Below are 72,089 nucleotides of genomic sequence, written 5' to 3'. Positions count from 1 at the left end.
AGGTTTCCACTTCAGTACATTCATGATAGAAGGCTTGTCATTATATAAATTTATGGGTCAACTGGGCATGAAAAACCCATGTACATTGTCTTAGATGTTTCAAGATTTGAAAGTTTCCATTCTCACTAACAAGCCCAATTTAAATGAATCAGATCTTATTAGCAATTTTGTGCTGTGGTGATATCCCCTCGTGAATGAGGTCATAACTCCAGAAGTACAGGGAAGTTCACTGCCAGATCCTGCATTAAGAAATGGAATTTTCCTGCATCAGCTACCAAAGACACTCCAAAGCTTCCTGATTTGATTGAAACCTGGTGTTGTTTTGAAGACTTGACCCAAAAGACATCTCTTAGCAAATTCCAAGACAAAGTTACCATAACAAGCCTGATGTTAAAAGCATTTTGTTTGCTGATACCTACCAAACACACCACATTAATTTTAGCTGAAAATATTCCTCAGCCTCTTCAGGAAGCTGTTGTTGCCATCTTATTTTTCAGTCCAATGATTTACTCACATAAGAAAAATCTCTATGTTTATGTTATGAACTTATGTAAGCAGGAAGAGAAAAAAAAGCATTTTATCTAGTTAATCCATTGAATGATTTTTTTAATCTGAGTCTCAGAATCACCCTCCTTGATACCTAGGCAGCAAATTGCTACGGCTTTACTCCCAGTAGGTCCTGGTTAAGAATCAAAACTCCTCCTACAACATCCTGCAAGTACATGCTTATGGTTCAACAGCTTACTAGTTCCACCCATGGCAAAGCCTTGTCCACCTAAAGTCAATGTGCTTTGTTAGACTGGATTTCTGGTGCACATACTGTGATCAGGAACAAATTATGAAGAAAGAGTTTAGACAGAACTGATGAGCAATGTCAAGTGGTTTTCTAGACACCTGTCTCATCTACATCTTTTCTTAGGCTGTTTCTGCATCACCTCCCCACAAGCTGAAAAAGTACATAAGAGATTGACAAAGATAAAGTTTAAGATAAGCTACCGTAAAAAGCATTTAAAAAACTGTCCAGTGTTTTGTATCAAACATATCAAAATCCCACTTCATGCCCACAGAAATACACAATCTTCAAAGCCCTGTACACTTACCCATGCTTTATGACCCTGCACCTCAGAGATCAAGGGCATAAGAGGATACAAAGCTATATATTTATGAATCCATCATGTGTCAGCTTTTTTTTTTCCTCCTTTTTCTTCTCTCTTTTTGTGAGAGATTGGGCAGGTTTTCTAGAGAGACAGATATTTGTAACAATGCCTTGAGGGTTAAATAATGATGTTGAGGGGGAAAAGTTGGGTCAACCTGCATAGTTTCATATGGCCTTAGTGACCAGAGTGGAGCTGATCACCACAGCTAATGATTACACGGAGAAAAAAATTCCCTCAGTGCTCCATAAGTAAATAGAAAATGCTAACCTTAGCATATTCAAAGGAGCATTTTAGCATGCAGTCATTAAGTTATCTCTTGGTTATTTATTTCTTCTGCTTGTTATTAGCTGTGTGAAGAATATTATTCTAATTATGTCAGCCCAATCAGCAGTATTGCATGTCCAGGCTCATTTCCATTAGTTTGAGCTTTGTCTTTCACACTGTGATACTAATTCAATGAGACATCAAACATTTAAATCGACCCAGGATGCCGAGGTCAGGCAGTTTTGCCCTTCCACTCTATTAGCACTCGAGTGTAATTGTGTTTGTCACTCCCCGCATGACTAATAGTATCAGGGTGACTATCAGAGCACAAATGAGCAATGCACTAATATATTATTTTGTTCTATAATATCAATATGTGTTTATTCAGTGGTTGTGTTAGCCAAGTTGAAATGTTCGCTTTAATACAGTAACCATAAACTGTTCACTTAAACAGGGGCTCTCGCTCATACAATTACTTTACAGCAGTAGAATTTTTACTTTGCAGCAATAGAATTTTGCTTAAGTGGGAAAAATGAAAAAACGTTTCACTTTAAAAAAAGCTTTCAGAGATGCAGCAAATCTCAATTTGGCCTAAAAGCATCAGGAAAACTATGCATAGCTCATACAAGAGCATATAAAACCATTTGCACTGTATAAATATAAATGTATTATGAGCTATATGTAATCAGAGAGTGCATATACCACTGAAGCAATTTAAAAGCAGTTTGCATCTTTAAGAACGATTGCTGAAAACTTTAAAGCACCAGGCCTTGAACTAGAATATTTAGATACCCAAAGAAAAAGAAACCAAGGGATTTCCTTTACATCACTGCAATGACGCAATCCACTATGGAATTTCAGCATGTGGCAGACTTGAAAGAGTCAGGTAATCACCAGCTGATGCTGTTCATGTACTTAAAGCTATAAATTTGCCTTAATAAATTCCTGAAAGGGAGACACGATTAATTCCCTCAAAACTTACATAAATATGGGAAAAAGAAGGGGAAAAAACCTAATTATGAATTCAGCACATCTGATAATTATCAAATCTGATCATTTCAGGCAAAAAGAAATTCTCTCTTCTCAGTGCAATAAAGCCTCTGAGTATTTTAAATGCTGCATCATTAACAGATGGTTTCAGAATAACTATCAATGTCCTTATGCATTTTCTTTTCTAGTTCATGTTTCAAAACAAGGTAAAATTTATTCTTTATACTTTCTAGGGCACAACTTGCTCCAGCTCCAGGGAAAGTTAGTTTTTGCCTATAGCAGTTGTGCTTTTGCAATTTGCTTCTCTGGTGCAGAGGAAAGAACACACAACACCTTTTGTGTCAGCTTTAAAAATGCCAACAGTAAAAAGTATTACTTCACAGCAGCATGACATAATCAGCTCATTCAAGGTTAGAGATGGAAAGGGGAGCTTTATATCTTCCTTGAACAAATACAATTTCCTTCTCAATAATATACAGTAGTTTTCAACATTTGTAATGCACAAATAAATTTTGTAAAGATAATCCAAACTTTTCTCATTTTTAATCATATCCACTACAATAAAAACAGAAGCACAAAACACACACAACCAGTCAACTCTGAGAGCCATCTGCCAAAGTTCTGGGATGCTTTCCTGCCTGCCACCGTGTATGTGCAAACCTTCCTCTAGGCAAGGTTTCAACATTTGCTGAACTTAAAAATATGTTATTTGGATTCATTAGAGGTAACATGCTAAATTCTCCCACATGTGAACACAGACTGAATATTGAGATAGATGGTATCAACATCATTGTCTGCCTCCCCCAGGAGTGTTTGCTCACAGCTGCCTGCTTCACTCATGCAGCTTAAAGTACACATAAGGCTCTTCCATGAAAAGGTATTCCAGCTCATGTCACAAATAGTTTTACAAGGAAATCCCTGCCCTGTGACATTAACCAGACCTAAGTAACTTCTGAAATTTCAGACTGAACAAAACCCACTCAGTAAAATTCACTTCAGCATGACAAGTTAGAACCAACAAAGCAATCCCATGCAGTGTACCTGGCCCAATCCTTTTTCTTACCACATGATTTTATCCCTGACTTTTCTTCAGCAGCATATACAAGACCCCCAGCAAACCCCACCAAAATTTCTTCTGACTTCGGGCCAGAGTACAGGGATTAGGAATGGCTTCAAGCTCCAGAAATGGTACCTGAGCTGAACTTTTAAACATTTATACATCACTGAGCTTTAGTGATCTGCACCCTCTTTACATTGTCAGCTTGTGATGAATTTGCAGCAGACCAAACTTGGCATCATGCCCAGTCTAACTTATATATCTTCTCCAAATCATAAACTTCCTAAACTAATGCTTCCCTGTGCAAAGATACTGAGAAGAATATTTTAACAGCATAGTAAGCTGTTAAAATTCATTGAATTTGCATTGGTTAACTGAAAAAAAATGGTTTTTATAAATATAATTTTTTTTAAAGAGTACATTCTCACAGTTTTTTATTGACCTTTCTCTATATGAACAATCTCTCAAGAGAGCAAACACAGCTAACTTCACCCCACATCACATGTTTAATTAACTTCCCTAATTTGAGCAACATTCCGTCTCATTTATACCTCAGACAAAAATTACATTTTTGTTCAATCTTCACAAGTTTCTCCAATTAAAAAAAACAAACAACAAACCAAATCATGCCCCACCCTGCTACTTCTATGGAACATATAACAGATGGGACAGCTGTTTTCTGGCCTTCCTAAGAGTAGAAACCTCAAGGTATTAACCCCGTGGACAATGATTTACAACACAGCCTTGAACAAATTACTGAAAGGTATCTTTGTACATCCCTGCTCCCTGTGTGCCAAAGATATGCTATAAGCCACCAAGTGAAACTCAAGAGTTGTGTTTGTCTACAGTATGCTTATCCTCTACCATGCAGCAAATGTTTCTGTTCCCTTCTGTGCCCTTCCCAATTAGAGTTTTATGTATTTCTAATGAGTAAAATTAGCTTCCTTTGCTTTGAGTTTAACTTCAAAGTTTTCTTTTTTATTTATCTTTATCGGTGACAAATAATTACTATATATGGTAGAGCTGGTGCATGTTTTTCTATCAAAATATTTATTTTGATAAAAAAACAAGGAAAGTGTGGGTGGCAGGAAAAAAATGCATTTTCTGCCCAACTCTAATTATATATGTATATACACACATATGTGAAGAGTAAATGTACTGTTTTGCATACTTTGTTTTTGCCTACCCATCCATGGTAATTAAGCCCATGTGTATTATATTTATTCCCCTGAGTTCAACCCTCCCTTTTGACAAATCAAATGATTAAACATATATTTTACGTTTAACAAGACTCTGTGCTACGCTAAACTGCTGCCACTTAGTTGCAAGAGCTTTGCTTTTTATTATAAGCAACTAAATGTCTGTATTCCCCACCCCCTTTCACTCCTGCTTTGATAACCAGCAGCCCTAAACTCTGACAATATTTTGCTCCCTCTGGGGAGGGCATTACCCTTCATTCTGCAATGCAACTTCTGTGTGTCAGCCCATAGACTACTGGCTGCTTCTAAGGCAGTCACCCCAGCATTTTCAGGGTGATGCAGACACCCCTAACTACATCCAGAGAAGACCAGGAAATAGGGATCCCTCATGCAGTAAAATCAGAGCACAAAAGAAACTGTTGCTAGTGGAAAGGCCTTACCTTAGCAGAGGAAGCAGCCCTGCAGACTCCCCGCTGCAGACAGCCTTGGGGGTTCCTGCCAAAGCACAGTGGAAGGTTAATAACAGAACTTCTTGCTCAGGCCTCAGTATTTTTTGTTGATTTCAGTTTCCATAACATTGGTTACTAATTCCTTCACTTTTTGGAAAGGAAGATGCTTAGGTCAAGCAGCCATTTGACTGCTCGATCAGCTAGAGTACTTGCACTCCAAATCCGTGGTGCTTCTCTAAGTTCTGCAAATGGATTATGCAAGAATGTCATGTTTGGAAACAGGCTTTTTAAGAAAATTCACCATGATTTTAGAGAAAAGCAAAGTATTCTCAATAGCAAATGAAATGCCACTTTAGAGTAAAACCCGGCCCATGGGATCAAGATTATGGGCTGGTACTTGAGCTAACATTGAGGACTCTGTGAGCAACCAGTACAAGTGCCATCAGGAGTATGATGGTGCAACTCTTGACCACAAAAAAAACCAAGGAAATATTTACTCCCATCACAGATAACCAAAGTGAATGCTAAAAAAAAAAAAAAAAGCCTTAAGTTTCTTTGAAAATTCCTCATAAAGACAACAGTGGTTATAACAAAGTATCCAAAAATCTGTATACTCTTCCTGTTAATTAGTAAGACAGGCTGTGTGAGGAGGGAGCTCACATACTTTAAGCATTGCAAGCTGGCAGACTATTCTGCTAGCCAGAGAATGAAAACTTAGCTTCAGGCAGACATCCTGTTGGACCTTTCCTTCCAAGAACAGAATAAATGAGGGGGGTGAGGGGAGCTGGACAGAACAGATAACTTAAACATTCAAATTCCCTGTGCTCTCTATTTTGTTGGGAAGGGAAGTGGCTCTCCTCCTTTCTTTATTTTCTCTCATTTTCACATAGGGTCAAGGCCTGCAGATTCTTTATAACTTACTCATGACATGTAAAATATTGGCAGTCCAGTTGACCAAGAAATTCATAAGAGTAAAGCAGCAGTGCTACACCAAAGCCCAAGAAGAACTCAAGTTCTGTTGCTTCTGCAATCCATCAGTATCCCATAGTGGGTTTGTGAGAGGTTTACATGTGACCCATTCCCAAATTCCACACCTTTTAGAAGACAACCTCTTTTAGATTTGGAGATGATTACAGCTCATTTGAAGGATAAACATAGGTACATGTTGGAGGAAAGCCAATGTGATGTAGAAAAAAAAAAAAAAGCAGGTGCTTTTGAAGTAGTAACAGAGGAATTTAAAAATCAGAGGTCTCACATAATTTCCTTATTACAGTCTGCTGAAAATATCCATGTTTTAAATCCTGTACTAATAATTTTCTGGTTAGTTTCTAATACAGATTAGAATGTATTACCATAAAATGCCACTAACTGCAGCTTTGAAACTCAATATCCATAAATTTATATATATACATCTGCAAGAAAGGGTAGGTTTACCTCCGTAAAGTGAAACACACAGGTGTGACACTTCAAAAGGATTTGCCTTTATTTACCAGACAAAAATTACAGACACATCACATTTGCAGTAGTGGCCCTGATTCCACTTTATGTGAAATATGTTGTCCCTTTGTTTGCTGCTGACAAGCGTAAAGAGCCACTTTCACTGCAGATAATAATGGTTAATTTATCACACAGAGCAGTGGCTGACCTCTGTGCGTCCCTGGCCCTCCATCACCTTCACACCTGCTCAAGCTAATTGTTAGAGCCAAGTGTAAATGAAAATCAACTGGGCTAATAATGAATGGAGGCCATTACTCGCAACAGCACATTGCTTTACAAAGGTTTATCAAGTTCCGATATAAGCAGTCCCTCAGTCACAGTTCCCTGTTTTATAAATGACAGTAAGGCAAATTCTTCAGGCCAGCAAAGAAAAGCAGGCAGCAAGGAAAAACACCTGTGTTTGCCACTGGCTTTATAGACTCTTAGCACAGCAAGTAATATCCTGACACTGGAAAGGGCAAGCCAGAAGTCCTGGTTCATAGAGCAATAGAAGTATTTTTAAAATTCTGGAACTGGGTAAAGTGTTTATTCATTTAACATGGTACTAGTCTCTTAAGATTCAAACTAATGAACAGGCAAAAATCTGTTGGTGAATAGGAAGGAGTTAGGTGAAAATCCAACCCATAAGTCACATTAGAAACTTTCCCTGTAAAGAGCACATGACAATCCACCACTTCAAAAACTAAAGTCTCAAGGAACATTACCTTGCTCAAAACAAAACATAGAACTTATTTTTTTAGCAAAACTGACATTTTCATCCTTTTATCTTCAGACAATAACGACAGAAATAATAAAAATATCACAAATACTCATTCTCACACAATTAAAAAAATGTAGCATTTAGGGGATGAAAGGTTGTCTATAACATCAAAACTGAGAATATAGAAGATATAAAGATGTAAGAGATACTAAATTCTCTTTAAGATCCCACATCTGTAATTGTTTTCTCAAACAAAAAGAATTGCAAGGCCATCAGTGCATTTTATGTATCTCCCCCCTCCCCCACAACCAAGAGAAAAAAAGACAGTAGTTACAGTCAGAATCATACCACACATAAATAAACAGCTTGATAAAGATTAAAACAAAACCCAAAACCAAATAGAATTCGACTTCCAGCTTCTTATCCACGTTCAGATTGTTTTTCAAGCAAAAACTCAGGACCTACAGACAGTGAACACTGTGTAAACAAGCTTTAAACACATCTGAACTGGGTCCTGCTGTCTTCAGTGATTTACTAGTAGAAAAGCAAATACCTGTTTTTCTGTAAGACTCTCATTACTCCTCTGTACACATCACCACAATTTTGACTTCTGCTCATTTGAAAGGAACACAGTATGTATTAAAATTGTTCATAATCTGATAAAATAATTCTATTTACCCAGTGAAATCATTTTTATTAAAAGCAAATCCATGCTCAGCCTTCCCACAGAGTATCATAAAAGCAGAACTTCTGATCAATTCAAAAGCATTTTTTCATAAAAAGTTAATAAAAATAACGAAAGCATGCATAATATCTTCCGCCGTGTATACTGCATTAACAATCACCTAGATGCCTTCAAATTAGTAAAATTAAGTGCTTTCTTGCATGAATCTACAGGACAGAATCCAACATCTATACAAATAAATAAAGGAGCTGCAAACAATTATTGAACATCACATTGCTAGTGGCAGGGCAAAGCCTAAAAAAATGGAAATGAAAACTCGAAGGTGTGACACAAACTTGGGACAACAAGGCCAGTAATACTGTTGAAAGTTCAATGCACACAGTCTGGAAGAAAACTGTATATGTACATATTTCACAGGTTCACAGTGCTATCCTGATTCTCTAAAATTATTTAGTAAATTTGCTTGACTTTTTGTCCCTATCGTATTTTCTCTTGTTTTCCCATCCTCATAAATACAGAGCTAGAATTGTGCACTATGAGTGTGGCTCTCTATTCCATTACAAGGCATGGATAAGAGGGAGAAAATTCCTCTGGTGTAACCTCGACACAGCCAGAGCACATCCAGTCTGAACAGAGTTCCTGGGATCTCATTACACTCAACAACCACTCAAGGACATGCAAAACAAAAGCCCAGACTGATGTTCCATTTTCCTTAAGGGGAAAATATTTTTCATATGTGCCAGTCTTATGAAAAAACTCTAATTCATTTTGACCTTCTCGTGGTCAGACTTGTTTTATGGCACAGCATTGTACACTACACAGCTAGTGCTGTTTTTCCACTGTATAGTGTCCAAAATCTTATTTGACAGGAAGAGCCATACATTCACAGAGCTGTACCATTTACCCCAGAATATGTGTGTCCATTTCTGAATAAGTACTGAGCTATCTTCAGTGTTTTCCAAGAGTACTGATACACTAAAGAAATGTAAGCATGTGGAACCGTTGCTGTTTGTCACAGAAGTTTCTTTGCCATTTTATATTAGTTACATATGGGAGGGACTTTCAGAGCCACTATATCTGTTCCCCATGTTATGACCAGAAAGAGGCAATTATATTTTACAAAAAGTGACAACAGATTGCTAGCCAAGCTACTCTAAGTCTTCTCCATCAAATATCCTTAGATATCCCATTCCTTTCCCTCACTTTGTCACAGTTGTGCATGCTCTGACTGTAATATCTAATAAATTTTCTATAATTGAGTTCAAACTTGGTATTCTTTGTTCAATTTTAGCTGACAATTGAAAGAAACTGCTATAAAAATGTTGAAGTTAAAAAAAAAAAATCTGCAGGAAGTTGTAAAAAAACTTTATGCCAAGCAAGCAGTGCATAGTGCCCCATCATCCCTGTGAACAGACCTAAGGATTTTCCCCATATGTAAAAAATGCTCAACCAGAATGCAAAGCAGTCACTTGTCTACAATCAAAAAACACATTTCTTTCCAATATGTAGATCTCAAAACATTTTTTCAGAGTAAGAGCAGGTCTTTGTAAAGAGCATTTAAGCAGCTGTGTCATGATGGACTTGATTCTCCTGGTTGAGCCTATTGAGAGGTAAGATCACAGAATCCAACCAGTCCATAAACCACATACTGCAAAATATGAACTTCAGTTCAGCACTACTTTCCCTGTAATTGTCATACTGACTGACAGATGAAATATTTGCCTCAGAAGTCGTGTACTCCCTTCCCATCCCTCAAGGTGCAGACATTGTTATCTGAAAGGGTATTCTGGAGTAAAAAGTTCTCAAGGTCATCTGAGCACCTCTGTCTCCCCTTGCCTCCTCCCCAGCTCAATTCAAAAAGAGAGTCTCTCTTCAGCATTCTGCACCTCCTCTGCTCATGCGATGGCAGCGGTGCTGAGCATGGAGGAAGATTTCAAGTTCATCCATGGAAGTAATTTTTCAGACATTTTTCCAGGAAGACATCCAGGCTCGATGAGGGTCTGTGAGTAGAGCAGAAAAATTCTTCTGCACAAGTGCCCAGGGCACTTCAAATATTACAGCAAGGATTCCATCTGTCCATGACTTAGGAAAAGAAAATATATGTGCCAGAGTAAAGGAGTCTGATGAAGCAAGTACTATGCTCATACTAGCAAACATTTTGTATTATACTCCAAGAGCAAGATCATTCTGAATATATAACCAGATTGTATTTTTAACTTTTATACCCATTAAAACTTCAAAGTATTTTATGAATAGAAAATTTATGCTACATATCCCATGAAGCTGTGCTAACCCTTTGGAGAACTAATCATCCCACTAAACAGAATTTTCCCTCTCAGTAATATTTAATACAGTAGAGAGGCTGATTGTGATAGCAAAAATATGTTTTCGTTTCCTAAAAGGAAAAACCCTCAAAAAGTCTAGGCTTGAGCTACTGTTTCCTTACACAATCCAGTTTAAAAGACAGAGAATAAAGCTTAGAGCAAGGTTCTATTTAAATTTTGTTGCATACTCTCACATTAATGAAAAAATGTGTACTTGGAAGAGGGGAAAAAAACTCAATCATCTAGATTATATAGTTCATGGTGAGCATGTGATTCATTAATGGTAGGGGTATTCAGTAAATCCAGTTAAGGGAGGCAGCCAAAACCAGTTGATGCAATAAAAATGCTGTCCCCATCTATTAGGCATACAACATTTAAGAAAATTTACAAGCAGCAACATTAACTACTGTTCCCAGCCTTTACAATTTGTACAATGAACTCAGTCTTCAACAGACAGAATAATTATGCTAATAGAAGAAAAACTTTCCAAAAAAAAGCAGCCAAATCTAAGGGACCTGTCAATGCCAGTGTCATCAGTGGAGTGATAACTAGTAAAGAGCAGATATCAAAGGCTGTCTTTTTCTTCCCCTCCATGCTCTGTTCTGTTTGAGCCCATGGTGGTCACAGCTCCTTTAACAATATTTATAATGAAGGAACAACGTTGGAGATGTCAACCCTGATTATTCATAAAGGCTCCTCCTGCCCAGCTCTCCCCTTAGGCTAACTGTAAAAGTACCTGATTCCCAATTCTCAAACACAAAAGCGCACAGAGCTTGAAAGCTGAGCTGACTAATAAAGTTTGCATATCCCTAAGAACAAGAGCACACAATGAAGAAGAAAAGGAATGGCAAGATTAAACAAAAACAGTAAGCTTGGATGGGAAATAATAAAAATTTAAAGAGGCAAGAACTTAGATACCCCTCTACCCCCCCATACTCCTGTTCATTTACATTTCAGCATGTCCTAAGAAGCTTCTGTTTTATCTCCTGACTGCTGCATCAAGGTATAACACACACCACAAAACTTAAATCACAGTTTGGAGTTGGAATGATGAGAGGTTGTGAGCAATGCAACTTCTAGGTCATGGAACTTCAACTTAGGAGGAATCTAGAACAAGGGATAAGACTGACCCAGCAAACAACTCTGGGTTAGTGTTTCACTTTGGACCTTTGTTGTATGTAAAACACACATAAATATGGGAAATGCCTTCAAACAAGCAGGAAACAGCATCCTTACCATAGTACCAATGAGCTGGACTTCTCTGCTGTAGAACTTCAATGCATTTCTGAGCACTTGTCAAACAACAGTAGCTTGGGGCTAGACTGTCAGAGATTTTTTTCTTATTCACACATGGGACTAAAAGAATACAAGGCCATCTTTGTCCCTCTACTCTGCCTTGCTTACATTATGACTGACTGCTGGAAAGGGCAGGGGCATCCTGACCAGTACAGGCAAGTGGGCAAGAAGCAAAATCAGGGCAAGGAGAAAATGCTACCCCAATCAGCCAGCAAGATGCAGAAAGAGATGCTCCTCACTGCTCCTTTCTGGAGGCTGACTGACACCACAGCATAGCCTCACATTCTGAGAGGTCTGCCTGGACAAAAGAGCTATGGGAACTGCAGAGGCTGCCACCTCCTCCTGAGTAGTGTGAAGCTGTTGGACTCTACTATAAGTTTCTTAAGGCAGAAAGCAATAACAAAAACATCTTATCTCAAGAAAGCTGCAGGGTCATTTTGAGGTGGGAATAACATAAGTACGGAATCATCAAATAGAGAGTTTGAAGAGGATGCTGGGAAGAACAATCTAAGCTGGAGGAATGGCCAGAAGATCATCTCTGCCGAGCTCCCTTCCTGCTGGTTGCTTCCACGGCAGAGTGGCTCAGGGCTGAGCAGGCACAGGCTGCCCACATGCCCACAGAACTGCTGACAGTGCCACGTGGAACAATATCTGAGACAATATCTGAGTCCCTCCTGAGTGAGTGCAGCAGACCACACACCTCCTATCTATCTGCAACTGCTAATGAAAAGAGTATTTGTAAATAACAAATGGGAATAAAATTTATTTTATTTAATCTTTCACAAAAGTTTCTCACTTTCACAGACTGGAACAGTAATGGAAGAGCAAATTATATTAGTAGGATAACGCTTTCAAACGACCTTGCAAACTCTATATAAAAGTGTGAACAAAAAGGAAACAATGAAGCAGAAGGAAAGATACATTCAGCAGTAATATTTTAAAACAACTGTTACTGCACAAGCCCACTACCAGTAATTTTTTTTAATCACACACGCACTACACAACCCTTTATAAAGCAGTGATATAGGACTGCCATAGGACTAGTTAATCATACAGGATACCCGAAATATCCCACAGAAGGCAGCAGGGAAACAGCTGATCCATGTAATTTTTTCAGAGCATGTGAAAGCAGCAACTCCCCTCAGTAGTCAGGCTGTACTTCCAGACCATCCATGGCAATTGACCTATGTACTGATGTGCCATCCCAGTGGGAGTGGCAGAATGTGTTACCACCAGCCAGGTTACACCTTGCTGACAAGCAAGACGTAAAGCATCCGAGCTTTGCAAATACAAGAGACAGCAGTGACAAATTAAGCTGAGTTAAAACTTGTAGCAACTAAAAAAAAACACATTTTCATTAAGAAATTCACATTATCCATAACAACTTTTGTAGACTGTAATAGTCTCTCTAGAACAATTGGAATAGTTCTTAACAGCAGCAACAAAGGATCCGCTCTCTTAGTGCCGCTGCAGACATTTTCCTTTTTGTAAAAGAATCTTCCATGCTATGACAGGAAATGGGCCAGGCCTATCTCAGTTGATTTTGCCAACACACACACGTGTCCTTGTGCCCCTTTTCTTGGAAGAATTGAAAATGGGTAAAATTTCAGACTACCACAGCCTAGACTAGGTTTTCTCTTACCCTTACAGCTCAAGTTATGCCACCTTAGATGACACAGAAGTCATAGTGCTGTCTCTGGGATTTAGCAGTTTTGCCTTGACACCATCATTGTCCTGCTTTGGTTTACTGTAAATCAAACAAGGAGAAGGATAATACTGTGGGTGGTTTTTACCCACAGATGACATATTCTCTATTGAGATGTGCAAGGCTGCATTGCAAAAGGTCAAACAGAACCTTCCTCAGAAATGTGGTTCACTTTAATCATAGTTTGTTAACAGGTCAAGAAAAACTGTCTTTCATTCTAATAGCTTGGGAAGTTTTGTGCCTTTGAAATGTAATAGCTACACAATCTCAGACTGCCAAATTCTGTCTGTTGACTCCCCTACATATAATGGAAATGAAAAAGAAAACATTTCATTTTCTATGAGGTACTTCTTCTATCACAACCATGCTAACCTGCCTGATCTAAATGAGAGATGCCTCCAAGAACAACTTAAGCATTGAAAAGTCCATAAAGTTTAGAAACAGGTGAAGAATCTCAATAATACATGATCCAAATGAAACTATTTCTGCTCAAGGATAAAAAACGTCCATTTAAAAAATCCCAGATATATCACTCCAGAAGTTTTTCTTGAATTACAGGTCTTCCATATTTAGCTGCTGCAGGAGTTACAGACCTTTGTCTAGCTAGACAAACAGCTGTGTCATTACTCAATGACTTGCAGGCGTTTACAATGTCACTGTCCTCCTCTGCTGATTTTTTTTCATGTACCTTTGTCATCTGGAAACAGAACAGAACACATTGACCTCAGCCACCACCCTGAAGACCTCAGTGTGATTCTAAGAGGAATGTGCTCAGCCCAGTATTCGTGATGCACATCTCACATCTCTAGCAAGAGGGCAGTGCATCGAGTGATGAGGGACAGTACCTGACTCAGCTCAGCAGCCATAAGGCCATGGCCTTTTTGTTAATTAGCATGATTTCTAAAATAATTGGCCCTCTTGACTATGCCACAGTGCATCAAATGAAGTTGAGCACTAAGAAAGTGGCACAGTAAACTCATTACTGTGTACTCATTCACTGCCAAATTGTTAAAAGAGGTCATTTAAAAGGTCAAGAGTGATACTACACTACATGAGCTTTAATCTGAACATATAAAAATTGGCAGCACCTAATTACAAAATCAGAATTAATAGGGAGATGGTTCAGAACAAGAAGATAAGCACAATACAGTCAGAGAGGAGTCATTAACCAAAACAGTCATATATCTTGGAACAAGCCAGCCCTACCTTTCTAGTCATTGTAGAGTCCTGCTCATCAATTTTATAGTGTACCTCACCAGCCATTCACTGAACTCCTGTCTGGAGCTATTCACTATTCTAAGCCTCTGCAACCTAAGTAGAGATAAGGATGCTAAATCTCCCTCTTTTGACATTGTGAGGCACCCTACCTTAGGGCAGTATGAACTCACAGGGCAGCTCTCCTGACTTGAATCTTTAGGCTCCCTCCATACCTCACAACAGTCCTTGACAAAATCTCTGTCAGCAGCTTTTGGTCTGCAAATAAGCTTTTTAGGAGAATTGTGGTACAAGTAAACACCTCATGCTTGCTCCAGTTTTTAAACATAAGAAATAAACTTTCCATTTATAAAACAAACTTAGAAATCTCTTGCCTTTCCACCGCTCTTTACCAGGAGTGTCCTTAAAGGCACTATCTAGAGAAAGAAGGAGCTGCCTTTGGTGAATTGTGGCCAGCTGCTTTTCCAGGTGGTTTGTGTTGGAATAGATTGCCATTCCTATTGAAAGCTTTTTCAGTGTTTGATTCATACCCATCCCAGCTGCCCGGTCTCCACTCTGACTTGAAGACAGAAAGGAGAATGCCTCTATGCTGAAACAGAGTTTTTAGCTCACTAAAAGCACACACATATAGTAGAAAACAAATGTGAAGTAACACTCTCACAAACAAGACAAATCTTGCTCAATCCCTCTTCTTAGTACATGGCCTTCTCTGTAAAAACACCATGCCTTAGGAAAACAGGGAGTGGGGAGGGAAGGAAGACTCACATAAGCAAACTCTCACACCACCACCTGCAAAAAACCCTTCACTTTACCCTCCCTGCCCAGCTTTGCCCTAAATGTCCCAGCAAAGCAGTGGCATCTTTGCAAGGCTGCCCATTAACCATGTGATTAACCATCCCATTGGAATTTTCCATTCCACCAGCCAAGCTGCACTTTGCATCTGAGTACCTAGAACATTTAATCAAACTCCCACTAGGAGCTAAGTACAGGTCCAGAAACTCATGGCAAACTTCAGCAGGGAAATGAAGTAAATTTTTAGAAGCATTAATTTCCCAGCCAGTCACTGTTGGTAAAACCAGCTTTATAGCATCTGCAGCCAAACATGCAGACATATGTGACTAAAGAAGCCAGCTCTCCATTTCCTAAACCACACATTCAATTTAGATTTAATAAGACAGTAATTGCACATTAAGTACTCATTGATTACCTAAAATACATTTATTAAGAAATAACAGCTATGTAACGCATCTCTTAGATATTCACATATCTATTACAGAGCTGTTAAACAGCTATAAATGTTTATCTAAAAAATTAGCATTCGGCTAACATAAAATACACATCTATTAAATCCAAGAGAAATACACATTGAAGACAATTAAAGCCCCTGTCTAGTTGCCTCAGTTCTTCTGAGAAATGCTGTTCTCCCAGTGTCTTAAGCTGCAGCACTAAACCTTTGAATAGCAAACCTCTTCTCGAAAAGATTCAAGAAATTTTCAAGAAGAAATCTCCAGCCTATCAAGAAGTCCTTCTTAGAGCTTCATTTACTTGGTGAGAGAACATCTCCCTCCACAGCTCTGACTCAGGGACACAGGGGAGGGCTCTTTCTACCACACTCCATCCTTCAGTGCAGACAGGTTCCCAGGAAACTCGTTTCCATGGGGTCTCAGAATGGTAGCTTCAGATGGAAAAGGCATTTGTGCATTGCATCCTTATTTCTGTATCAGTAAGGAAGGTGCACATCTCTGCTGAACAGGTACACACAGTGAGGTAAGCAAGGGAGGTGACATTCAATGAAGTAAAGAACATGGCAGTCCCATAGGATACATTGCACAGAGCTAAAAATAGCATGCAGTTATATCTGACCCGAATCAAAGACTTCTGAGAAGGAGCTGGCAGAGTCTGGTGAAAGATGCCAAAACAAGCACCAAAAGGAAGAGGCTGTGAAAATGGAGAGTGTGGGCCTTAGGGACAAGGGCTCTACACAAACACGAGGCACTGAACAAACACATACAAAATGGGAGCTACATTCTGAACAGTTCCTTTAAACACAGAGAATTGCCTTTTAGAGAGAAAAAAGCTACTGGAACAAAATGAGGTACATTCTGTCCGGTGGGCACTCCCTGGAATCAGATCTGAAGCACCTATGTAGGGCAGCATAATGAAACTTTATTTCTGCTGCTCACAATTCATCAATTTTCTGGGTAAGTCCAAAACTCCTACAGACTCACTGGCCTCCTGCTGCAGCAATTAACTCACTTTTCCAACTAACTTATTAATTAATTTTAAAAAGCCCTTGCTATTGAGCAATGCATATACATCATTAACATCAGAGAACTCTTTTATTGCATTCTTGTTTATTAAAACACAAACTCAGAAAAAGGAAATTGGAAAGAATGGTTATAAAGCAAAAACACCCAGAGATGGGTCTGGAACATAGGCATACTCAGTCATGGAAATTCTGTTTGAAGCTTCACTGTCTGTTTTATTATGGATTCCATAGGCAGCTTCTAATTTAGTGCAGCTGTTAACACTCCTGCTACATCAAAAATTCCCTCTGCTGAACTTTTGTAGAGGTTTTTTTTGTTAGACAAGAACCAGTCCTTTCCATTTTCAGTTTCCTAATTATGGCATTGCAGTTCTCATTTGTACTGTAAACCTGATCAGATTAAAAAAAAATACTAATTTACAAGTATTGGTAGCACTGTTTTTCCCAGCTGCTGCATTTACCCAGTGATACATAAAAGTGAGCAATAGCTGGTCAGTAACCAGCTTAGCAAATCATGTCTAAGAATATTGCTGTGAAATATGTATGACAGCACCTTCAGTGACAAGCCACCTGTAAAAGCTTTGATCTTCAATTGCTATTCAAAGCCTCAATACTAATTTCTTTTAACTGCATACTTTAAGAAAATGAATATAAACAAACACCTCAATTAACAACAAATGAAGGACAAAAACCTACAAGAAGGATTAACCCACTAATTGAACATTTAAAGCTTTAAATAGCAAATGAACTCTAAATTACTAATAAAAAGGCTGTCACTGTTAAAATATGTCTGATAAACAAGACATTTATTTTTCTTCTTCTATGTTTACAATAGCCATCTTTCTTTCCAATCACATCCACAGAGGTATTTCTGTTTTCTTTAGCATATTGAGTTTATTGTAGACAACACAATTCATACCTTTCCCCAGCAATCATGGTTCAGGGCTCCTCTGAAGCATTTGTTCTGCAAAGTGACATATTGTGACAAATACAATGATAATGGGGAAATGTGGAAGTCTGACAGAAATATTTTACTCCCCATTTCCACTAATGAGAATAAAAACAGTGAGAGACACCTATCAAAAAATTGCGGTAAGCAATTTATTTGGTTGAAGCACAAGCAGTGCTTTTTCTTTCCTTACATCCCTTTCTCTTACTTTGCTTAGAGCAGGCTTTTCATTTTTTTCTTCATTTTGCTTTATATTGTCAACCAAGAACAGAGTTCCTGAGGAGACAAACAGGGGGTAAAGAAGACAAATCTGTCTCCTTCGTGTGAGAGCTGTAGGCCAGAGTTATCAACTCCTCTGCTATTCAAGATAGATTTGCATATCCAAGGCCACCCGAGGCAGAGAAGGCATTTGGAGTCTGATTTTTTTTTCCCACAAGAACACATCAGGGAGCTAAGAAAAATAAGGAAACTCCAAAAAAATACAAGTAACCACTGAAAAAAAACCCCATCCAAACCACCACAAAACTTTGTGGAGGAAAATAAACCTTTTGTTCAAGCATTCATTTCTTTAAAAAAAGACATTTTATACAAAATTTGGAAATACTATTTTTAAAGAACCTTCACTGACAGAACTTGACACAAGAACTGCAGATTGACATCCTTGCTGCTTCTGTCTGTATCTTAATACAACACAACTTTTCTGGATTCAGGGATCAAGGAGGATGGAGCAGCCAGTCTGCAAACAGGTCAGTCACTTTCCCATCAGTCTCACCCCAAACACGCAGACATAAAGCCTCTGTGGTGGGTACAGGGTGCAACAACTCTATCATTAACACCTACTCCTTGGCAGCATTGCAGGAATGTCACTGGCAAGGGTGAGGCTCCAGTACAATCCATCCCGAATTGCATTGCTTGTCTTCTTACAGGTCCAACACTGCAGTAACAGATCTCATGATAGCAATGCAGTGCCTGCAGAAATGACTTTTACAAGTGTTCTCAGGAAAATCACAATGAGTACAAACAGATTTAAGTTAAAGTTAACTTGATGTATATCACATACATGCCAGGAATGTGCATGTAACCTAAGGATGCTCTGGAGTCTGTACAATTTCAGTAGTTCCATTAACCACAGCTGCCAGCTAATTGGCTGCTGAGCTCTGCTGCTGCCCTGTTACCCATTGTCACACTCCCTTGCTTTAGCCCAAGCCCGAGATTCTTGTGCACTTCATTTTCCTGCACTTCCTCCCCAAATCCATTTTCAGTTCCAAAAGGCTGCCATCTATAATGGCATAGGAGTACTCTGGCAGATCAAGGTGCTACAAACCTGAGTAAAGACAGCTAAATTCCATTCCTTAATAGACAGCCCAAAGACCCTAAAATCCCTATTCATCTCTACTGCCCACACTGAACTGCTGTTGAAAAAATCATCTGGACTTCCACAGAAGATGATGTGTAATTTGTTCTTGATATCATGAATATCATAAACAACTGTCTTAGCTAGATCTGAAATACTACCCCACTGCCTAAACCCAAACAGTGTGTATATACATATACACACACATATATATATATAGCTAGACCATACTACAGAACAGTTCTTAGCAAAAAGTAGTACACAAAGACAACATTTGTTTCAGCAATTTAAAATCAATGTTCTGAGTCTAAAGCTTTTAACCTGTGATTTGTTTGGTTAAAAAATAACGGTTGTGGATGTAACGTTTTCATTAACATTCATCAGTAGCATGAGAAATTAAACACTTCCTAGAAACTATTAGATCTATTCATGTCCATATTGCCCATTAGAGAATTCTTATTACATTAATTATTTATTAATTTATTTAGGCATATTTTCTAAAGAAAGTGAGGAACATAAGTTTGCTGAAGTAGAATCTGAATTCAATTTGTATTAATTTATCAAATACAAAAATAGAGATTATTTTAATGCAAAACAATATGTGGTTGAGGGACAAAGCAAAACAGACAAAAGTCAGAACAGTAGAGTCACATGAGTCAATCTCCAAACCAGCTGATTTTTTGTTTTGGAGCTTTTTTGTGTGTGGCTGTATTAAACTAAATATTTTCATTTCTCATTATGTGTATTTCGAATTATGAGGTTTTATGCAGTAGTAGGACACACTTTTCATGTGTTTCTCTGTAACAGGATTTCTGAAGGAGTGTGTTAAAACTATTTCCCCCACAAAGCTTCTGAAAATCACTGATCCACATGGTACTGAAATTGAAGCAAGCCACCACCAAACACTCAGAGATCCATTAAAATACAGGTCACAGCTATTCATAGCCTGGCATGTGATTCCCATGCTTTCTTATATACCGAAAAATATTAGTGAAATGTCAACACCAACATAAGAGGAGAGTTTTGCAGTGTGAGACACTGTCTGAGAGCAAGAAAAACATCAGAACTCACTGTCTGACCTTTCCAGTTACCTGTTGCCACAAAGAGTTAAAGGCTGGTAGATGCAAAAGGATGAGAAACTACAGCAGAACAGAGTAGAAACTTAGATCAGCTCAAGCTTTTCCTCGCCTATTTATACATCCCCACATTTCTTCTCATAACGGCCTTTCTCACATGGCACATGAACTATTAATGTAGTACCAAAATGAACCTGTTCTCTCTTAGAATCTTCCCAGAACTGGTGTGACTGAAGTGAGATTCTTCTCTTGGTGCCCAGACTGGATTTTTCTAATCAATTTCCTGTCTTCAGGATAGCAGCTGCTAGAAGTGAAAAATATTGCCTGTAGCTCCTATAACTAATTGGAGGACAAGGCAGAAATAAAAATCTGATGGCACTACTTCACAATCCTACAATCCATCAAGAGAAGCAAAACTAAAATTCATATAATGATCATAACTGGTTTTAAACCTATGAAATTACTTCAAAGTGAGGAAAGGTCTAAGTTCTATTCTTACTCCATCTGTTTCATAAGCATTATGACTTTCCAGGTATTAAAAGACTCATTTTCAATGGCAGAAAAAAAATTATTCAGGGAATCTTGAACAACTATAATGCAAGTGACACATCAGGCTATTCTGCAGGAAGCAGATAAGCAAAGAGCACATATATATAAAACACTCCATGAATACTTGGTGTTCTTTCAGGATAAAGAATACATCATAGTGCCGAATGATAAAATTGTGCAGGTGGCACAAGCCACCCTTGGAAGTATAATGTCCCAAACCAGACAATATTTAAGGCCAATTTGGATCAGTTTCAAGTAACTCCACACTTCCATAAAACAAACCAGTTCATAGGTGTCACAGCACATGTCACAGTTGAGACAGACACAACACAGAGAACACCATACAATTTCAGCAGGCTTTAAGCACTCACCCATACACAGTAACCCCATTCCACATCAAGTACCTGCCCATACACAGTAATCATCACCATGTCACTGCAGAAGGCTGCAAGTCTCTGCTTTTTCTTGTTTCTTCAGCACAAAAACCTCATCATCCATGCACTGCACCTGTGTGCCTCTGCTCCCTTTGGTGGTTGGTCAGTGCCCCTGGGCACACCATGGTTCACTGCTGTCAGTGCTGCTCACAGCTGTAGCTCATTGTGGATAAGGGCTCAGCCCCACTCCCAATTACCACAAACTGTGTACCTACACCTCGGTATAATAATGAGATCTCACTGCTTTTTCTTCCAATTACAAGGGTCAGCTTTCAGAACAGTTGATTATTTAGCCCATATCTTATCAATTTACTGCTTTCTTTCCAGAAAATCTGAGCTAGAGGAGAAGCTGCAGGACAATGTAGGTCCTGACAGACTCTGTATGGCAACACCTGCCTTGGTTTGCTAGGGTGCCACTGTTGGGGCTTTCCCAGCCAGTGCTTTTCAAGGGATAGCTTATTTCACCCTTCCTGGACAGAGGCAACCTGCAATGATTAAGGCAATAAATTGTTTAGCACCTACATGAAAATACACAACTCCATCAACTATAAAGTTTAACTCCTCTCTGAAATGGGGCTGGTGAGCCCATTGCAGTCAGTTGTAAATTATAAGGTAGACATTCAGAAATACTAATTCAGAGCCTTTATGAAACTAGAACTGTAGTTTCTTAATCATTTAAGGTCCTGTTGAAAAAGTTGCTAGAAAGGTCCACTAAAAAGATCATCGATAATAGACAAGGTTAAGTCTCATGATAGCTCCCTTCAAGGCTGATCTCAGTAATCAGTTCTTTACCCTATGTTTTCAAGACTCCAGAGGTGTCTTTTGTCAGGTTTGGCCAAGATATATCTTTATACCTTTTAAATTTCAGTTCCTAAACTGAATACACTAAATGCCACCCTTCTCAATGGAAGCAAGCCAAGTAATTGGCTGTTGCACAGTAATAGACAATTTTTCAGCTAATGTAAATCAATATGCTCAGTATACAGATGCTCACACAGATTTACATCTGTCCTGCATTTGGTATAATAATTCATTTGCCATAATATTACCTTTTTTGGCAGATGTTCTTAAAAATATTATGTCACATAGGTCCGTGAGCTGGAAAACTGACAAACAGTTGGAGGTTCTAAAATTGAGTCCAATATACTTTGTTTGAGAATCGGTGAAGTGATAGCATTTTCATTTCCATATGACCCTTTAGCTTATAGAAATGCAGGAACTTCATTTATTTTTAATTCATTTTGAAAATATACTGAAAAGTATTATTTTTGAGCCAATACAAATACAAAGTCTCCCTATTTATTCCCATCTCAAATAATTTTTATAAGCATTTGCTCAACAGCGGCTAAAAGTAAAACTGGGAGAGCTTGAGGAGAATTTGAAGATATATGTAAAAATTAAAATCCTTCAGTTGTAATGTTACTTCAAATATTCAAATGTTCAAAGACAGTAACATAGCACCAGAAAATTAACTATCTTAAAATTCATGTCTTTTCTAAGCTCAAATGGATTAGCAGCAGATTTGAGGTAATTAATTATAATTACAAGTTTCCTAGGGAAACATGGTATAATAGACTCATTAAGTGAAATGTTACATTTGTTCTGTATTTGATTCTCAGATTATTTTAACACAGTGCAACATTAGTTAAAGTTTTTTGGGCCAGACACCTTCACTTACGCTGAACAGTTGCTCCCTCAATGAATAGCCCCAACTGACTTCAAAGAAAACCCACTTGGGCCCTTAATTAGACATTTTCCGCCTACGAAGGTAAAATTCATTCCTTCTCGGTCAAATTCTGTGGTGTCTATTGAATGTGAGTCAGTGGGAGCTTTTCTCTGGGAAGGACCATTGAATCTGCCTCACAGTTACTTCCTGATACTCTCTTCACTCCTAACAAAAGATTTACCACCTAACCAAATATCTGACTAAATAGCACCTGCACAGTTTTGAAGTAGTCTTAAAAAAGGGATCAATTACATTTTTAATTTTTCAGCTATCTTGTCTGAGGCTATTGCTAAGCAGAGGAATATTTTACATCTGCCTTTGGTTATGAAGACATAAATGCCACTGAACTCCTTATGAACTGAACACACAGAAAACTCACTGCAGTCATTACTACATCCAATACATAGAGAACTCCACACAGCTATTAATAAAACTCCTCATACAAGCCACAGCTCTCAGTCTAGACAACACCAGGAACACGAAAGATGCCTCTTGATGCATGCAAAAGATCCCCTCTTTGATGCCCTTGTACCATTGTCCTCAGTTTGAAAGTCAAGGGAAACTGATGATGCCCTTGCCAAAGAAAGTAGCTGCAAAAATGAAGAAGTGGCTAATTAAAGCAGAAAGGACTATTTATTTTATGGTCTTCTGTGCTCTCAGGAAGTTCTGACGCACAGAAGACAAATTAAACAACGATTCATTTTGTGTCTGTGCTTTGAGAACCATGCCCAGTAAGATTACAGATAGGACAGTGCTAGGTCCAGCAGGGATTTCTACCAATTAAGCTTCCACACTCTGGGTGGGTTGAGGTGTTTTGTGAGCCATGAGTTATTTTTGCACATTTCATGGGTTGCAGTGGATAGCCACAAAAAGGCTACATTAGGAGCAGTGTTACAGGCTTTGCTCAGAGCTATCATGTGTTCCTGCAAGTCCAGACCTCTAAGAAGATTTCAGTGAGAGAACTGAGAATGCTTAGTTCTCTAATACTATCAAAAGGTTGATAGGTGTGCTTTTACTTACCCAACCTTTACATTTCTGCAATCAAGAGGGAAAAAGAAAAGATTACAAGGTTTAATTGAGAACAGATACAGCTAGATGATGTTTGGTTTTGTTCCACTGAATATTTATGTTTTCTCCTATATGCCACCTAGCATCCCAAGAAACTGTAACTCACAGTCTGTTTGTAGCTAAACCAGAGCTTTCACATTACCACCTTATTTTATTTTTTAAATGAAAGGTACAGTTTATATCTGTTCTGCATAGAAATAACAGTAGTATTTTAGGTATTTCTAGGTATATGTTTTAGGAAACATCAATTCAAAAAACAATAAAATGAAATGAACAAATTTCAGGTGTGTCTCACAGTATTACAAATATCCTATATTGTAGAGTGACAATTCAAAGTTACACACACACAGAGGATTCAATAAAGGCAATTTTCCTTTGACAGTTCTACAAACCCACCAGACCACAGCAAAAGTATCAATGTATGTATCCACAGACAGTGTGATGTATATCATACAAGTGTGGCACATATCCTGAATATTGCATCTCATCTTTGGAGGACTACGATCATGAGGCAGTCCCTGTATTTTACCTTTGTTTTCCCTTGTACAGAGCAAAGCCCTGCGTTTGGCACAGTAAACATTTTGCCTTAGGTTTTAAGCATATTTTGACAATCAGATGCTTTAGAAAAAAGGTAAACTTCATGCTACCGTAAAAGTACAGAATCTGGTGTTGCAGACAAGGCTGGCATACAGTGCCAAAATGGGAAAGACTAAAGAAAAAAAGCAAAGCCACTTTGATGCAAAACCTATACAAGATGGAATATACTCTATCGAGAGACCAATGGAAGCAAAAATTTACTGAAGATCATGGGACAGATTCAGACAGTTGCTTTGATTTCAAATGTCTATGAGAAAAGCATGTGTGGAAACAGGGATTTGAAAGTAAAAAGAAAGAATGGATAAAGCCACCCTGCCTGAAACAATCACATTTTTTAAATCACAAAATACCACTTCAAAACAAATGAAAATTTATTATTAAAACCTTGATTTTAACCATTCATGCAAATTGCCTAGTCATAATTTCCCCTTCTCAGGAAGGCATTCAAATAAGAAACAGAAAAAAACCAAAAAAAATTAACAGGATATGTCTAAAATTCCCATTTTCCTCAAAATTTTCTACCTTTATTTTACACTTTTGTTAATGCCAACTGAAATCTTAAAAAGCCTCAAGAATTATTTTCTGGTAAGAATAAGCCAGAACTACTAATTTCCTGTTATCACATACCTCACACACAGGTTATAGAAAATAGGCACACCTCATTTTGCTGTCCTAAGGCCAGAAGGGGAACCTGCACATCTGCTGGAATTCATGTTTGGCCTATTGCCTGAAGGAAAAACCTCCTTCGGTCAGTGTCAGCATAGAGCTGTTTTACTAAGCTGATACATAAAACTAGGCTTTCCTCCAGTTAAACAACAATAATTTGTTTTACTTTGATAGGTCTTTCTAAATAATGGCGTGATCAGTAAACATCTGGCTTCTTCCTAGCAGATTAAGCCTCCAATGAGGAAAGCGTGTTTATAATTCTAATTTGAAACACAGCACATTAATATGCTGATTCTCATAATGTTTGCCTTAACCTGTTTGGAGAAATTATGACTACAAATATCTTGTACACAACACCTCTAAACTACCAGCTTGTACAAACAACACGAGAGCGGCTGCAGTCTCATACAGATGATTAGAACCACTTCAGAGGCAATCATGATTAGCGCTTTGGCTCGAAGCCATATTTTACACATAAACAAAGCATCTGTTTCTGAGTTCCTGTCCCAGGCTAATAGACCCACCTCCACTATTACTAATAAGCTCATTCAAGAGAGCCAGATGGCCTAGCTGAAACAGCCCCAGCTTCTTCCTGAGCAAGGCAAACCAGAGCCGTGGAGGCAGAGCTGGCTCTAAATCGTATTTCCTTGGGCTCTAGGAGCCAGTAAAACAGGGCATAAACTGGCTCCACTAAAAAAGAATACAAATGCTGGTACCATCCATTATTTAGAATTGGTGGAAGGCCAACATCTGCCCCTCCAAAGATCCTTTCATGTAGGTATGATGAAGGAAGATGAAAAGTACAGCACACTTCTGCAGGAGTCGGTGCAGTGCAATGCTCACTGTCCCCGTCCCTTGCGGGGTTTTTTTGCAGATTTTGCAAATCCCTGCCTGCAGCCAGGCACTCCTGCTCAGCTGTCTTTGCTGTACATTGTGTGTACTTGACAATTGGGTGGTTTTACATATTTAATAAAAGTGTCATATTTAATTAGTAGAGCTGGCCTCTAAAAAGGCTCTTGTGCTCCTTAGCAGCAACAGAAAGTGCTGAGAACCAAACACAGCAGCACTTGGCTCATCCAGGTCTAAGACCTCTTTTTTTAACCTGTGATCCAAGTTCTCATTTAACTAGTTCAGTTTCTAAGTAGATTACAGTCAAGATGCTCCACAAGCCAAGGAGTTGATGCTGCAGGGAAACCCATAATTGACCCAGCCTAGGAAGACTCCTTATATTTCATTTCAAAGCAAAGAGACAGGCGAGAGTCAGTGACAGGAGAGATGGCCATTTAGGTCACCTGCCCCAGCAAAGCACAAGTAAAAAGACAACTCAATTTCCCCCCTTCCTCTATGATGCACAGAGTGCTTTATTCTGCTGTGCTGGCAACTGAATTTCAGCAGTGTGTGTCTGCATGAACTATCAAAGACAATTCACTACACCAGGAGCAAATGAACTTCACTCTAAGAGCAGCAGCAGGTCACATCACCCCTGCAAAAGTAAGGAAGTTTGGCAGAGATGAAGTCCTTTCAGAACAGCACGTCCACAGTGAGCATCCTTCTTGTGTGCTACTATCCTGAAGCTACAGACAAAAAAAATCCTTTACTTCTGTCTCACGGGGATACCAGCAGAGTTGCAAAGATATAAACCTCCCCAAACGCAGCTCTCCTCCCCCTCCCCTCACCATCAGAGACAGAAAAATGAACCACTCTGTGAGAGGAAAAAACCCTCATGGAAATGTGCTGAAACAATTGAGGCCTGTCACTCCTCTTCATTAAAGGCAGGTTCCATGGTAGTTACTGAAGCTCTGTGGGATCTCTTGGGATAAAAGTCAGAATAAAAAATGTGTAAAGTATTGTTCTTCACATCTTTTTGCCATACTGCCAGTCTTGCGAGCTATGAACACAGGGCATTCGTTGATTTAAAGGAAAGCCCTGAAGAAGTCACATTTCAGTGCCCAGGTCAAGTGTGACCCCCACTCTGTGCCACTGTCCACACCAGCAGCTGAGAACAGCCTGATTTTCCTCAAGAGCCCAAAGGATTTGCTCAAAGGTGCATAACCACAATTGTCCTTCTACTGCAAGGATTTCAGCTGGTTTTCCTTGAAGCGATTAATACAGTGCAGGTAAGAAGGAGTATGAGATTTGAATATTAAAAAAAATAAATCTCTTTCTGCATATCTAGAAATGTAAGAATGCACTGTCTTGTGCATATGGAAAGAATGACACGTATGTTCCAGGTTTTCTCTCTTCATATTTTGAATTGCACAACACCAGTCATTTTGTAGGGCTAAAAAGAGATTTTTTTTTTTTTTCTCACTGAGAGATAGAAAGAAGAGGCTAAGTAGAAAAAAGGAAGAGAAGTGATCACAAGCAAAACCAAACCCCTTGTTCCAAGAGGAAAAGCAGGTACAGGGTTCTTACAAGCTTCATATAATTAACAAAATGCATAGCAGTGATATCAAGCACTGCCTGTACCAGGCATTACTGAGACCAGCATTCTCTTACATTCTATGTACCAAAGTTATTTGGAATAAATCTTTGGGATTCATTCTGCCCTCTGAGAAAGCTGGTTTATTGGGAGTGAAGTCTTAATCCAGCAAAATATCATATGCACAGACCAGCCTGTTCCAAGCGACACTAATGGAATTCCCAAAGTTTTTAGAGGAATTCAACCTCAGTCTGCTACCTATGGGGGAAAAGGAAAAAAAAAAAGCCCTTTGTAATTTTGACAGACTATGACATTCTCTGCATCGCTGCTGGACAATTTCACTCTGACAAAGAAGCTTTCCTCCTCTGCCACAGCACCCTGCTCTACCAAAGAGAATTTCCCCATGGTGCCACTCAGTCTTTGCTTCCTCTAACACTGATCACGAGATATTATCAATTTTATCACAGCATAGGGATTTTCAATCCAATGAAAAATCTCAGTGTGTTGCCATTTTTCAGAGAAGCCTTCAAATGCTATTTCCACTATTAATCTATTTGAGTAAGAGCACACCAGACATATTGTGAAACAGTGTGAAACATACACTATTACTCCTTTTAAGCTGAAGACTTTGAGATCTCTTTGCTTATTACTCCCCACCAAATGGTAATGCACAATTTATTTAATGCCTACTCTGTGTGTGCTGAATTAGTTCACAACGCTGCTGAGTGTCCCTTGTGAGCATGAGCTCCATTTGCACATGTCAGGCATCCTGGTCTATTTAGTCCTATCCCAACTGCTTAATGTCTGAAACAGAAGCATCCACTACATTCTGCTTGATCTAAACAGATAATTTAATACCCTTGGACAAAAGGGACCTGGTGTTTTGGTAAGCTCCCATGGGTCTAACTATCACAAAGAAGAGATTGTTGAATACACACACACACACCAAAAAAAAAAGAGATAGGAGGCAGGCAGTCTGATCTTTATGACCCACTGATTATTCCATCAGTAAGTAGCAGCATAAATCTAACTCCCGACGTAACAAAATACTATTTTACTTCCCTTTACTCTATATTTTATCTTTTATAGCCAATAAAACATTAAACATTGCAAAAGGTTATGTTCTCACCAATATTTCCACTAAATGACAATAAATTCCTAGTTGAGCCAAGCAGACGTTTCAGCAGCAGCTATCCTGACTTTGCTGGACACTCTTCCTGCAATTCCCTCTGAATACACTGGCCCCACTAATACTGAGAAAGCCCATCTGGAAAATCTGACACTGAATTTGAATCATTGTAATGACCTTCTTAATGATTTAATGGCAAATCTATACACTAATACAAAGCTGAGCTCTTTTCCAATGATCTGGGTAGTATTTACCACAGAAAGGAAAATTCCTTCCTTAACCTTGCTTTTTTGAACATCCTCAAATACCAAAATCAGTATCAGCCCCCTTAAATGATCTCCCTGAGCTCTAGATCAAGGCTCTAGGCTTGTTCTCATTTTCTACTCCATGAGTTAAGAGAAGAAAATTAAAAGAATTGTAGATTAAAAAAAAATAAAAAGGAAAAAAGAAGAGAGACGAAGGTAGTTCAGAAGGATGAGGAAGGGAGGAGACTACACCTTTAATCTGCTCTCAAAGCAAAGCACACTGTTTACCTGGACTATGTGTGCACGAAAGCCACACAGACTGCAGAACAGATCTGAAAATTATACACATTTCATGGTCCATTGATCAGGGAGAGAACAGCAGAGCACACAGTCATTTGGAAACAGATACAGAAAAAGCCCCACCCAGTACCATCCAGAGCAGAAGACTCCCAGAAGACTGAAGATTGGCCAAAGAGCATGGGAATGACAGACAGGACAGTTCCCCTATCACAACACAAGACTTGCCCAACTATTTCAGCCTAACAGGTTCACTCATACACCAGCTGCTCCATTTATTCCACAAAACATTGTATATTGAACTGTGCATTCTCATCTGAGCTGCCTTGCCCCAAGTTTTTTCAGATTCACTCTTGCCCTAGTGTAAGGTAGGACCAAGACCTGCAGCCTGGACAACTGTGAAAGTATTTGTCCACCTGGGAAATAACTCAGATACATAGGCTATGAAAATTGGGTCAAAGCTTCAAAACACATTTCCCAGGCAGCATTCAAGCTGAAACATAATCATTAATGTTAATCAGTCCTGAAGAACTGAACTTGGGAACTGAAAACACTTAATGAAAACAGCTCATCAACTGCTGTAATAGGTTTGCTGTATCAGGAATTACTAAAAAACATAGGTTTTTTGGCTTTTGGGTTTTTTTTTAGTTTAAAAAGAAGAAATTAATCTCTGATTTTAAAGGAAAACAGAAACTGAGATAAACTTAATTACCAGGATAATGTCATACAATAGATGAGGAGAAAAAAGGGAACTGCAATCAGATAATTCTGTCCCACAGAGTGTTTATTTCTGCTCTTCTATCAGTGAGTCCGAACTGCTGCCAGAGTAATCAAACAGCGAACAGTACACCTTGGTAATGCTGCTTCAAAGCATGTGCTCGTGCTACACATGAAAAATGTAGCACACATTAACTAGCATCTTGTTGGGGGGAGCTACACATGAAAAATGTAGCACACATTAACTAGCACCTTGTTGGGGGGGGGGAAGAGGACAGATGAAAAACACTTAAACTACTGTATTAATCCTGAATCAAGAGCATTCTCACAATCAATCCATGCCTATTTATAATTGGTGGCAACTTCTTCCAGTTATGATTTAATGAGATTTTCTGATGACATAAGAATATGTGATAACAAAGATGAAGGTAAGAGACAAAGAAAACTGGGATCAAAAAGCCAGGATGTCTGCAAGCCCAGCACAGCCCTGTTTAGGAGAAACTGAACAAGGTCACTGGGGCACTGTCCTCGCTGAAGGACCTGCAGCACTTCAGAACCTGATAAATGCCTGATGTTAGGAGGGAGGCACACACAACAGGAGACTCAGACACTGAAAGGTGTTTAGACACCTGATTCCCACTGCTGAAGGTCTGGACCTTCCAGGACACTGGAGTGCCTAATACTTTCTGCTGCAGACACAGACTTGAATGCACAGCTGACTCAAGGCTCCAGCTGAGCATTCTACTCACTGGGTCAGCTCAGAGAGACCCTTACCAGGCACATCACACCGGGGCCCCAGCCCGCCTTTCCCATCTCAGTGGATTCCTCCCATAAACTGCACACCATATTCCCTTCTTTTCTTTCTAATATTTAATCAGACGAGATCAATCTGTGTATGTACTCAACTTCCTAAAGTTCTAAAATACAGTTCTTACACACAAAGCCCAGACAAGCAGCTCTGCAGCTTATTCATCCAACATCAGGGTGTTTTCTGAGCTATGATCACCACTAATCCAAAATAGCTGCCACAAAATTGCTTAAAACAAAAGAAAGGCAGATTGCAAATTTATTTCCTATGTTCTGTTCTACTAACCAGAGCTCCACTCATAACACAGTCTGAATTTTTTTGTTAGTTCACCACTAACCTTACTGGAGTTCATTATTTTCAGCCTTGTGGCTCCTACTCAGTTCCAATTCCTTGTTTTAAAACACTGCATTAGTATTATCACCAGTTACAGATACAGCAGTTTATTTCTGAAATAACAGCACTTCTGATTTCTCTCCACAATCCTGTCTTAATGTCTATGGCAAGAAATGGTGGAGGGAGAAATAACTGAAGAAGTTTCATCCCATTTTATTAGGTTTTTAAAAATTTTCTTCTACATGGCACCCTCAGACTAATACAGTTCATGTCCAGGCAGGTTGTCAACCAGCAGGATATCTAACCCTGTTTTCTCAAAGTAAAATAAAATAGACCAAGGCAGAAGAGGAACAGAAAAAAGAAGAAAATTGTCCATCTACCCCCATCAAGCATGTAGCATGTGAGAGCTGAAAGCAACCAGACAACAAAAAGCAATTTCTTTAGTAAGACTTTCTCTAGTAAAAAATCTAAAAAGCACTCAAGCCCCAAACCAGGGCAAACAAACTCTGCAGTATTCCAGGTGTAATTATAGCTCACATCAGTCTCTTTTTGCCTTGATTTACCCTAAAGATTTACTAAATAATTTCTTTTAATCTAAAGTGTTTAAAACCAAGCTATTAAAACCTTGACATGTTGAGTGCATTTGCAATACACAAAGTTCCAAGAGACCAGGAAATAATCCTCCTGTAATTCACCATTTGCAATAACAGCACTACGATGCAGTCACAGTCCAGAACCACTACAGAGCCTGTTTCCTGCTTGCAGGGAAAACCTTCCTACCATGAGGAAGAACATTCAGAACTAAGAGTTCACAGTAAAGCCTAAAACGCACATGAACAACTCCTAACACCTTTTTTTTTTTTTTTTTTTGAGTATGGAGGAAAAATCCATACTGGGAAAGAATGTAAATCCCCTGTTATTAATGTATTTGTTGTACAATGCCAACTCTTGCTGTACTGATGTATTTAAGCACATCATTGTTCATATATTTGTAATAATTTAACTGCCATACCTTTTCACAAACAAAATACAATTTACTATATATATATTCACAGAAAGCCTATAAATTAATAGTAATTTACTATTTTTTTAAACCTTTTCACAAACAAAATACAATTTACTATATATATTCACAGAAAGCCTATAAGTTAATAGTAATTTACTATTTTTTTACAAAATGTTAACAAAAATATTTTCCCAGAATACTTACCCATCTTTATTGCTCCATAGATCTAAAATACTCTAGTATTTGTTTTTTAAAAATTCTCTTAAAGCTACCTTAAATAAAACTTTCTCTTTCATAGAATGTAATTGCAAAATATTTGATAAGTTCAACATTTAATAAGATGCCTATTTTTAATCAGGTAATTAATCCTGATTTTTGTACAGAAGTAATAAAATAGATTCAATGAGTATTCAATAACAATATTAATAGCTGATTTTCAGATAAGCTCTGTGTATGCTTAGAAATAACCTTCACAAGCTTTACATTTTATTTTTACCTTACAAGTAAAACATTGCCTGAAAATAAATCAGTATGAACCAGCCAGCTAAGGACACGAGGAGAGTACTGGCCACATTCCTAAGTAGTTATTCAATCAGGAGTCACAGCAATAGCCTGTGTGCCAATCAACCTTCTTAAATAGCTACATATGGTGTTGGTTGGTTTGGATTTGGGGTTTTTTTTTTTTGTGTTCAACATTAAACAGGACCTTAAATAAGCCATACACAAAAGAAGATTAATAAATATCTTCTTTTCTTGATCCTAAAAATACATAAGGTGAACTTAAACAGTCACCTCACATAACAAATTCTTTCTATATTAAAATTTTAAAAATATTGCCTATTGTGAACAGATCAAAGTGAGAGGAAATGAGGGTTAATACACACGAATAAATTGAAATATCTCCTTTAGAAAAGCTACTTTAATAACACATTTGTTATTAGCAAAGATAGTGAAAAAGAAACGAGTGTGTAATGCTCCCAAATCTTTATATCATGAACACAGCAAAAGATATGGGGTTGTGTTCATTTTCTACAGAAAATAACCGTGTACCTGATTTAAGTCAGGAAACCGCAGATAATCGCAAGATCAAAACCCCGTCCTTTAAAGAAAAGGAAGAAAATTCCTTTACACTTATTGTCATTATTAACCCACTCTTTGAAAGGTTCTTTGTAGAAAATATCTCCGTTTTGGAAACTCACAACATGATTAGAACTTGAGAAATCGTTTCGTTTGCCTACACCTAAAGAGAGCAATTATTAAAATTGGTGAAGTATTTCAGAGAGGAGAGCAGGAAAAAAACCACTGGAAGATGAAACTGAATTTTTGACACGAAGGCTTAGAGTCGGGGAATGTAAATGTTTGGAGAGAGCAGAGTTCATGTACAAGCAGAGGGTTTCCAGCTCGGTGTTGTTTTGTTGGGCTGCGGGAGCACCTTGGCGCTTTCTCCGAGCTCCCTCTCGCGAGCGGCCGCTGGCAGCGCACGCAGAGCGCCCCGAGGGACCCTGCGGAGGGAATGCCTGCCGCCCAGCACGGCTCCCGAACGCGCCTCCTGCTCTGGAGGGGACAGGACAGAAACAGAACGACACGCAGGACACCCCACCAGAACCCCAACTCTGCTGCTCCAGGAGGTGCTTCTGAAGAGCTCATCTGTCCTCACTGCAGCGGGGAAAAGCTACGCTTGAGGGACAATCGCTATAGACAATCAAAGCAGTGTTCAGAGAGCAAACATCACCCATTTGAGAAACGAAATTATAGACAACTTTTTAATATTAATTTGAAAGGTGTTTTAGCAAGGACTCAAAGCTTCCATCTTGCAAGGGACTTTTTAACAGGATGTAAATGTTGGCTTGAGTTTTGGCTGAACTACATTTAAATTTAGTTAAACCATTCCACATCTCCTCCTCACTTGTAAAACATCTTGCATGACTCCTTATCAATGCACAGCACTAATAAACTGCTCGTTTATAAGATGCTTAGATGCTGTGCAAATGAAGGTAGGAATTGCAGAAATAAGGAACATGGCTTAGTACAAGCACAACAACTATTCTTTAGTGATGTTCCGTTATCCTGAATTGGACTGTTTAGACCCTGACTTAGAAAAATTCCTCTGAAATACGAGTAAGGGAATTCTGAAAGAAACAGTAAAGTGTCCCTTATACATAGGAAAAGGAACCACCCCTCCATGTTAGAAACATCACTACTTTCTTAGTAAATTTAAGTTATACTGGCCCAGAGGAACAGTTCTTTAGCTCTATATTCCAATGTCTGTGTTAAACAGTAGGTCTGGTAAGAAACACATCAAATGAAATAGCAAATGCTGCTCTTTGCTGTGCAGTTTTGGGTAGTTAAAGAAACAGTGCCTATGAAGTGTAAAACTTCTGGTTATTGCCTGTGCTGTTGGAGTGGGAACACCAAAGAGCAAACACAAGAAACTGAATCAAGAGCTGACCTAAAAAAAATTTCTTCACAGATTCTTGGGACAACAAAGACTGGGAATAGCAAATGTTAAGGTTTAAGTTTTGGTTTTTTGGGTTTTTTTTTTTTTGTTTGTTTTTTACTTCTGAACATAAAAAACCTTAGATAATGGTCTAAATTACATTATCAACAACTGAAATTTTGTTTGTTTTTAATTATGTATTTAATTTGCCATGTGGGGATTTACTAATAAAATGTTGCAACACTGTCAAACATCATTCTTCAAGGTATTCCTATCTTTCAAAGTCTCAGAGACCTGATTTTTGCAATACATCATGGACAGGGACCCATCTTGCTTATTAGCAATGCTGCAACCAAACAACAGGATCAACATCAGAGCTTGGAAATTTATTCCTATCTGAAACATCAATAAGCCAGTAATTAAAAAAAAAAAAAAAACAAAAAAACCACCAAACCAACAACAACAATGCCAACAAAAAAAATTGAATTTCTAGAAATCTTCTAGAGATCACAGCAGACGAATTTACTTCCTAGTCTAAAATCAGTAAAAATAGTCCTGGCCTTTGAAATCCTGCTGGTTTATTTAACATGGTTTTGCTCCTGAAGAAAGACAGCCTGCAATTTTGAACATCCTCTGGCAGTGAGGCAGAGCATGCCAGCCATCAAATTCTGGTTGTTCATTCCACTGACTGGAAAAATGCTTGCAGTTTGATTTCTTTTATAAGGCCACATTTGAGCAAGCAACATTTATAGAGATGACTTACCTAATTAGATTCAAAGAGTGATTTGCTATCGCAGCAATAGTTTTTAAATGTACAAAACTAGACAGAGAGGCATTTTGTAAACAGGTGTGAATGACACTGCTCCATCAGGCATTAAATTGGAGCTGCTCCTGAAAAATTGTATCATTTGTGCATTTAAGTTATCAATATTTTACTAACTGCAGTATTTTCACACCAAATATTTTTTGTGGTCTACAGCCAATGATATTTAAGCACAACCTCTCCCCTTCTAATGTTGGCATGAAACAGCCTCCTTGTGTGCTTCTCATATCTGTGAGGAGATCAAAATTATCTCCGAGCAGAACCCGAGCCTTTGAAACAGACAGCCACAAACCAGATAATGACAGAGGGAAAACACCTGATACTTACAGGCAGTTTTGCATTTCCAAAGGAGCAACAGCTGTGAAAAGAGGAGACCATTTTATCTCCTGACAACTCTGCGACACTCGCACGAAAAGTTGTGCTGGGGACGTGATCACCAGCCCCGAGCGCACCTGCATGGCCGCTCCCCTCAGCCTTCACCCTGAGGGCAGCGCGCCCCACTCCCAGCGGCGGGGGGGAAGTTTTGCTCTTCACACCTTTTCCCTAACATTCGGGTGCGAGTTTCATGCTGTAGTAGGAGAAGGTGTCTCAGTTAGAGCAGCGCATCCTACTGGCCCTCGAGTGAGCCGGGTGGGGACGGTCTCTGGTGTCCCCAGCCTGGCCCGGCCCCGCCGTGGGGCCCGCCCGAGTGCTCTCAGCCCGCCCGGCCCCGGCCCCGCCGCGGGAGGGAGCTCGCCCCTCACGGAAAGAGCAACAGCCACCGCGCTCCCCTCCGACCGGCCCGGCCCCACGCACCTGGGCAGCGATCCCCGGCCACGGCTCTGCTGCAGAAAGCACTCCTGGTACAGACAGGCTGCTCTGTGTTCTCAAACTATTCCCCCTTGCATATAGGCACACACAGAGTTTAAACGCTGAGGAGGGATTTAAGTGTTGGCCCCTCACAGGCAGGCAGAGTGGTTCAGGTTTCAGTGACAATTAGAGGAAAGATGATCACAGAACAGTCAGGGTTGGAAAGGCATCTCTCCAGCCCAATCCCCCTGCCCAGGCAGGGTCACCTGGAGCAGGTTACACTGGAACACGTCCAAGTGGGTTTGGAATGTCTCCAGAGAGGGAGACTCCATGACCACCCCGGGCAGCTCTCCCAGTGCTCTGCCACCCTCAGTGTGCAGTTCTTCCTCATGCTGAGGTGAAACCTCTTCTGTTTTACTTTATGGCCATTGCTCCTCATCCTGTTTCTGGACACCACTAAAAAGAGTCTGGTACCATCAGCTGGCACCCACTTTGTAGATATTTATAAGCATTAATTACATCCCCTCTCAGTCTTCTCCAGACTTAACAGGCCCAGCTCCCCCCATGTCTCCTCATCAGAGATGCTCCAGTCCCTTAATCATCTTTGTGCCCTCCACTGGATCCACTCTAGGAGCTCCACATCTCTCTGTACTGGGGAGCCCAGAACTGGACACAGCAGATCAGATTGTGGCCTCAGCAGGGCCAAGCGGAGGGGCAGGATCATCTCCCTCAACCAGTGAAGAGAATGGTTTTGGATCTGTTGACAAAGTGAATCATTAAACAGATGAAGGGCTTGAGGGAAGAAGATAAATTTTCAGCCACAAGTAGTGAACCTGAGGAGGACAAAAACAACACAGAAAATGGCCAGCAAAAGCTAAATACACATCAACTGTTCAGACAGTTTTCAAATCAAGAAAGACCCAATATTGTTAAAGTAAAACAACATTTTATTTGTTTTATTAGAAACATTGCACAGAGAGGCAGAGCTTTTCACAAGCACGTGTGAGCCCGTGTCTCCCTGGAGGGTTAGTGTCTCTGGCTATACACTGTTAGGACCTTTGGCAGAGCCAAGCACAGCTGCCAAGAGGGGCATGCACAGCGCAGGGGAGCGAACTGCAGCAGGGCTCTGGCAGGGAAAGGGCAAGTCAAGGGTAGCTAGGAAATTCAGGTTTTCTAGGATTACAGTAAAATGAAGAGCAAAAAAGGCATTTCTCAGGACTTGGGTTTCTTCCATCACAGTTTTCAGTCCTCTCCACCACACAGGTTCAGCAGTGCCCTCTGGTAATCCCCTTTTGTGTCTTGCTGTAAAGCAAGGGAAGAAAAACACAAAATACATATTAGGAAACAGCCACAAAATGTGAAAGCATATGACTTATATTCTAAACCTGTGGGACAGCCTATGATTCACATTGAAGCCTTCTCAGCCTGGAGGAGACTATCTTGACTGAGTTTTACTTATGTGTGAAGTGAAATTATTTAATCATTCTTGCAATATAAATGCAAGGCCAAGAAGAGAGAAATTTAGGTATGAGAAAGAGTAACGCAACCAAGGAAAGCTGAAGGACTTGATTCTGCTCTGTCTCACTGATCACTGCAAAAATCATTAACCAAGGGCACTATTAAAAAAAATTGCTAATAATCTACAATTGACACCTTCAGGAAAAGATTCTGGGTTAAGATTTTGACTCAGCTTCCTCTACACAAGGAATAATGAAGCATTTGTTGTGGTGAGGGTGAAGATTAGCTTTAAAACAAATGCACAAGCTCTTTACCTATGCCCCAAGTTAGACAAAACCTAGCACCTGTAGCTCCTGTCTAATCCCAGAAATGGACAAAAGTCACGAGCTAAAGAGCCTTCTCTTTGAGCACTGAAATGAAAGGGAGTAACAATTTGGATGCTCTATTTTCATTCAGCAATCACAGAACAATTGTCTCTTCTTTTGATCTGAGGATAGGGATTAGTGAACAGAATTTTGCTTCAGAACACATCAGCTGATTGCACAAAGCCCACTTATACTGTCAAGTGGCTGACAGGAACTGTATCAGCTGTAGACTGAAGATAAAGATGGGTTTTCCCATAGTACATAAATAGTACAATATTCTCTCTGTGGCCTCTAACACACCTCCCATGAATTCTAGTGGTACCACGAATCCAATGAAGACTGCTGCAAAGGCTCATGATATAAAACCAAAGATTAAAAACTTGCCTGGATGAAATAATAGAGAGATTTTCCGTATTTCCTCTTGAATTCACTCTTGATTTTCAGCATGTCAACCTCGCAGCGGGATACCATAATCCTGATCAGGACCTTGTCCCGGGTTCCCTTGCCCTACAAGCAGACACATATTTAGAGCTGCAATAGCTGAAATGTTATCATTTATTAATGGTAGGACAGCAAACTACAGGCAACCAAGATGAGCAATAAAAGATACAATTAATTAAATCTTCTAACGAAGGTCATTATTATGATCCAAGAATTTGAGCATGAATGTACCTTTCTCATCAGCAGGGTTTAACCAACTTTCAGTCACAAATTTAGATTAGCAATTTTGGTTCACCAGGTCTTCCTGCAATCACCTAATGCCTGTCACCAGGTGTTTCTCTCTCATCCTTTTTCTTCACAAAATGTTTTGAGATAAATTTTATATCTTATTTTAGTATTCAATAAACAACTTTTTCTGCTATCAGCTCTTGGTTACATGCAAAATATGTGTCTAACTTTGCTGATTATAATCAACTGATCTAATAAAGATCTTTATAATGAGACCCTTTCCTACATTTCCCTATATCAGAGAAATCTGGATAATCCAGACTCATAAGGGTTAAAGAAAGCTTTTGAACAATATTAGGCAATTGTTAATTTATTCACATGCCAGTCACATTTCATATGAACAGAAGTTCCTAACAATGACAACAATGAAAAATAGTAGAAAGAAAAAACAGTCTTTCCTACCTTCATGGAATCATACAGTCTGTCTGCAAAATACAGCTGCTTGTTCTGAATGCACTGGACTGAAGAGAGAGACAAGAATAGTTAAATATCCTGCCCATACATGGGACACAGAATAGTGCAGCTATTTTTAAAGCTATTACAAGTTGTCAAAATAAGGTTTTCAGCAAAAGTTCCTCCAAAAAGGGGACACAGAGAAAATATTTTTATCTGACTCACTACTTAGAAGTCATTTGGTTTAGCTTGTGACTGAACCACAGATGCTCACATTCTTGGGAAGGCTTTCCTTCCATGAAAATGGCATAATTTTGTAATTGTATCATTTCAGAATGCCAGCCCTCCTCCACAGCTCCCCGTTCATGGTTCCACTTCTAGAAATCTCTTCTCTGGAAACACTCCTTGTATACTCATCCATGAGAAGCCTCCTTTTCAAGGCTGAGCTCTGTTTATACTCCATTTGCACTACACAGCTCTCAGTTCTGAAATGGATTTTCCCCCCAAAGAACTCCCTCTTAAACACAGTGACATCCTTGTTATCTTCACCTCATGGCACAGTATCAGCCTTACACCCTGCCTCCCTATTTCAGAGAATTCAGTGTCAAATCAGCTCTTTGGTTAGCCCCTACCACCCCTCACTGCCTGCCTGTCTTCTCCTCTCACACACACATGCTGTTTTCTCTCCAGCCTATGTGGGTACTGAACAATTTCAACCTTTTTGTTTGCTTGGGGAAACAAACATTAAGCCTGTCTATCAAATAAAAGTGGAACTAACAGCAGATCACAACACACATGCATTTTCATTTTAATTGGAAAGCAAAGTTTATATCTTGCAGAGGGCAAAAATAAGCTGCTTTTCAACATCTACAATATCCTAAAATACACCAGTGGATCTAACAACGCCAGTATGTCCAGCTAATTTCTCACCCAGAGTTTGAATCTAGGTCCTACCTTTATCATGATACATTGCAAGAGCCCTGAAAAGATCCTATATAAGGACAGTCTTTACTTCAGGGAAACTTACCAAGATTAAGAAAGGCATTCTCCAAATCTCCCTTAACCTCCTTCTTGATGCTCTCCAACATATCATATGGGCTGTAGCTCTTGTACCTGTCAAACACTAGCACAGAAAAGAAAGTAGGTGAAATCAAAACCAGACCAAGAACTGGAAGAAATAACCAACCAAAGCATGAACACAGACACAGGAATGTAGAGACACATGATTAAGAAATATCCATGCAAGTCCTTCTGAGAGTCTCATCTTAAATACAAGCAGAAGTTTGTAAAGGTCCCATGCTGTTACTTTTTTGTTTTTCTTGAACATCTCCATAATCTGGGAAAATACCATCTTAATCCTGTACTGGTATTTTTTGAAACAACTGTCATTTAAAGACTGAAAGGCTCTGGAAGTCTTCAAATGGCTTTTCCCATGTGCTGCTTTACAGTATCAGAGTAGCAGTATCAGAGCTGCTTTTGGGTCTTCACTGGCAGATTTAAGCACATGATATAGCTAAGCTACCCTGGCACAGAGGTAAAAGCTAAAGGACTTCTCAAGGTATCCTGCATCCATATTTTCTAGGTTTGTAACATCTTTGTTTTCAGTGTATTTGATATATAATTGAGCATTGTTACATCTATGTAAAAAAGAGTTGTACACACTTAAAATGTGAGATCAATACATGCACAGAAATAACTAGATTTTCTTTAAAAATTAACACCTTGGACATTAATTAAGATTTATGAGATCTCCTATGTTTTTGAGTGCTTTTCACAATCATTTCAATTGTACCTGAGACAAAATCATTACCATTTTGTTATAACTTTCTCTTACAGGGAAAAAAAAAGTCTGTCTCTTGAATAGTACCTTTCTGCAGGTGGGGAACACTTCTTTCAGTCATAATGTTGATCCACTTGGGGACATCAGTTCCCTTTCTCTTCACACCAGCATCATAGAGGTCCTGGGGTTAGAAAGAAAAATAAAATCACAAAAGATCAGGAGTTGAATGAGAAGCCATGGCAGATGTATACAATTTCCTTATTGGAAAAACAAGCACTACTGGAACTCTGTCTGTGGGAGAAACACACAAGGACACGTGGTTGGGCAGGTCACCAGGACAACACTTAAGGACCTAAATCTGACACTACAACTAATTGCTTTGTATTCACCTCTGGCTACAGCTTTACTCTGTATTTAGCTCTGTTTACCTCAGCAGAACTGCTCTTGACAGATGCAGATGTAACAAACAAGCACTAACAGCCACTAAATTCACTGCAATTGATGTATTTCCTTTTGTTAAAGGCTCTCTCCATGTATCTAAAGGAAATAGCAGAAAGCTTCTGTATAGTGGGTAAGTACTCTGTGAAAACTGATACCTGAAGGCATCAGGATTGCAAGTGGCAGATTCACTGACACCATGCAAACATCACTGTGCAGGACAATCTGAAATACACACACCTACTTCACAAATGCTCTCCACTTCCACAGTATGTTTATGTTCAATATCCCCCAAAGCCTGACCTGACAACTGGAGATATTTCATGGTCACTACCAGCACTTACCCTGGCATCTTGGTCAATCAGCTCATAATCAATCACAGAGGTATCTTCACACCTTTTGCCCTTCAAACAAGATATCAGCATTTTAGAAAGGTTTCACAGAAAGTAAGCAGTTTGCTATACATATATACAGGGGTTTTTTTCTTTTTTTAACCTGAATTTGCTAAATGAGTAACTGTATACTCCATCCCCATTATGAAGGTAATGCTGTGAATGCTGCATTTTTGTTATGAATGAATATTTGAATATTTTTTTCCCCCCAAAGGTCAGTAAAACACAGAGAAATTTAAGAGTGCATCAGAAACCCAATTGTTTCACTGGCAGCCACCACTGAGGCACACTAGAGCAAGTGGGAATCTATGAACAGCCCTACCTTGGCCAGGGCAACCATTAGCTTGCGGAAGTCACCAGATGTGTCTGATATGATGTCCTTTTCCAGCTCTGTCTTGTACACTAGAAAACAAAGAGTTCTTTTCAGGCAAAGGGGCCTCTCACAAATACTTATTTGCAAGAAAAAGGGCTGCTAATTACTGTGTTTTGTGCACATAAACAGCTACAATCTAAGTCAGGTGTGGAGGACAATGAAAAGCCCACACTTCCCTACATCAAACCCAGCATTGCTGCCAGCTAGTCATGAGCTCTATGCAATCAGTCTCTCATGGAAAGCTTATCAAGAAATTTAATTTAGACACAACTTGTATTAGTAGCAAATAGCCTACAGTCGGTTTGCTACCAAGCAACAAGATGCAACTATATAAATCACACAAATATCCAGAACACCAGTACAAAATAGCAGAGAAACAAAGCAGATATAAGTTTGCTTTCTAATAATGAAATTCACACTGAGGGAAATTTATCCAAGTAATTTAGTGTAAAAAGACATAGTACATGGAAACTTGCAAAGTAAACTCACTTTCCCTGTAGACTCTGTTGATTTCACTGAGCTCCTGGTTTGTTCGGGAGCAGATGATTTCAATGAGTGTGTCTTCATCAGTTCCCAGCCCCTGCAACACAAACGGGGCTCACTTAGGAGCTAGCAATGAACAGGAATGCTTAAAAGGTTTAAAAACATTTTATGGACATCTCTTCTCCCCCACTCTAACAGTTTAGGGATATTTTTTACCAACTGCTCTTGAGAAAAAACAGATGGAATATTTCTGGTGGCTTAGAGATCCTGCAGATGCTCTCTCTGGGCAATGCGCATCATTTGTGAGTGTCTAACAGTGGCCTCCTCACCAGTATAACAGGAGAAAGTCTGTTTTATCATGGCCTGTGTGATTTTTTTCTATCCACTGGGAGCAAGGGAAGAAGCACCAGTCTTATCCTCCTGTTAGGATGCTGTTTGTTAAGCCCATCTGTAACACAATGTCATTTTGCAGGTGGCAAAAATGGGCCTAGTTTCCACAGGATTTCAAGAGAAGTAACATCCTGGGAAAAAGTCTCATGCTGCAGTCTTGAACGTGTGGAAAACAGAGGCAATTATGAGGCAAAGTACCCTTTGGGTAAAATGTCTCCCTTGAAGGGGCAAGAAAGTGGGACAAACAAAAAAAAAAAAAAAAGAGTAAATCCAAGTAATTTTATTAACATGGCAGAGCTTCCCACATAATGGCTCTAATAAGCATGTGGGGAAAAAATGAAAAAATGAAGACTAGGAACATATATAATTTTCTAAATATTTTTGAAATATTTTCAAGAATGTGTAACAGAAAAATTACTAACTCCTCAATGATAACTTCGCTTTCCTCAACTCTGATGCCAAAGTCATAGCTTGTAATGTATCAAGCCAAGCTTAAGCTCAGGCAAATTCAGAGCATTGAGAGGTTTTGCTAATTCAGACCAGGTCAGGAGTAATGGGAACTCCTTGGGAGCTGGGAAAAGCAACCCAGGGAGAGCATAGAACATTCTATATTTGGGACTACTCTGAGGAAATTGCTTGGTCTTTAATCCCAAACCCCAGACTAGTCTGAGTCGCAATAAATCACGGATAGGCTGTACTTAACCAGGAGAGGGCAGCATCTGATTACTCAAACAGGGCATTTGGCCCACAGCTAAAGAGTTACCATCTCCATAGTGGGTTGGTTTTTTGGGTTTGGGGATTTAAGGAGTTTTTTTGGGGGTGGTCAGGGTAGTGTGTGTGTTTATGTGGTGGAGAGGGTGGTTTTGTTTCCTTATTTGTTCATTAACTCCTTTTTAATCATCTGGAGAAGTTAATTAATTGGTGTTATTGACATGTTCTAAATTTCAGACATAGTGCTTGTCTTTAATTCTTCAAAAAAAACCAAAACAACTTGAACAAGAACATCCAGAATGTAAATGATGATTAGATATCATAGCTACAATTTCCCAACCTTAGCTTGCTTACAAAGGTGACTGTACTGGCATGAGCACCTCTCAAGTCTTGTTTCAGCGGCCTGCAGAGCAGATTTTTCTTTCTGCAGAGACTGCTTTTGATTCCTCATCTTCTACACAGTGCAGCTCTGGTACAGGATGTTCTTTCCAGATCAATGATATGACCCAGTAACTGGAAATTACTGTTTAAGCCTATAAATACCAGCAGAGGATCTGATGGCTCCTGCTAACAGCTACTCTCTTACAGGTTTCTCATGCTATGAACCTGTGCATTGTTTGTAAGAGCAGTCAGCAAAGCAGCCAGGCTGTTACTCCTGAACTGACAAGAATTAATTTTTCCTTAAAGAGAGGATTTAATTAAGAGTTTTGAAACCACATTGTTACATGATTTCTCTCATTTTGGATGCCTTGCATCTGGATATTTAAATGGTAGCACTAAAAAAAAATAATCAGTTTGAAAATTATGGCCCTGGATATGAAGTCCATGTTCTTTCCCAAGACAGTGACATCAGATCAACAACGTTAAATTTCAAAGCTTATTTACCTTCATGGAAGCTTTCAATTCAGAGGCATCATACTGTGCTGGTGTCTTCAGCAAGCCCAAGATCACTGCCTCCAAATGACCTGAGAGAGCAGACTTGAGTGCTGCAGAAAGCTCCTGTAAAATAGATGGGATGATGGAAAAAAAGAAATTAAAGCTCACTTCTGATCTCCAGAGAATTTAACCTGCAGGGCTCTAAGTCTCCAAGCCTGCAGCAGTGTTTCTTACACAACTGACAAGAAAACAGAAACATAAAGAGCTTTCTGGCTGTGAAAGCCTAAGAAAGAAATTAGGGCAAAGGAATTTTTTTCTAATCCTCTGAAAATAAGAAGAAATGCACCAGTGTCTGACACAGTGCTGGAAAGCACGGTGCAGACATGCCTGAACAGCTTCACTCCAGTCCTGAAGCAGTGATGCTGTGCTGGAGCTAATAAGCACAGATGGACCTGAGTTTGACTCACTGTGGTCACTGCTTCTCCATCATACTCCCACAGTTTTCCCAGCAGCACTATATTATATGTGGTTTTCCTCTTATCCCAGCCCTTTACTAGCTGAGACATTGGAAAATTGACTGCACACTTACTCCACCATAAGGCCCAGCTCCCAACCAGATCTCTGAGGAGATGAAAAAATCATCCCTGAGAACTAAAAATTATCCCTGTCTTCAAAGAAACTATCAGAAGCTTGTGGCCTAAATCCCTATGGTTAACTGTCAGTCAGCCCTAGAAAAAGAAACAGTCAGGGATGTTCACTGCAGAGGATGCAAATCTGCACCAGTCAGAGCCCATGTCCTCGTATGGATTTCAGATGCAACCTGAATTATGTTAGTTACCAGCTTCCCTACAGTGTAGGTTACAAAGCTGAAATCCCCAGGATCAAGTCTGGGGTTCACACAGATCCATGTATTCCCTAAGCTGAAGTCAGATCTGCAGCATTCAGAAGAGAATTGCTGCATTTCAGTTGCTGGTTTCTCACTATCACTGAGCTGGAGAGGCAGGGGAAAAGGGGATAGAGAAAGTGACCTCAACTGAGTTGCACAGAAGTTTGTACGAGAGATAATGAGCCCAGGCCTTTAGTTAATTTCCAAAGTCACCCACTTAATCCAGAGCACTAATTTACGCTAATACTGTGTGCACCTACTGCATGGATTGACCAAGGGAGGGAAGGGGGTTTTGGGGCATCTGGCTGCTTTAGACCTAGAAACATTTTAGTACAACCACTCCATGAGGGATACAATGTTCCAGCCTTTATTTGGGTGAAAACAGATTCTTCAGAACTGCCACAGGAAAGACAGTACATATCTCTGTAATAAATTTTAAGGAACAAATTGCTCAGAGAAGTTGTGGCTGACTTATCCCTGAAAATGTTTAAAAGGCCAAAGAACTGCCACAGGAAAGACAGTACATATCTCTGTAATAAATTTTAAGGAACAAATTGCTCAGAGTTTTGGCTGACTTATCCCTGAAAATATTTAAAAGGCCAAGCCAGGATGGGGCTTTGAGCAACCTGATCTAGTGGAAGGTGTCCACCTTGGGCACCTACAGTCCCTTCCAACCTAAACCAAGAGTTTCCATCAGACACTGCTCATCCCAAAGGAATTAAAACAGAGGTAGACTATGTGACATTTAAAATTATGATCTCTTGATAGATCCTGCAACACACAAAGCAAGCAGCCTAGCACAGCACAACACATTGCCAACAAAATCTGCACAACTGCTCGCAAAGAAAACCATCAGACACTGTCCCTAGGAGATATACCTACGTGTCTTTTCATATCCCACTTCCTCCTCTCTTGCCTCCTCACATGTTTATCTGAGTGGTTTCTACTGCACATTTCCATTGTTTATACGACTGTTTTATTCTTTGGTACTTGTTAAACTTCTGATAAATTCACTTTGTTCTTGGGTCGCAGCAAGGGAAAAAAGTGAGAGAGAAATAAGAAAAAGTTGCAGATTTTCTTGACCGTGCATTTTTGTGGTCATGCAGAACATTTGACAAAGCTTTAAGTGACACATTTCATGACTGGGGTCCATTTATGTGCAGATTGTCCCAGTGTCCCCAGGGCAGGAGGTGCAGGAGTGTGCACACATGCACATGTCCAACCTGGCCGTGCCTCTGCATGTGCCTCTATCAGTCATGCAGAAAAGCTGGTGAATTCCCAAAATTTAACTCTACATTTACATTTGGGCTCAGATGAGTATTCTGGGATGCTACTTGAGGACTACCATTTGGGGTCTGGCAAACCTGGAAGAGATACATTCATCATAATCTGAACTTTATATAAAGTTTCCTCTTTTTCACTGGCACAAAACTTTAAATATGATAAGATTCTCAAAACTTCAAAAGAGAAGAGCTCTTGCCTCCCAGACAGCAAGACTCATTTTGCAGAATTCTGCATACATCTTACAGATTTCTCTCCATCAATAGATCAGTACCTAAGGTATTTCTGCCAGGATAATCTTCAATGACAGTTCAAATCATCATACATCACTATTTCACAGCTGCAGTGCTCATAGCACAACTGACTGCAGTCCTTTCTCACTAAGCTAGCTGTGTGAACAGAAACAGAACACTTCCCTTATGCTGTCTTTAAAAAAATAAACAAAAAATCCAACACCCCCCAAAAAACATAAACCAACCAAAAGAAAAAAAAAAAACAAACAACCCTAAAGCACCTCTTTTTCATTCATTCCTTCAAATGGAGGCACTTCATGCCAGTGACTCCTCAGTATTTTTAGCACATTTCACCAGGGAATCCTGTGGGTCCCAGTGTGATTTCTGAAGGTGCTAGGAAACCCCCATCTCCAGCAGACTCCAGTCCCAATTGTGCATATTCAACATATTTCAAAGTTCTACCAGTCCTAAATTGTAACAGCATGGACAAAGTAGATGCATCTTGAATTTCAGTGGAAAGACAAACCCTGAAAAATCTAATTGTCTGCAAGAAAAATATGCAATAATTACTATTTCTTCATATTTTACTACCTTTTTGGTTCTCCTCTGATAGGCAAAAGCAATGTCCTGCCTCTGTTCATTGCTGCGGTTTGTCAGGATGTTGATGATGGTGACCTCATCCACACCTACAAAGACACAAGACAGAGAGTTAGAGAAGCTTTCTTGTCCCTGTTCTTGTATCAGGATGTTCCCCAATACTCCAAACACAGCCCATGTGCTGTCTGGAGCAGAGCTCAGCAGATTTCACTAGTTAATGTTCCTCCTCCCCTGGCTGGGAGAAAAAGCCACCAATTAGAGTCCAGACTGCTGATGGGATGCAGATCTTTGGACACACCTCAAAGTCTAGTTTGTGACCAGCTTTGCCACTCTGTCTTGTGCTTCACTTATGTGTCTGTGCACTACTTTTCAAGCACTCAGAATTCTGCAAAAAGCTGCTCAGAAACACAGACTTTAAAACTTGTACTTACTAAAGCCTGTCCTGCCATTTTAGTGGTTTTTTTTCAATTAAGACTTCTGAATAAAGCAGTTATACTTCCTATTTAAGTCATTTAATCCATCACTCCAAACACAGAAACACGAAAATAAACCAGTATATTTAATTCAGTATGTTTCAGAGGTTCAAAAGACAGAAGGGATTTTTGACACTGGAAGAATTAAGTATGTGCTCCTTCTTTTTGAAATCACTGGAAGATCCATACTGAGCTGCAACTGGCCCACCTAGGGGATGTGGATGCTCAAACTCCCAACTTATCTTTTAAGTAAGTGAACTACACATCAGCAAAGGTTTACTTTCAAGGGAACCATTCCAAATCCATGCACTTCAGTGAACTGCCAGCTTTTGAAGCAAACAGATGGCTCTAATCTAGAGGGTGGAACAAGCCCAGATCTTCACTTGAGCTCTCTTTGTTTAATAAAAGTATTATGAATAACTTCTTTCACACTTGCACACACATCAGTGTAAAAGATGATTTCTTGATAAAAAACCCCGGAAAGTAAGGACTGGATCAGCAGCTCCTAGAAGGACTCAGATCCCTGCCAGAATCCAGCTACGTTTATTTTCCCTGTTACCCAAAGTAACCTGAAACAAAGAACTGCAACTGATATTATAAAAATAAATCATATAAAGTAGGAATCTTGCAAAAAACCTTTTAGCCCCTATCTACAGAGTCTAAAATTGTAAGTCTAATCCAAAAATTCTCTCTCTTTCTTCACCACATTTTTCATGATGAAATACTACATTTGGTAGCCTCGTGTCCTTAGCTTGTGCTGAGGCAGACCTACATCAGTGCTCTTATTCACACAAGCTTGGCCTGCAAATGATGCCATAAGAGCATCATGTGTCTAAGTTACAAACTCTGACCTGAAAACAGGCTGACTGCACATTTCAGCCATAATCTACTCCTGCACATTTTAAAGTGTTCCCACATTATAAAAGAAAACAAATTCTCCCTGTCCAGAAATGACCACACACAGACATTGAGCCTTTCAGCTGTTGCAGGCCCACAGTACAAGCCAATGTCTTTTTAATAAATTCTGAATTTAAACCATTCTTGGCATTCAAAAAAGCAAATGACATTTTCAAGTTGTACCACAATTGCTACAGATTAGAAGCCCACAAATGACTGACTGCATCCAAGTTTCTCATACACATGCCATGGAAATATGAAGTTAGCTCATTGCTCTGGCATTCAGTGGAAAGTAAAGGCTTGTACTTCATTCACGCTGGGGAATCATGCTGCACACACAGGATGCTGACTCACTGCTGCTGAGGTGGGGCAGAGCAGGACAGCAGCTCCAACACTTTCCTTTGCTGTTTGCTAAAGTCTCTGAAAGTTTCAAGGCAATGAAACAGTTTATTTTCAAATTTCTTCTGGCTAGGCAGATTTTATCCCTGCATTTCTATCAACGGGGAATGGAAAGAAAAATTCTGCTTAATAACAGCTTTCCTTGTGAAAGAGGTAATGTGTGGTGGCATTGGTAAGATCACACTGTTGGAGCTCAGTCAGCAAAAATGAGGAAATGAAAAAGAATGGGGTCAGAGGGAAAAATTTAGATAAAACAAGATCATAATTTCAGCTCTGCTATTTTGCTTAGCAAGGGTTCACCAAACCCAAACCACATTGCAATGAAATATTTCTTTAGTGACAGTTTTAATATTTGGAATATGTGAATATTTCTTTAGTGACAGTTTTAATATCAGTTTTAAACTGATGCAGTTTGGTGGATTTCAGGCACTGGCCTCTTTCACCAGCAAACCAGCAGATATCTTCTAAAAACTTTTACTTCATAGTCTTAAAAACTCTATCAGAAGTTATGAGCATGTTGGATATACTACATAAACAGAAGTTCTTTCTCTAAGATTGAACAGACTGGTTTACATGTCACCATTGTTTTAGCAATTTCTGGGTATAATGAATTTATTACAGATCTATGTTCTAAGCCCTTTCCTACAACAAACCTGTGCCTGAATTCTGCCAGCCTAGAATAAAAAAGTATCCCATGAAACCTCAATAGAAGGCTGCAAATAACAAATATTCACAACCTAGTCTGACAAAATTATTTAACAAGTACTTGAGACACAAAAAGTGTCAATGCCAGGAAATAACTCTGAAACAGGAGAGGCAGTTCAGCAGTTGTCTTTGCTACCAGAAAAAAAGAACAGGAAATCTAACATAAGCTCTGTTACTGCTCTTCCAGATAGTTTCTTCTGCTTGGGTTCATGTACATCTGCTAATCTATACACAGAGCATTATACAGAAATTAAACAGCTTCTTGTCCTATGCAGCAAAAAGCCAACCCTTACAAAGGACATGCCAAGGCACTAAATGAATTTGCTACAGAAACACTAAAAAGCAAAAAAATGAAACATAGCCATAGCATTTATCCCAAAAGGAACAAGCCAGAACTTTAACAAGTTATTTGCATTATGCAACCTCTAGGTTGAACAATTGCTAACTACAAGGTTTTATATGACCTGGAGACATTTTTGCACATTTCCCTTCCTAGGCTGGTGGATATATAAAAAACCCCTGCATTTAATTCAGCTCCACTCAAAGCCCTGCAAAGGGCTGGACAATGTGTTTGTGCAGTATAGTTTTTGCAGGTAGATCTAAGCCCAAATAAACACATCACAGTATTTTCCAGAGGTCCCCACAGATGAACAGATGGCTTAGCAACCTCTGAGGGATTAATCTGAAGAGTGTGAACGAATGCTGAAATATTTATATATTACATAGAGCAGAACAGTCACACACTCTGCTCTAGTTCTTTTCCCTAAACCAAATATACAGCTGTTGTTCAGGCAGTAAAATAAGTTTTAGCCATTTTACACAAGAATCACTAAAATGGAGATTCATGACTCTAATTCTGGGAGTTTCCATTACCATATAATAATCACCATATAATTATTTATATGGTAACTCTCCCAACCTGGCCTGCCCTGATGGCAAACACCAGACTTCAGGCACAGTTTATATAAGGTATAGCCAGAGATAAGACTCCACAAGATATCACTTCCAAGGCACTGCTGTAATTTCCAAGATATTGGAAAGACTGCTTTGGTGAGTGTGAAATACAGGCCCATTACAGCATGTACAGACCTCCATTTCCAACACCAAGAAAGCCCAAGGGTTCAGATACCAGGTGTCCTTTATCCTGTAGAGAGTAAAGCCCACCAAATGGTTCTTACATGCCTGGGATTTTTTAATTTTTTTTTTTTTTAATTTTCAACCACAAACCAGTTGCATATATTTACAACTTATTTACAATGTATTTACAACTTACCTTACTCACTGTTTTAACATGAACAAGTCATATTCCTCTTCATCACTCTGTGATAACTTACACTGCTTATTTCTACTTCCCACATCCAATGCAAACTAATTGCTACAGAAATGGTGATACTTCCTAGGAAAATGGTAGCTGCTGTGGATGTAGACAGTCTGTTCATTATGGGTGTTATATTTTTAGTTCAAAAACTACTTAGATATTTCCCAGAATTATTTTAAAACTTGTTCTTGCAGATAGCTCTTTACATCACTGTTCATAAAAGCCAGTTCTTGTCTGGATGAGTTGGAATATTCATTTGAGGAATACCCTACATATAATTTAGAGAGCTCAAATTTTATCAAATCTTCTGAATTAGCAGATGAAAACATCCTGTTCCAAAGCATTAAAAGTGCAAGGAAACAGTACCTGGAAGAAGGGTCAAAACACTCTCATACTTAATTTCCCACAAGAATACTTCCATTGTGAGATTCTTTAGGGTGGAAATCTGGTATCAAAACCATAAAGAGATTTTCCCTTTAAAGCCGCCATCCCAGAATAAGTTCTGGGTAACAAACTAATAAGCAGAGAGAAGCTCAAGCCCACAAACATGCAGGTCCATGAGTAAGTTCCTTATTATTCCCTCAGAGAGTTGAAAATCATCTCTCTACTGAAATGTTTCCATGTAACTTAACTGCACTGCTTAATTTGCTGGGAGAAAGTGGAAAGACAACATGAGCTTGACTTTCCTGACTGGAAAAGCTTTTGTACTCCTAGGAGATTGCAATTTCCTTTTGCAATAATTAGCAGCTCGAGAGTTCAAATGTGTGAGTTTGTACCTACCCTGAGAGTCTCATGGTGTATTTGAAATGTCTAGATTTGCCCTATAATCAGAGCTGCAAAAAATTATAAAGTCTAGACAAAACTCTACATATATACAAAGCATCTGCTGCCAAACCTGATGATATATATATAACTCTCACATCAGGGAATTAAAAAAAAAAAAAACAAACTATAAATGATTCAAAATCAGAACTGAACCCTCTTTAATAAGGAATTTCTCTAGTTAAATTAAGAAATCTTGTGAAAGAAAGCCTTGTGCTTGTTATGGAGGGGATATATTTTACATTTTATAGCAAGTCAAACACAAGCTTTGCTGGCACTGATGGAAGACTTAGCATTTCTTTCTGATGAGGAATTATTTGGCTTTTAAATTTCTCTCTGACATGAAGGCAAAAGAGTTGCTGGTTCCAGCTACGCCCAGCTGCTGCTCCTCTGGCCTGGAGCAAGTGTGGAAAGCATGGCACTCCCTTGTCCCAGGACAGGACAGCACCACAGCCCCAGGAGTGCCACCAAGGCATTACTTCAGAGCTGCACTTCACACTCCCTGCTCTCCTGATGCTTTCAATATACCAGAGAGAAGCCTATCTTAATATCCCAGCTCTGAGAAGCTCACATTGCCCTGCCCCTGAAATACTGCAAACTCATTTCAGAAACTAGTTTTTAGGACCTTCTTTGACCCCAAATTAATACAAGATAAATTATTATTTAGTTCAAAACCCAGGATAAAAATGGTCAAACCACCCCTACGCAGGTGCCTGGAGAGCTGAAAGGAAGAAGAAATGTCCAGTCCAATAATCCAGTAGAAATCCATGATTCAAAGCCCACTCCCAAAGGAGCTGACACTTCATTCTCAAGTGGCAGAAAAGAATTTGAAATACTGATGAGTCAAGAGAGGAAAAAAAAGTGACAATCTCAACAATTCATGGCTACAAACTCAAAAGCATATTCAAAGCATGCACTTACAGGGCTCAATATCTAACTCGGTCAACTCCAACTCCTCCTAAAGTAGGTATCTTTGAGTAAGGATATCAAAATGTCAATGTTGACAGCCAGTCTTGTTCTGGTTTTTGCAAGCCAGCCTTCCACCTTGCCCCAGGATGGCAGCCCCAGCCCCTGTGCTCACCTTTGGTCTTGATGGCCGTTTCCAGGGCCGCAGCGTCCCGGTCAGCATCGAAGTTGGAGTAAGCCTTCACTGTGGCATATGCACTTGGAGGGAGAGAATGCTGGAAGGAAAAGAACAAAAAGTACAAAAAACCCTTCAGAGTTCAATTGTGCAACGAATAAAACACATGGTTACCTGGTACTTGGCCCAGTGTTGTTTAAATTGGTAGTTTAAATGCAAGAACTACCATCAGGTATCTGTGAAAATGGAATTCTCCCAAGAGCCACTGAAGTCTCTTCTCCTCACGTGTATTGCCCAGAAATCCACTCACAGCAGTGCTTATTATAACACAGAATATACACAAATATATATTACATTTATTGCAGCAAAAACCCAACACCTTCCAAGTTTACTCACTAAACTTCAATATTCTAAAATATGGAATTTTCTGGCTAGATCTGAAGGAAAATGACTACAGGAAGGTAATTCCAAGAAAGTTAAAGTCTACAGTAGTTTAGATTTGAAGTCAATATTTTTCTTTTGATTACAGGCTACAAATAATAAAGAAAAAATAAGGAAATTGAACATTAACAATTATAAAGTCAGAAAAAGTTTTGGGCACTGTCTCATGAAGTTTAAAGATAACACAAAAAAAAAATCTATTTAAGGCCATAGTTCTAGAAAGCAGAAGTTATTAATAATCTAAAACAAATTCTCAGCCTCCAGATCTTTGCTTTAAGCAGCATGAGGCTTGCAAAACCAAATGACATTTCAAATTACCACTGCTAAGAGCACAAGGACTTGCAGGTAAGCTCACTTATTAAACAGATGCAACATTTTCCAAGTTACCAGATTTTATCAGCTGTTTATCATGGTCCTCTCCTGAGGATTATAGCTGCAAAAAGAGGGTGACCAGAACAGAGATTCAACTCTTCTCAGCTGCTTCAGTGTGAGCTAACAGCTTGTTATCACCTCCCAGGGGAAGGTTAAATTAAACCACAGATTTTCATACAAGCAGCTGGGTAATATTCACAAATCCCACTCTGCTGAGTTCAATTTAGAAACCTAAACCTCTGGCAGAGAGGTAGAGCTACTAGCACCTGAAATTGCCACAGCCATTTCCTAAGTGAATGAACAACTAAGCTTTCTTGGAAAAGATCCCCAGAAACTTTTGTTTCCATCTCTAACTCCAAAAGGAAGCTGGGTTCATGAACAGAACTAAGCTATCCTAATATGCCTGGAAAAATTTTTTACATGCAAGTTTTTAAGAGGAGCACTTTGAACTAAAAAAGTCCATGGTTTCTGACTAATTTTGACTCTATCCCTGTAGAGGTCATGCTGTTCTGTACAGATTCCTCTGGCAGCTGCCCCCGTGCCTTCTGGAGACAGTCTGTTTTATGCTGTGGAGATGGAAAGTCAAAAAAGCACCAATAAACTGAATCATTTTCTTTTGTCTCTTACCATCATTTCAGCCCAGCAAAGTGGCCCCAGTTTGGCCCAGAGCCACACCACAAAACACAGCCTTTGCTTTTAGTGGCAATGGAAACAGTAAATGGAGACATGCAATGCAGCCTCAGAGAAATCTGTGTTCCTGAAGATTCCTGAGCCAGGCATCCCCCATCCTGGGGCACTGCTCACTGACCTGCCCTCTGCATCATCTGGAACAAGTCACCTGGTGACCTCAGCAAGCTGGGTACCTCTCCCTCCACCCAGCTCCAAGTATTTTCTGAGTAATTTGGCTGGAGTAGTTTACTGTAAAGGTGATAGCATACACTAACAAAATACACAGCGTATTTGCAATTTGGTGCCCATTTTTCCTCTGTCCCTCCACTCAAGGCATGTACCAAGTCAGAGTGAGTTTCCCTGACACCTGACAGGTCTCATCAGGGTGACTGTCTATGAAAAGCAGTCATTTAAATTCCAAGCTATTTAATTACTCTGGCACACTACTGTACCACAGTACTAGTACTCTGTGCTTTCACACAAGACAGCTTTCAAACTGACTTTCCATTTAGCTCAGTATAAAATTCTTCACAATGTGGCAGCAAAAGTCCAGATAATGTGCAACTGCACCACCTGTCTGGGCCAAACTAAAGCAGAGAAATTGGTTTTCTCCTAGGCATTTAGTGTGCTTCAGAGGTCCTTCACCTGCTTCCTCTGAGCTTGAGAAATTTAATCCTATTAGGAAACATGAAGGAGAAGCAAATATCACTAACAGCTGCAGAGGCTTAATTTAACCTAAAAACACCACTTTTCACAATCTCTTCATCTGAGTATTCTGAGAATCTTTCTGTACTCTTGTGGAGAGATCCAGAAACTGGGAGCACAGATCAACCTCAGCTCAACTCCGTCCACTCCTGGAAGGAAGGAAGGCTGAGGCAATCAGATCCTCCACCTTCACTCAAATCAGCTGCTGTACCACTGATGCAGAGCACAAGACAGCACTGGGTTTCAGCCAGAACCATTCTATACCCTCAAGGTTAAAATTTTAAGAGAAAAATTGCTGGCTGAACTACTGTGTTTAATGTCAGTTAATTTGCTAAATCATTGCTTAGAGGAGCTGGTCTAATGCTGCAGAGCTACACAGGCCAGCTACTCAGTAATTCTGGCTTCCAACTTAGAGCACCAAGCAGCTGCCTGAGCCTTCTGACACTGTGCAGCAGATTTCTGATGGAAATGCTGCCAGAGAACAGTATTCAAATCTGACTTTTGCAACTACTTGTAAGAATCAAGGAAGAAGCATTTCTGCCCTTGAGAAGAGATTGCTTAATTATTATTCCAAAAGTAATTCTCCATTGAAACACACAACCAGGAAAGCTGAAGACTTGACTGGTTTTGCACTACAAAACCAGTTTTACTACTTACCTACAGTGCACTGGCCAGTTCTTTGCAAAAGCTCTTCCACAAACATAGTCTGGTATAATTAATTTCGCAACAAGTACCAAAAATTGGCAAAAGATTTGGCTGTACCAAGCTCAGACCCGCAGCTACCAGCTGTAAGATTTATATGTGTAGCAATTTCATCAGGAATGTGATGAAATAATGCATGGATAAGATTCACTTCCTCTTCAGTGAGAATCACAGAACCAGAAACCCATGGCATGATATGTTGATACCACACTGGTAATCTACCATCTAACTGCAACTCAAGAATCAAACAAAGACTGTGGCTTTCTGGTTTCAATAAAACAATAAACCAAGTGCAGATGTGGTGGAAAATACACAATCAAAACTAAAACAGAAAAGGAGAAAATAAGCTGGAGAAAATATTTTTTTTCAAGAGCTAGTTTGGTTTTGGTGATAACCATTACAGGAATTAGATCCCCAGTATTTTTGTTCTCATAATGTTCTCCATTTTTAACTGGGGGAAAAAAAATTCAAAGGGTATCAGCAAAACTGAACATATTTCCATCTCCTGTTCTCATCCTTAAGTGACTGGTTGTTTTGGAAGAAAGAGGGACACAGATGCAAAGCAGCCATTGTTTGCCCTGTGATCTCTTTGATAAGGCCAGCAGGAGGATACTGTGCTGCTGGCCAGTTAGAAGAACTCTCATTAAATCATATAACTGTCCTGTGGTTTACAGCTGGTTTGTGGATGAAAACTGGTCATTGCTGATGAGATTTTTAGACAATAAAAGTTTAAGAGATGTGTGGAATCTTGTAAACTGTACAGCTCAGTACAATTGTTGATGCAGAGTCCTGTAAAAGGAACAAGATGAGACATTTAAGTAAAACAAACTTTTATTGCTTAGATATAAGCAATACTTACATCTCCTTCAAGGCTGAGCTTGCTTAAAATTTCATGAACAGTGGACATCTTGAAAGAATGCTGAAGGAAGAGAAGGAAAAAGACAAAGTAGATTTAAATATATTTACAGTTACTCAGTGTGTCCCAACAGTCTTGAAGCACTGCAGCACTTTCAAGTGACACAGCCCAATGGATCTGCTAATACCAAGCAGGAAAGAAGATTTCAGAGTTTCCAAGCCACACCACCATTAATAATGTAACAACAAGAGGTCTTCATTCCCTTGTACAATAAAAATTCCTTAAACAAGCATTTCTGCTGCATTTTAACTACCCAGACAGGGATTTGAGAAATCGCTGCCTAAGACAGGGATTTGAGAAACAGAGTTGCCTAAGCTGACAACTCAGTACCAGGAAAATTATCCAGAAACATTATTGCTTGGGCCAGCTCAAAGCCAAAGAACAGCAACAAGTAGTAGCATTTAAATCAGATGCCCAATTCCTCAAGTACTCAGGAAATGCAGTGGAATTATTTATTTTATTGCAGGCATTTCACAAAACCATAACCCCGTTTAATCTTTAACCCTGGATGCTGGATCTTGTGGTTTTGTTGTAGCTCTCCAGAGCACTTAGTAACACAATTATCAGAGATGAGGTAGTAAGGACTACCTTAAAATGGTAGTTCCAAAAATAAGAGCCATTGTGGCGAGTTAGTATCAATGCTCCATTGCCAGGACCTGAATAACATGTTCCTTGCATAGGCAAAAAACCAGGGAAAATCCCATCCCTGAGACAGATTATATACATGGCAGAAATAAACATTGATCTGATCAACTTATGTTACAATAAGTTTTTTAAACTCTGGATTCTGGTCAGGGAGCTTGCCAGAGCTGTATTACTGTTTTAGTGAAAGGGTCTCTCAGCTAAGGAAAGCTTTTCCAAAGGTTGTAAGCTAAGGCCAATACTTAAAAGGCTTGATGCATGCCCAAACCCCTACTCTCCCATTTTTCTAGAGAAAGGACAGACATTGCTACTCACACTGCTACCCAGTCACCCAGGTTGGCACCTGCAGCAAACATTATTTGCTGTTAAAGTAAAAACTTTTTTCCCAGGACCTCTGCAGTCCAGCTGCAGGGAGCATTATCAAACAGGGAAAAGAGCTGGCTTAGGAGAGGACAGGAGAAAGGGCAGCAGTACCTCAAAACCAGAGACATTGCACCAACTGCTAAGTGAGCCTGATACCAAAAGCCCTGTTTTCAGCTGGGTGCCACGCCCTTCATTCCACACTGTCACCGGCTCCCAGGCCAGCTCCTTGGCTCCATGCCCCCCAGACAACTCCCAGCTATTGTGCAGCCAGTCCTGCCTATGCCCTTTCAGCTGGTTTTCAGCTGGCTTTTAATCCTCCATCAGTCACTCTTCTGATAGGATGGGGCTTTCCTCAGGACCGGCCACCCAGGCCAATTTCCCAGAGAAACCAATCTCCTCTCCACTCAATGACCACTTCAGAGCTTGGAGAATCAGAAAAAGTATGAAATAGTGTCTTGATAATGGTGGTCTGGTTAAAACTCTAGGAAAAAGTGTTTTGTTCTTGTTGTTTTGTTTGCTGGTGGTCTGGTTAAAACTCTAGGAAAAAGTGTTTTGTTCTTCTTGTTGTTTTCTTTGTTTGTTTTAGCTCCTGTAAGGAGAAAAGCAAAGAAATCTTTTGGCAAAACCAGCTAGTGCTACAAGAATAAAACACAGCAGCAAAATCACAGTACATTTGTAGTGTAACTGCTGTTATCTCACATTTCCTCACTTAGAACACAGAAAGAGAATCTTACATCTACTGAAACAATCTAGGTTTAAGTAACAAAAGCAAATTTACTTCAACAAAAAATAAGATTCCAGGGGTAGAAAAATAAGACAGAGAATAAAATGACAGTCATACACTGATATATTTGAGAATAAATGTTTTTTCAAGGGTAAAATCCAACCCAGGCCTTTAAAGACAGGCTGCAGAAGTTGTAATAAGCTGTTACCTGCTGTTGGCATTATAAACCATGCCGGGTAGAGGGGACTGATATATATATCTGAGTTATGAAATTCCTAATGTTTACACTCCATAAAATGAAGATCCTGTGAGACCTTTGTACTCTGACAGTATTTCAACTATTACCAAAGATGAGCAACTGAAGTCCTTTAGTCTTTCTTGTCACAAAGAAAACACCAGTGAGAGCTGAAGCAAAGCAACTGCAGCATAACCTTTCACATGAAAAAAAAAAAAAAACCCAAAATCACTGAACAGCTTTTTGCAAGACTACTGTTTCTAAATCAATTAAAAACCACATGGGATCAGGTTTGTTGGAACAAAACACTTGATCAGAGTCCAGGAACAGAATTAACACACCCTCACATAGAGCTGGAACTCCAGGTTCGTATCACCAGAGCACAACAATGCTATAGCAACTGACTGCCCATCAACAGCAAGCTGGAAAAAAAAAAAAAAAAAAAAAAAGGAGTTCTTGCAAGAATCTTTGCAGAGAAAGATTTTTTTTACCCAGAGAACAAACACAGCTGTTGTCACTGTAAAGCACTTGTATTTGAGAACAGACTCTCACTGTTCTCTGATGGACTGATTTTATCTGATGTAGTTTTGACAAGTTCTGGATGGGTTTGAACATGTAAAGAGAAAATACTTGCACTAGCCTGTTCTTCCTTACACTGGAAAGGAATCAAGTTTTACCTTCCAGCTGTAAACTAATACTTCAATACCTTAAGGCAAGTTTCTACAACCAATTTCCAAATGCACATTACACAATCCCCAATCATATTATTCTGCTCAAACAGATGGCATGTTTTGACTCCAGCCCTCCCAGAAAGCACTGGTTACAGGTCTGTTATTATACTGGCCCAGTCTCTATTCACCAACTTATCCCTGAAACTCTTTGGTAAGGGAAGAATGTGAGTTTAAAAGCAGCCCCATATCCTGATTTCCAGGGCCAGCTCACACACATTATGGAAAAAAACTCTGGGTTCCATGGAAAATTTCAGGTATGCACAAACAACTGCATTGCTCAATAAGCAGAATTAGCATTTTAAGAAGCACTCATTATACCAGGCAGAGATATGAGCAAAGGGTGTTCCCAGACATCTGAGCCAAGGAAACGGCATCCCCGGAATGAGAGAATGGAAACTCTTCCACTTGGAGCACATTTGTGTTCAAAAACTAGGGCAAGCCTGCTATCAGAGATGAGGGAGAGTGAGGAAGACCTGCAGCATCTGCTGTAAATGAAACAAGGGCTCAAAAACATTCATTCATATACAGTGCTAAGCAGGAGTACAAATAGGCCAGGCTGCATCTCCCCAAATCACCCAATAAGGGTTAGCACATCATTTAAAGCCACTATTTGGAGAAACAAAAAAAAAAGTCATCTTCTTTAAAGAAAAGCATTTCAAAGCCCATTAAACTGCCCTACCACAAACATACTTGAACCATTTTCTTCCACAGACATTGCTAATAACTCAGGAAGTTCCAGGAAGATACCATGCACATACAAAATTAAGGACTTTTGTTTCTTCAAACTCAAGTTATTCCCTCTTTTGAGACTTTACAAGAAAACCTGTTTGGGTTTGGGGGTTTTTTTTTTTTTTTGGTTCATCAAGGCAAACTACACCAAATATTGGCCAATGGAAACTCTACCCACTAGGGCTGTTTATCAATACCAGCTCTAGCAGCAGAAGGCACACACAGGGATAAATCACTCAAGGGTACACTGGTTCCAGGAGTTTTTCTTTCTGACCTGTACATCGGGGTCTGCACCTCTGTGCAGCTATAGCATTTGAACATGAACACAAGAACTCATGTTAAACAGAAGTAAAGCTGCCACGTATAAGCACACAACCCACTTCTGCGTGACTATGCTGAAATCATTTCACTTCTCTTTCAGTTAAAATACCTGGCAACATTCCTCTGCCCTACCTCCCCCTCCTCCCTCGAGGGGGAAGTGGTGTCCGAGCTGACTCACAATCCAAAAGGCAGCAGCAGGATCCCCGCAGCTCTGCTCCCGGCCGGGCAGGGTGGAGGCAGAGCCCCGCCCAAGGCTGGCCGTGCGGGCAGGGAGGAGCGCGGGGCTCCGCGGCGCATCGCGGGGGAGCGCTCGGGCACCGCCCGGGGAGCGCTGCCCAGCGGGCACTGCCCTGCTGCCCTGTCCTGCTGCCCGTGCCAGCGGCGGCGCCTGCAGCGGCTCCGGCAGCCGCGGCCGCACCCTGGGCAAGAAGGGAAGGGAAGCGAAGGGGCCGCTGTCCCTGGCGGGCTCGGGGCTCCGCCGTGCCTGCGGGAGCAATTCCAGCCTCGCCCCAGCTGAATGAACACCGCCTCCAGCGAGCCTGGCTGGCCGGCACAGCTTCTCTGCAAGCTTCCGCACCGAGAAGCGAACTCACAGTAACACGGTCAACCCAGCCGAGCCTTTGTATACCTTAACCACAGAAGAAATTACTATCTGGGGAAGTTTGGCGAAGTTTGGGACCGGTTCCTCTCCTGAGCGCTGTCGCCACACCCAGAGTTGCTGCGGGGCGCACGAAGCGCCCCGAGGGCTACTTCGCCCGCGGCCGCACAGTCCCAACGTGGAACCGAGCACAGAAAGTAACAGGCGGGCAGGGCCGGAGGAAGAGGAGCCGGGAGCGGGAGGGCGGCGGCCGCCGCAGCCACCGCCCCGCTCCGCATCCTGCCGGCTCAGAGCCCGCTTCGCTCCCGCAGCAGCGGCGGCTCCCGCAGCGCGACCCCCGCCCGCAGCCCGGCCCGGCCCCGCGGCGCTGCCGCCTCCCCCGCTCCTGCTGCGCTGCCGCCGAGGGCTCACCTGGCTGGGGCGGGCAGGGCGGCTCTGGCGGCGACTCGGGCGGCTCTGGCAGCAGCTGGGGCCCGCGGCAGCCCGGGCGGGGTTTTGTAGGGCCGGGCGGGTCCTTCCCGCCCCGGCGCCCCCCCGGCACGGCGCTGACTCACCCGGCCGCGCCCGACTCCGGCGCAGGACGGGGACAGGGATGGGGTGGGCAAGGGTAGGGCAGGAGCAGCCTCTCCCTCCGCACCCGTGCCCCGCCGGACGCCCGGGGGTTCCCGAGGTTGCGGTGACGCCGGGAGCAGCGCCCTGGGCTGCAGGGGTCGGGGCTCAGCCCTCAGCCCCCCTTCTCCACCTTGCAGATGCGGCCCCGTACGCCGCCCCCAGCCCTCCCCGCAGCGTTCCCGGGGCAGCAGGTGGTTGTTTGCAGCCCGTGCTTTGGGTTCGTCAGGGCAGCGCGGCTGTGACAGCGCTGGGGCTCTCGGGGCAGAGCACAGCAGCCGAGGCCCAGGTGCCCGGCACAGAGCCTGCTCCTCGAACGCCCCCGCCCCGGCAAGCCGGGCACTCCCTGCCCCGGAGTGAGAAACGGGCTTTTACACAGCAAACCACGATCCCCACAGTGTGCAGGTGGGGCCCAGCCTGCTTCCCGCAAGCCGTGCTCAGAGTTCAGGGGTATCTGAGCTGGGAGAAGCCTAAATGACGTCTGGCACAAGCAATAAATGCTGGAAGAATGAGACACAAGCTCTGCTCTGAGGCTGACTCATTATCATGCTCAGATAACCCGAACAGGCCTACCACACCCAACACAGGGACAGGAAATCAAAGCTTCTCCTAGCCCCAGTAGTGAAAACTCCAATTATACAGTCCAGGTGTTACACTTGTAACAAAGGAAAAATATTGTTTAAAAGTATTTGCAGATCTTCAGTTGGATCACTTGAGATGACTGTTACACCTCAACAGCATGGAGAATTGACATTAAACACTGCAGAAAAAAGCAAGCACTCCCCACTCCCAGTACAAGCAGTTCCTGTAACTTCAGCGTGGTTTTCTTAATCCCTGCAGGTGAATAGATGTACATAGTTCTTTCAAGAATATGTCAGTCAATTTGATTCTGCAAAGAGAATCAAATCTTGTCTTTGCTAGTAGAAGTATTTTTTGTAGGCATAGATAGAGATGGCAGACATGGGGTAAAAAAGTTTTAGGCTTAGCCAGGTGCATAAAAACAGTGGTGGCGAAAGCTGGCAAACATGAAGAGACAAGAACACAGAGGCTGAGAGACACAGGCTGCAATTCCTGGGGTGAAACAAGATCAGCAGTACAAAAAGGGAGAAATATTAGGAAATACTACACTTGACTTCAAACATGGATGCAACAGAGTGGACACATGAACTGGTCATTCCAGAAGGTGAAAATAATGTTAATACACCTTTTCTGGTTAAACAGAAGTAACATGAAGTGGACAGCCACAGGAAAAGACATGTCATGGAGCAGCATTTTGTCAGAAAATGTCAGTACCAATATTGCATTAGGTTGACACATTAGCCTTGTTTTTGGCAAGGCCACTGTGGTTATTATTTCTCTGTGTATTAAGGAACCTGTATTTCAAAATTAATTCCTGGCTACCCCACTTCAACCAGTGTCTGTCAGTAGAAGTTAAATAATTTCCCACTGCTTTTCAGGTTTTTTAGGAAAAAAAATCACTGGCAACTTGAAAATGTTATTCAGAGATCAAAAATACTTACAGTCCTAGAAGTAACAACCATTCTGTACTGCAGTGTTCATTAGAGGCTTTAAATAGGCAAATGCAGCCAGAGAGCCAATTTGCCTCCTAATGGCTACATAATCCCTCAGGGATAGTTTTTAAACCCCCATCTCTTGTCAAACATTCTTAGCATAACCACAACACCCTCAGCTAAAGAGAGTTTTCAAGCATATATATTGCATTTTTGTATACAATCTGCTGAGTCACATATTAGAATCGAGGAGGAACATAACTATTCTCTAACTATTTACCTTTCAGTCCTCTACTGCAGCCTGTTTCAATGACACTACTACTTCCACTTCCTTAGAAATATATCTTTTTAACAATTCAATACATCTAAAATATGAAATAGCTCATATACCACCATTCATTTTTGCTAACTACATCTTCATATGAACAGTTTGCAAAAAGTTTGATATCAAGCAAGCTATTATTATAACCAACAGCTTCAGAATGTCTCTAACATCCAACTCAATCATCAGTTATGCAACCTCAGAATCACACACTGACCTCAGTTCAAAACAGACAGGAGCCTCTCTGAACTTACACAAACTTCAGGGACTGCTGAAGAGATTTCAAAAGAAAAAAGATTGACAATAGAAAAAACCCCAGTACTTTCAGAGTCATGAAGATACAAACATACCCAAACATGTTACAAATTCCCTCAATTGCTCTCTGCATATGTAGGTCAACTGACATCAAAGGCACTTGTCCCAGCTGGGGAATTTTAGTAGTATGAACAGCAGAAAACACAGTCATGCTTTTGGCAGAACAACCAAAGCCTAAAAACAAAGCCATTGATCCTGCCCATGGAAATATTATATATTTTTCATACCTTCAAGGAATATGTCTGCAAAACCAGTGATTTAAGGAAGGCAGCAGTCAGACTGAACAAACAGGAAAGCCTTCTGTTATCTGCCAAACAGGGAAAGGGTATTAATTAATGAGAAAACAGCACCTAAGTGTCTGCATCACTTTTTAAAATGAGACCTAAACCTCTATGTCATATAGGATATTCCTGAGGATTTACCCAGAACTTGGAGAGTTTGCATAGCACCTGTCCCAGGGGGTTCTGGTCCATGACCACTGCTGCCAGCTTTGGGCTGGATAAAGGGCTGGGACAAGGACTGTACTTACCACAAGCTCAGTGTCTCTGTGTCTGCCTCACAGGTATTTAGTGGAAGAAAAGTGCTTCAAATAGTAAGGCAGTGCCAAGAAAGGTTTTCAGTTTGTTTTCACATTGTTTGGCCCCTGAACTCCCTTAAAATATCTTTATAGAAGGTGATATTTTAAATTGCCAGCAGCTCTTTCAGCTGCAATTCCCTCTTTGTGACCTGGCTTCCTGCATGCTGACCACAGCAATCCAAGAGAGCACACTTTGCTTGGCTGGGGCTGCACAGAGTCCTGTGGATGGAAAAACAAATATAATTGTGCCAGCATCCCATTCTTCCCTTCTGACTGTTCTCTGTGATTGAGTTTCAGCATGTAGTCTATGGACATGCTGTAGGTCCATGTGTTCCACCCCCTCAGTGACATTATCATTGAGAACTCTACTGTTCTTTTGTTATTGCTTAATATTGTTTGATACTAATTCTACCTTTTTTCCCCTCTTGCAATTCAATATACCATTTTCTTCTACCTCATCAACATTTTTTTCCTGTCATTATCTTCTTATTACTGGAGGCTTGATGTGCTTAACTTGAATATTCAGTTTAAGTTCCCCTCTGACCCAACTTTATCTTTCAATAACCCCATATCCGTGTATTTGGGGCCACTCCAGGTGATTTTTCTCTCACTTCTGTCTGTTTTGCTCCTCCATCTACACAGATCTTGCTCACCTCTTTCAGGATGTCCTACAGTCAATCAACACTGCATTAACACTGGAGGTATGAAGGACACAATTCTGTCAATATTTATTGCCTACTTAAACCTGTTGCTTCAATTAAAAGAAAGAGAGGGGAGGGATCAGGAGAAAGGACTTTCTGGTCTAGGTGTGACTGAGCCTCTATCTAGTGTTGCTCCCTGATTGTGTTGCAAGAGGATAATATAAATTCCTTTCTGATAAGCATATGGATCAGGCAGACCTCTGGGTGTTGTTTTTGCATCTTGATTATTTGTGTCTAATTTGGGAACTGCCATGATACAAATACACACAGATTTGTTATTACCTCTCACAGTAATTACAGGTTACAAAGACAGTTAAGTATAACTTAAAAGTTGTGCTAGTTGGGTTCCCAGGGTAACACTTGGGAAGTTATTATGTCTGTGGCTACAGATGAAAGAAAGAAGGACTGCTGCTAAGCACACCTACACTGCATTAGTAAAACTCCATAAACACTGAAGGGTTGTTTAGCTTGGGAGAAGGGGAGTTGTGTTCTGGGCTGTTTGGCTTCTTGGGGGTGGGGGGGGAGGGTGGAGGGAGTTTACCCTAAACATTACAGAATTGTAATCCCACATATTTGAAAAATAAACTGAATACCAGAATACCAATGCCAACTTTCATCTAACAATACCAGAGAACCAGACATCTTGTTAGGTGCTCCACCTAACAACCTAAGCCCTCGGATCAATTCTATTCTGTGCACTGTCATTCCTACACTACATGCACATTCCACACCAATGTTATTCTCCACTCAGAATTTCATTTACTTGAAATAATCCCCTTTAAAGAGCAAGACTTAATTTCTGGAATGATCTTCTGTGTTGGCCAGATCTCTAGTATTTTGTTACGTGTGTGTTCTACAAATGAAGCATTTTGTTACATAAGGTGGCTGTGTTGGCTGGTTCAGTGTGGGAACAGAGAGTGGATGTAGGCATAAGCAGTGTGCTTATGAACAGATCATCCAGGTTAAACACTGGCCCCTGGGCTGCCTGCCTTGCAGGGCTGTATGATCTTAGACTGTTGCCTTCTGACTGATCAGCCCCATCTTTCTATTGTTAACTCCTCAGAGCAAAGTTTAAGCATTGCATCTGCTAAAGAAAATGGTAAACAACATTAATTACTTCATCAAGATACAAAAATAAATTAGACTCATCAAATTGTTTCCAGTTTATCTTCATCTGTTTCACACAAAGCCTATGTTACAAGAAAGGTGATGTAACCTTGTTTAAGGGGTGTATTTTAGCAATCACTGTGACTGACAAAGACATGACATGCTTGGCATGCCCTGAAGTTACTTCCCATGCAGAATCTCCCAGTGCCTCACACACAAGAGCCTGACAGCAACTGCTCTTCAGAGCTACTAAACCATCTACCTCTACGCCACATGGCTGCATCTTGAAGGTGATGGCTACAAGTTTCCTTTAATATTCTGATACTGTTTCACCACCAGATTTCCCTTCAGCTACTTCTCAACCCTATATATACAAAATAATTGTGTCTGCTGTTCAGTTCCCCTCTTCTGCCACTTTCAAGCATATATGACTACAACCTTAGCTTGAAGTCTAACTTAATGTCAAGTGTTTTCTTACTTTGGACTATAATTTATTTTCAAGTATCTTCTTTCTCACCAGTGTAAAAAACACCACCATGCTCATTCTTTCATCTTGCAACCTCAGTGGATCCTTTGACCCCAAGCCTATTGGCACATGGAGTTTGCCTCTACAAAGAGCCAGATGCTTGAGTGACTCTGGATCACAAATCAAGACAAGGGAGTAACAAAGCAAAACATTTAAAACAAAGCTAAGATTATAGTTACAGTCAGAAAGAAACGCCTTTAGACACTCACAACAGCTAGTAACAAGCAAAGCTGTCTTGGGACACACACAGAGCCTAAATAAAGTCTCTATCACTTGACAAAGCTTGAAGTTTAGGCCATTGTGGTGTAACCCATGGCACTGGCTGTCCCCTGTTCAAGGCAAACAGCACAGAATCAATCATCTGTGCTCTGTCAAGGTGCTCAGAAGGAAGCAAACCCCTTTATCATTCTCACCTGGCTGACACAGCTAACACGGGCCACCAACTTCAAATGTGCTGTAAGCTTGTCCTCCTGACTCAGCCCAGCCTACTGCACCTTCTTTCCTTCTGTCTGGCATGAGAACTAGAGTAAGCCAGAGAAGTTTGCACATTAAATGATACAGAGATCCAGCCAGGAATATGCATCACAACAAATGTAAACCAGCAACTCTGATAACAAGTATAGCAAAACTTAGAAAAGTAACTCCTCTGGCATATGTTTCTCCTGACTATTACTTCTATCTGGAGCTCAAGTCCTTTCTAACTTCTACTGTGAATCACCAGCAGTTTGTGGTTTTTCAGTGCACCCCATGGGAATAATCATCTAGTGACGAGGAGAGGTCTCCTAGCTACACACAAACACAGAAATGAAACACTTGCCAAACCCCTTGTACTGGTATTGGAGGCTTGAATACACTCCAGCATCTTTACTCTGAATGAAAGAGTGGCAGGATATAGAAACAAACAGTCACTATGTGTGTAACCATGTTCCAGTGCATTTCCCCACTCCCTGGGGACTTCCTGATGCCCTGCTTGAGAGCCAGCTGCCTTTTCATACAGAGATCACACAGTCTGAGACAAAACCAGGTCTGTAAAGCCTTGTCAGATATTCAGGTTTACTTTCTGTTCTCAGATTATCACGAATACCCTCAGCCACAGTTTCATGTACCTTGGGCTGGAGAGCTGCAGTTCCATCTGAATCCAGGTACGATGCTGCCTTTGGTCCTAGAACTAATCCTGTAACTGCTAAAAAGATCAGATCTCAAAACCAAATCCACTGTCCTGAGGTCAGCTTTCTCAGTAATATCAGCACAATGCTGCTGGTATAAACAGGCTACCAGTATATATTACAACATTAAGGAGAGATTTTGAACCCATTTAGATATCAGAGTGCTTAAAACAATCACAGCTGCCAGCTCGAAAATAATGTTCCCCAGACAGCCAGCACACTGGAAAACACTGTAGAAAATATTACCAGTGCACATAGGAGCCCCTGACATCATCTAGAACAGAGCAGCATGAATAATCACTGCAGAGTTTTTGGCCTGTCTTGCCAAAGGACAGAAACAGCTACAAAAGATGGAAGCTGCCAAAAGTCCTCCGGGAATTTTTTCCTAGGAATAGTGTTAAAAGCTTTAAGTCTGTTGTGCTTCATTGTTTCCCATCATTATGTGCTCTTTCCACTTTAGTGACTCATAACACAAACAGTCCCATGGTTTGTATTAAGTCTCCTGGCCTCTGCCAAAGTACTCGGGAGGCTGTCACACCTTAAATATGTACCTAAGAATCCTGGGGAAAAATTCTAAAAGGTGGTGCTTAATTAGGTTCCTTGAACCTAAACTTACTCTAAAAATGCTTACACACCATGTTCCTATGGCAAATCTGCAGGCTGCTAACTGCATACTGCAAAAATGATCTCCTTGTTGTTTAACATCATGCCACCTCTGAAACGACCCAGGAAAACGGATTTCAATATCACTTACACTGAGAAGTTCACTGAGAGAAGTCAACATATAATTTCTACAGCAATCTGGAACACAGTTGGAAATTTTCAATTAAAATCAATGATTCTGTGAAACAGCAAGAAAGGGGGTTTTTTTTGTGGCTTGTTTCAAAACATATCAACTTTGTTTTAGTAAAAAATAGCATAAACCACAGGATTTTGAGAAAGTTCTTGCATGATCTGAACTTCATTACCTAAATTAGGATCAGCTGAGGTACTAACTGGGAATGAATGATGCCTTGCAAGACAAAGGAATGTCACTGATTCCTAATTACACAGTACTGCCTACAGTGATGTTTTTGTTGCTCTTTCAAGTGGCATCTTACAGCTTTAGAGAAAAATTAAGACAAGGAAAGTTGACTTCAAAAAGTTGTTGATTGAGTGGCTGCTACCAAGAGATTTGTTTCTGCCAGGCAGGCTAAGACTTGTTTTTCCAGGTCAGAAGCAGAGGTCTGAATTCTAAAACCAGAGATACCTTCCTTTAATAAGTAAGAAAAAGTCTATTAAAAGCCTATTGTTTTAGCATGGAGTACACATAATACTTAACATTTTCACATTTGATTGCAGATCAGCCTTCAGTAAACACTTCTAGTGGAGCTGGATAACTTTTTCTACTGGAGCTGGATAACTTTCAGTGCTGTGTCCTGCATGTCAGTAGCCAGTGCTCACATCAGGCACAGGTGAGGAGACAGAACAAAAGGCTGCAGTGCCAACACAACTACAGATAATTTTTCAAACAACTTCTCAACACTAAGGTTTATTTTTCTAATGCTACTACCCGCCAGGAACTTATTAACACAAGAATGAGCACCATCAGTGTGTACAGAGTAACTGAGCTCAGAAGAGCAGAGGAAAGAGCCCAGCTGGCTGATCAGCAAGGACAGACGGAAAGCCAGCCAGCCATCATCCTTCCTCTGGGGAGGGAGGCTGGACCAAAGAAAGCCTTTGGGAAGGGTTTGCCAGTACAGAAAGTTGGAAGCCCAATTGAAGCCACAGCCTGAAACATGCACACATACACACAGAGGAGCATGGAGCCACAGACATTCTTTAGGCCAAAGAAATCTTTATTTTCTCAGTTTGTCTGGGGTGGTAGAAAACCTATAAATGGAAGATAATGTATTTTTTGATAACTAGGATATCATGTGAATTATCTTCCCTGAAGAGGACAGGAAACAAACTTATTTGTTCATGTACCCACACACAAATTTTCTGCTTGTTATTTAAACAACCAAAGAGGCTGGTAACAGGTCTAGGGACCCACAAGATGCTTCTTCTCCAGAGACAGCAAGCGTGGGTACAAAACTCTCTCCAGGTTTCTCAACCTCCACGTGCTGCTTTTGCACAAAACAAGTCACTCTAACCAATCTCACTGTGCATTCTGCTTTGGCTACTTGCAAACAAGCCAAAGAACTTCAACTGTGATGTGAGCACTTGTTAATTTACAAATGGCTACAAAAGCTGTTGAAAGCAGCATGTGCAGCTTTGCAGTAACTATTCCTCCTTTTCATTTCATTACTTCTGCCATAAACAAAGAATATCCAGAGAGCTGCACAAGGTTACTGTCCCTCCTGTCAGTCAAGGGAACAGAACTGCAGTTAACTGCAAGGTTCTGAAATAAATAGGTTTTGACTGCTGAGATAGCTTTTAACTACAAGACCTGTTCAGCCATGGGCTTCTGACAGCTTTTTCCTTCCCTCTTTTTTTAAGCTCAAATTTAATCCAATCATTAAAATATTTGTTGAAGTGCTCTGTCTGCTTCGCAGCATAGCCCACACCACAGACAGAGTGATGGGTGACTTATTTCAGCAGGAATTTTTTTTGCATTCCTCCTGTTTTTTTTTTTTTATTTTGAATTGTTTGTGCAAAGATTTGGTAGGTGGAGCTTTTCAATTAATTGCAGCAGACCCGGCACAGGGTGGCACTCATGCTGTTCACTCAAAAATGTTAAAGATAAATATCATGAACAAACAGGAGTTTTCAACCTTTTAAAGGTTGCATCATTATTCCAAATTATGTTTTCAGTGATGAAATTAAATTCTAAACTAATTCTATTCTCATTTTGTTTATAGATTTTTAAAATAGTTTCTGAAAAATACATTAGAAGCATTGATCTCAGTGTGAATTTGACTACACTGATTCTCAACATGGGTATTTCTAAATTTTCAGGAAACCCCTACATTGTTCTCTTTATGCTGAAGTATATCAGAAGCACTGACATGGGAAGAAGCAAGAGAACTCCAGTAAGAAAGGCTATGCTGCAGCATTCCTTTCAAACCAAAGCAGAATGCATGGCAGCAGCAGCTGTGGCAGCAGCAAACCTTAGAGAGAAGAGAGTAACAATCACAGCAAGACTTTCTGTTGGATCTGTTTGACAAAACAGTTCAACTCTCAAGTACACAGATGCACGCTCACATCAGGGAATTAATCTAGAAACATAAATTCCAGGTGAGAATATGTGCTGCCAGCACCTGATTCTGTGCCTGGATTCAACCTCCTTCAGTATTAAGTCTGAAAAAGCACTAGAAGGGTCAATATCTTCCTTTTTTTTTTTCACAGTTGATCACCTAAAGGTACTTGCACATGAACCTACGTATAAACTCTGAAAGTCTATTTTGAGATCACAGAAAGTCTTTAAAAGGAAATTCACACACATTCTGACTGTTTGTAAAGAGGATGGGTATTTTAACCCTGTGACCTCCCCAGGAACACCTTTAGTAGCTGTGGAATAGATGGGAGTCTTCCTTTAGTATTACTGTATCATCTCTGATGCTGGTTTGTGGAGGAATTCATGAGCTCCTTTTCTACCTGAACACAGAAATCTAACTATTGTCACAGTGCTCACACAGTGCAGTGCTAGCAAAGGACTGGCTGCATTTAGATGACAGTATCAGCATCCCTAGAGTATCACAGAGTCTCAGGTTTGTTATTTCTCTGAAGGCATTAGTTCCTACAAACCTGAAATAATGCAAGAAGTCAGGACTGTGTGGACAAGGCAGTGGTGGGGAATGGACACGGAGTCTATAG

General features: G+C 40.3%; 1 protein-coding gene across 3 annotated transcripts; it reads right to left on the bottom strand.

The window, feature by feature from the left end:
- Positions 1-37,159: 37,159 nt before the first annotated feature.
- ANXA2 (annexin A2) lies at positions 37,160-61,982 on the bottom strand. Of its 3 annotated transcripts, none has more exons than XM_041418899.1 (13): positions 61,869-61,982; positions 57,058-57,117; positions 53,310-53,409; positions 47,609-47,703; positions 44,627-44,740; positions 42,647-42,737; positions 42,107-42,186; positions 41,737-41,796; positions 41,042-41,135; positions 40,202-40,297; positions 39,184-39,242; positions 38,437-38,559; positions 37,160-37,531 (listed from the first exon to the last, which is right to left on the bottom strand). In XM_041418899.1, the coding sequence occupies exons 2-13, from the start codon at positions 57,103-57,105 to the stop codon at positions 37,472-37,474; spliced, it is 1,020 nt and encodes a 339-aa protein (XP_041274833.1). In that variant the 5' UTR covers positions 57,106-57,117; positions 61,869-61,982; the 3' UTR covers positions 37,160-37,471. The 3 variants fall into 3 exon arrangements, with proteins under 3 accessions (XP_041274833.1, XP_041274832.1, XP_041274831.1); XM_041418898.1 differs by lacking the exon at positions 61,869-61,982 and adding an exon at positions 61,488-61,638; XM_041418897.1 differs by lacking the exon at positions 61,869-61,982 and adding an exon at positions 60,969-61,042.
- Positions 61,983-72,089: the final 10,107 nt, after the last annotated feature.

The sequence above is a fragment of the Onychostruthus taczanowskii genome, unplaced genomic scaffold (assembly GCF_017590055.1).
Source record: "Onychostruthus taczanowskii isolate IOZ18803 unplaced genomic scaffold, ASM1759005v1 scaffold6, whole genome shotgun sequence".
NCBI lineage: Eukaryota > Metazoa > Chordata > Aves > Passeriformes > Passeridae > Onychostruthus > Onychostruthus taczanowskii.
Note: the sequence above shows the minus strand (reverse complement) of the source record. Positions and strands in the feature narration are given on the sequence as shown.

Coding starts and splice junctions, on each gene's coding strand:
- ANXA2 (XM_041418899.1), bottom strand. CDS start 57,105: ATGTCCACTGTTCATGAAATTTTAAGCAAGCTCAGCCTTGAAGGAGAT. Junction 40,298..41,041: donor TGTTCCCCACCTGCAGAAAG/GTACTATTCAAG, acceptor TTTCTGTGCTAG/TGTTTGACAGGTACAAGAGC. Junction 38,560..39,183: donor GACTGTATGATTCCATGAAG/GTAGGAAAGACT, acceptor GTCTGCTTGTAG/GGCAAGGGAACCCGGGACAA.